General features: G+C 36.1%; 2 long non-coding RNA genes across 2 annotated transcripts; one reads left to right on the top strand and one right to left on the bottom strand.

Annotated features, from left to right (window-relative positions):
* Positions 1-27,972: 27,972 nt before the first annotated feature.
* Positions 27,973-29,838, bottom strand: LOC132693256 (uncharacterized). Its single transcript, XR_009616682.3, has 3 exons — positions 29,675-29,838; positions 29,292-29,347; positions 27,973-28,406 (listed from the first exon to the last, which is right to left on the bottom strand). It is a non-coding gene; the product is annotated as an uncharacterized LOC132693256 (long non-coding RNA).
* A 128-nt stretch (positions 29,839-29,966) lies between these two features.
* Positions 29,967-71,873, top strand: LOC132693257 (uncharacterized). Its single transcript, XR_013554886.1, has 5 exons — positions 29,967-30,244; positions 45,308-45,369; positions 50,071-50,121; positions 59,071-59,118; positions 71,447-71,873. It is a non-coding gene; the product is annotated as an uncharacterized LOC132693257 (long non-coding RNA).
* The last annotated feature ends 216 nt before the right edge of the window (positions 71,874-72,089 follow it).

Below are 72,089 nucleotides of genomic sequence, written 5' to 3'. Positions count from 1 at the left end.
TTTTTTTTTACTACTTGACTGTCAGTGCTATGATAGTATAGGCCATGTTGGGTTTTGTTCTCTGTTGTATCCCCAGAGCCCGGGAGAGCACCAGAAAAATAGCGCATGCTTAGTAAATATGTTTTGAAAAAACTTAGGAACTAAAAACATGGCCTCTACCTTCCCCAATTAAACTATAAATGAAGAAATTCAAAATGAGAGAGTATGGGAGAAGGAAAGATAAGAAAGAGAAAAGTGAAGAAAATGTATCTGAAATGTAATTGTTAACAACTGATACAGCAGGTGTTTCTCTCCTTTCATTCTTTTTGGTTTTTGGTTTTTTGTGTTTTTTTTTTCTACCACCAAGTGGAATACATTGTACTATGTTGCTATGCTCTGTACAAACATGAAAACAATTTAATATGGCCTCAACATTTTGCTATCTATTGATATTGAATAATGACATTGATATTATGTTGCTGTTCCATTTCTAATTATACAGGTTCTACACCTATGGGCGTAAATATTAGCATACTTTCACACAAGGACAGATTTAGTAATGCCCTGGCAATTCATTTTCAGTGCTTTATAAATTCAACTTCAAAAGAGCTCTGCTCAGGCATTTGCAAATATCCCTCACCTAGGAACTAAGTAAGAATGCGTTCCTTTGAGTTCATGTCTGCCACATAACATGTGGCAACTTCTTTGGAACAATAATAGGAACGACAACAAAAGCACAAGGTCTGCAAGGCTTGAAAAGCTGATGAGGAGAAATAGCATAAGAGCAGAAGGAAAAGCAGGACTTTTATACATATTCAGTTCATGAAGAATGAGACAGCTGAGGTCCTCAAGGCACTAAAATGTCTGACAGATTAAGTTCATGTCCTCTCTTTTGGTTGTTTCCTTTCTACTTTAGCAGTTTATTCTCTCCTATGTGCCATTCTATAGAGTATACAAGGTCAAGCTAGTATGAAATTGGAAACCCATTACTACACAGTTCAGCATATCTTTATTTGCTCACAAATCCTAATAATTACCACTTGCCTGTGGAAAGATTACCAGCTATGAGAATATATTCAAAAGGTTAAAAGTACAATTCGGATAATAAGATGACTTTTTCCAAAGGAAATTTGAATTCATTACCGATTTTGGGGGTACTTTCTTTAGAGAATTGAAATGGGTGGGGGAGGGATGCCCTGGTTTTGTTAAGAAATTGTACAAACAAGAGAATAAGATGTAAAGATTCACAAAAAGCTATCAAGTTGATTAACTAGTAACTCCTAGAGTAAAGATAAAAGTGATATTCTCTATAGATAACAAGTATGGGATTTCTTTTCAGGGAATTTTTTTTTTTTCCCCCTTGGGACCAAACAATAGAATCAAGGCAAAGTTATAAAACCTTTGAAGGATTAGAATTCCCAGAAAAGAAGATGTGGAAATCAGTTTGAATTCAACTTTATGCACTTGGTCATAGGACTACTGCATTTTATATCATGAGTTACAAAATAATCTTGAGAGCCAGTTTAGAAAAGTAAATGAGATAAAGCGAGCTAGGCTTTTCCAAACGATGCAGCCCCTCAAACTATAGATATTCAAATAATTTTCTTGCCTTGCTTCCATATCTTCTCTCTAAATAAGAGCCCCTAACTCCTATCAGTGGCTTATTCTTAACCACTTCTGATGTGGTGCTGTCCATTAGGAATCAATGTTTGCTCAAATACACTCTTAAAATTTTTCATATGCTTTAAGTTTATCTTTTAACAGAACCAAAATTAATCCCTGGGAAAAATAAAAACAAAGAAGTCAGTTTCCATTATAATGAGTACCTTGTCCCTAAATCCAACGGCACATCTTATTTCCAATTCTAGATGACATTTAAATTGCACTAGGTGGTATTTGTCTTAAAGTTTGTTCATTTATTTTGAGAGAGACAGAGTGCAAGTGGGGAGGGGCAGAGAGAGAGAAACCCAAGCAGGCTTTGCACTGTTATCAGGGAGGCCGACACTGGGCTCGAACCCATGAACTGTGAGATCATGACCTGAGCTGAAACCAAGAGTCCGAGGCTTAACCAACTGAGCCATATTAACCACTTCCTCCTTCAAACTCTGCCCTTAGCTTCATTCCACTGTCCAACGTTGATTTTACTTCACCTCTCTAGCTGCTCTTTGTCTAGATTTTTGGGCTCATCTTCCCCCATGCAACATTTAAATGCTGGAAACCCTCCGAGTTTAGCCTTAGTCCAAACTACCTGTATCTCTTTCTTCTCAGCCTGCATTTATTTGCTAATTTGTCTCCTTATATCCATCTATTACAAACCTCTCTCACAGTTCCTCAATTCTTTTTAAACCCAATCTGATTAGGTCCCTGATCTACTCAAAACCCTTGAATGACTTATCATTACTCTTTGTTGATGAAAAGATCAACATCTTTGAAAGGGTCTAAAGGATTCTTTATTATCTAGCTCTTGCTTCTCTCTCCACTAGCATTTTATGCAGCTTCTTAGCTTCAGGGGTAAAATGTCACTTATCTGCCTTACTTTTATTCCTCAAGCACTCTTCTTCACACACTGTTCTCTGTCAGAAAGTTTCCCCTCACACTTTCTGTGTATTAATTCTCTACTTATCATTCATATTCCAGATGATGAAGTACTTCCTCAGGGAGGATTTAGCCACCCCCTGAACCAGACTGTCGCCCCCCTCCCCCCAATCTTTATCTTTCTTTCATGGTACTTAACACATTCGCTCATCATCACTGATCCACATAAGTTTTTTAATTAATGTTTTTCTCTTTTTGAAATTTTAATGTTTATTTATTTTTAAGAGAGACAGAGACAGAGAAAGAGCATGAGCAGGGGAGGGGCAGAGAGAGAGGGAGACACAGAATCCAAAGCAGGCTCCAGGCTCTGAGCTGTCAGCACAGAGCCCCACGTGGGGCTTGAACCCACAAACCTTGCGATCATGACCTGAGCCTTAACTGACTGAACCACATGTGCCTGTTTTTTTTCTCTTCCTACACCGATACTTCTTCATGTCTCTGGGCCCTCCCTGAAGGCTTGGAACAAAGTATCTGTTCCAGGGACTACTGGCAGAGTGAATGAAGGAAATGACAAGTTCTACATTTTTAAACCTCACAACAAACTTTTGGTGGGAAAAAAAGGTATTACTATTATTTTCATTTTACCCAGAGAACTCTGAAACTGGCAAAAATAAAATGTGTTGGCTGTGCTGGCAGAGAGCAACTTGGCCCTGACGACAGAACTTACGCTGTAAACTGCTATGGTTCTCCATGTCCCAACAGATCCAGGTTTTCTGTGCAGATAGAAACCAGATCATTTCCCCACTGAGACACTTCAGTACAGGGATTAAAGTCAATGGCTCTTGGGCCAAACAGAACTGGCTTTAAAATCGATTAGGCCATTTGTTTGCTCTGCCATTTCTGACAAGTCATTTAATTTAAGAATTGTTGTCTTCATCTGTAAAGTGCAATTAATAATAGTAGCCATTGGGGCGCCTGGGTGGCTCAGTCGGTTAAGCGTCCGACTTCAACTCAGGTCACGATCTCGCGGTCCGTGAGTTCGAGCCCCGCGTCAGGCTCCGGGCTCATGGCTCATGGCTCATGGCTCATGGCTCAGAGCTCAGAGCCCGGAGCCTGCTTCCGATTCTGTGACTCCCTCTCTCTCTGCCCCTCCCCCGTTCATGCTCTGTCTCTCTCTGTCTCAAAAATAAATAAATGTTAAAAAAAATTAAAAAAAAAAATAATAATAGTAGCCATCACATAATTGTGGCAACTAAGTGACATGAAAATATAAGGCATAGCAGAGGACACCTACCGGCTTAATAGTAGTACTTATATTTTTTTTACCCCAGCTCTTCTGGCTCAGTTGTGAATAGAAGGTCATGGTTTATGTATGTCTAGACTCTTTCTTCTATATATAGCCATAGATCTTAGTTCATAGTCTATATTGTGCAATACTTACCTAGAAGAGAGTAAAGACAAATCTATATGGCTATCATTTTGATTAGACATGCTAAGAATGTGGAAGTTTTCTGATAGAACTAGGATTCTGCCATTTCTTTTTTATGGCAAATCAGATGATTGGACTGACTTTATTTTATGCAATGTAAAATCATGCACATATATCTTATGCATTTGTAACAATAATATTAGTAGAGAGCATTTTTAAAGAAAAAAATCACCTATTTATAATTCCAAAAATCCTATCGACATGAAGTCCACTTGTCCTTCTACCGTTTTCACATTTCTTATGTCATTAAAATCATATCGTACTTTTACCAGTTCACATTATTTCATTAACATCTTCATAATTATCATCAGATTATCTTCATAACTATAACTTTATGACTAAAAATATTTATCTAAAACAATGTCCACAAATCTTTAGCTATTTCTCTGTTGCTGGACATTTAGGATATTTACAAAGGTTTGTAGTTATAAATAATGCTGTAATTAATATTTATAAGTTTAATTTCCCTCTGTTGATGTTGATTTTTTTTTTAAGATACATTACCTCTAGTGGCTAATTTGGGGTATTCTTTTTTTTTAAATTTTTTTTAACGTTTATTTATTATTGAGAGAAAGAGCATGAAAGAGCAGGGTAGGGTCAGAGAGAGAGGGGGACACAGAATCTTAAGCAGGCTCCAGGCTCTGAGCTGTCAGCACAGAACCCGACACAAGGCTCGAACTCACAAACTGAGAGATCGTGACCTGAACCGAAGTCGGATGCCTAACCTACTGAGCCACCGAGGTGCCTCTAATTAGTGACATTGTTACCACTATGCATTTGTTAGGCTTTAGCAATCTCTATCACATGAAGTTAAATAAAAGCTTCTACAAAATTCTAGTGCCCCAATGCATATGTAAATATAAAAATTGCAAAATACATGTTCACACAATGATCAGAGAGTATGGGTTCCTGGGACAGGTTTCTGGGCTTTATTTATGGACCATGAGGGCAACGTTGAATGATCTTGAAAGACAGTTCTTTGTTGAATAAGAACAGCAAAAGCTATATTGTACTCCTCCTCAAAGTACCAAATATAGTATCATTACACTCAAGTCAGCTGGAGTGGCATACTAAATAGACATGACTAGTAAAGAATGCTCAGTTCAATATGCGAGAGTGTTACATTTAAAAAGATACATTTACTTGTTGAGTCAATTGTATCTTTCTAGAGTATGAATAAAATCTTTACACTCTAATTTCAAGATATGCGATTATATTATTTACCTTTTTCTAGGTGCCCAGACACAAGCTGAAATCAAAATCTCTCCCAGGACTCATGAAGATCCTAGACTAAATCAAGGGATTGTTTTCAAATTGCATGTGATAGTTGCCTTAAGTATAGTACTTGACCATCTTTGAGTTATTGACATCAGAGCTTGCCCATTTCACTTGGAAATTGATGTCCATTTGATGCAAATGATGTCACAGCCCTCATTAGAGCGTTGGTTTTAACTAAAAATCTTTGTGAGCATTGCCTAAATTGTTGCAGAGCGTGTTAGATAAATGTGAGTAACACAGGATAAAGCTCAGGATTTCTGGCCAAATATTATATAAAAAGCCAACATTTTATCATCAATGCAAGTAGTAAAATACCTCTCAGTAAAATATACATTTTTCCCTTTAAGTTTAAAAATGGAAAAGAAGTTGTTTCCTGATGCAAAACAGGGTTTAGTTATGAATTTCAAATCACTTTTCTGTGGTATATAATAAAACAGGAAAATGAAACACAACTGGTTTGAATAACATGTTTGTTTTTTCTCTCGTTCTTTAATACATTACTTAATTTATGGTGCATTTTCATAAATGCGTAAAACATGCACTTCAACTTATAAAATTATTAGAGTGCCTATTTCTCTTCCCATAATTTATTATTCACCTACATTAATTTTATTCAATCACAATGTATCCTCCCAATCCCCACTAGCACCATTGTTAACAACAGCAATTCAGCAATTTCATACCCAATGATTTTTTTATGTTTTCATGTGATTTTCGTAAAAATAAACTTGACTACACCATGATTTATTTCACATTCCAAAAAGAAATGTTTTCTTTTTCCTTTTTCTCTTGGTTAGAATCGTTTTTCAACAAGTACCTCTAACCTCCGTTTATAGATGAGAAGCCCCCATTATTATGCTGCCCCAGATATAACACAAGCACCTGAAATCTTAAGTGGGACATTCTTTGCAACATCCTCTCCTAAATACCTATCCATATAGTTGTGCAATCTATAGGGAGATTCCATTAAGCATGGAAAAAGATATAGATACCTACCCATTCAGAGATGAATTGTTAAGGGATTATTTGTCTTCAATAAGAAGATAATAAATTCTTGAGTAGATATGTGTGTAAATTCTCACAATTTGGAAAGGAGAAAAACATTTCATGTTTTTTTTTTTTTTTGTTTTGTTTTTTTTTATTTATTTTTGGGACAGAGAGAGACAGAGCATGAACGGGGGAGGGGCAGAGAGAGAGGGAGACACAGAATCGGAAACAGGCTCCAGGCTCCGAGCCATCAGCCCAGAGCCTGACGCGGGGCTCGAACTCACGGACCGCGAGATCGTGACCTGGCTGAAGTCGGACGCTTAACCGACTGCGCCACCGAGGCGCCCCAACATTTCATGTTTAATAGTCATTTGCAACTTTGAGCAATATGTTTAATGAAGTTTACTGCGTATTTCCTAATATGATAATTAAGGCATAATATAACCCTTCCACTGTTTTTGGTTTTTGTTGTTGTTGTTGTTGTTGTTGTTGTTGTTTAGAATGGATTTGCCCAATAACACAAAACTTGGAGAAATTAATTTTAACCACAAATAAAAATAGACAAGTAGTAGACTGGACTTCAAAATCAATAACATAGTTCTTGATGCTAATAACATAGTGCTTGATGGTAACATGGAACGCAAAGAGATTCATGGCACTCTTTAGATTCGAGGGTATACAAAACAGGCCATTCTAATTTTCAGACTAATTGTATATTTTTGTTGCTACTATTTTCTAAGGCAACTCCTGAAGAAGGCAAATAAAAATTGTCCATAAAAGAAGAAGAAAAATAGTTTTGTTCTTTGAGTTGTAGCTGTGTGCTTTATTAAATTACAATTTAAATGGTTTATGTCTAAAATGAAACAAGAAAGAATTTTGCAATTGCCTGAGATTTTCAAAGGGAAACTAGCAAAGAAGAATATGATCAGAGAAGAAACATTAGGGTGGTTAAAAACTAGAAGTCACATCATAAGAAATATCTTACAATAATGCACTCATTTCTTATTCTAGATGGTAGAAACAGGGTTTGGCAGGGAAATGACATGGAGGTGAGTTTTGACACAATTTGAATGATTCAGATATACAAAACAAGAGGGTGTCTTATTAAATTATGAGCTCCTCAACTCAGATATTTTTGAACAATTGTCAATGACAATTAGAAAAAAAAAATGGATGTTTGTAGGTGTTTGTTTTATTAAGTGGACAATTTGTCTATATGACATCTCAATTCTTTTCCAAACTTAAGATTGTATTTTTTTCTAAATAATTTCTCTTTGAGAGGGTGCTTTCTGAAACTGCTATCGTGATAAGGTTATTTGTTCTTTGTAGGAAGCATATCATAGTTATTATAAGCCAAGGAATATGTTTTTATTTTTAGCTTCTGTTTATACTTCAGGCTATGTAATATTGCATGCTCAATGAATTGAAATGAGAAGAAATTTCAGATCCACCCACATAGAATTTCATTATTGAAAAAGAAAACAATGAATTTCAATATTTTCTTCTTCCTAGAAACAACTGTTCTGTATAAACACTGCACATATCAGTAATAATATAAAAATAATGTGAGAAAAATAGTTATTAATATAATTTTTAAGTGAAATCACATTATAAAATGTGTATATAAACAATAAATTTTTTTTCTTAAAATTTTTTTTTAATGTTTATTCATTTTTGAGACAGAGAGAGACAGAGCATGAATGGGGGAGGGTCAGAGAGAGAGGGATACACAGAATCTGAAACAGGCTCCAGGCTCTGAGCTGTCAGCACAGACCCCGACGTGGGGCTCGAACTCACAAACCATGAGATCATGACCTGAGCCAAAGTCGGAAGCTTAACTGACTGAGCCACCCAGGAGCCCCTAAACAATAAATTTTTAAATCTATATTATCTAAGAGGTTGTCTTGTGATGGTATGTAATTCAAGAAAAAGGCAACTGTTAAGTACTCATAATTGTAAATATTTTAAGAACAACTTTGTTTCGGTTTGAAAGGTATAGTTACCCAAAGCAAATTCCTAAGTAATTCATACTTTTAATGTCAGAAAAAATCTTGGATATAAGCTAACAATTCTTTATTAAATAGTAAAATATACTGAAAGAGCTTAAAATGCTTGTAAAATTATTCAGTGAATTCGTAGAAAGTAAAAGATTAATCTCCAACTCTCTCCCATCAATACTAGTCATAATAATATTAACAGTTAACATTTGCTATAGTGCTTAGTATGTGGCAGGCATTTTCCTGAGCACTTTACATGATTAAGCACATTTATTCTTCCTAATAATTACAAAAGGAATATTGTCTCACTTTTACAGAGGAAGAAATTGAGGCACAGGGATGTAAAATGACTCAGTGAAGGGCATTTGGGTAGGAAGTCGCAGCCCTGAGATCGGAATCTGGGGCATCCTGGTCATATTCTGCACTCTGAATTATTGCAGTATTCTGTCTCTCCAAATTAAGCTATATGGGATGATGCTTTTTAAAATTTTATGCACAAAATGTTTGAGGACAGTAATATGTAAATAAGAGTTGGCTAAGGAATTCACTGCATGTGGTCCAAATATCCTGGATAAAAAGTGAAAGATGTTTCGGGGTGCTGACCCTAGGTTACTTTTGTAGGTGGGGACCCTGTGGAAATGCCTCCCTGGATGTCCTGGAGTTGGAGACTGTGCTGCGGGGTGGCAGAGTGGACCCCGAGGCGTCTGTGAGGGGCTATCTTCTAAAAGGCAGCCACTGAAAAGTTATGTCAAGTAGAAACACTGTGTTGGCTCTTCTGAGAGAGCTGAGAGAAGCAAATAGAAGGGCTGAGAGAGCCAAGAAAGCAAAAGTAGAGGAATCAGTCAGCGTCGTACTGGTAACACTGTGATGGGCTCAGTAAGAGCATTGCCAGTGCGAAAAAACTGCCCTGTGACCTCGCTGAGTCTCAGGCTTTTAACCGTGTGCTCTGATGTCTCCTCGTTCAGGTCCAGGGGGGGTCTGGAGGCATAGCACAGAATATGGAAAGAGAAGTAATTTGAGAGAGGCAGAGAGTAATAAAATAGAAGGTTACAGAGAGGGCAAGGAGGGCCTTGCAAGGTCAGCAAGAGCAGTAGCTGTAGCTTTTAAGGAGTGGGTTGCAATTCCTTATTACAGGAGACAAACGAATAAACATGGAAAGAGATGAGGCTCCTTGGGTTAGTTCTGCAGAATAAACAGGGGATCTAAGAAGATTACACATGGCTCAGAATAGAAAAAGAATGAAAACAAAAGTAAAACATAGAAAGAACAGTGCTGGACAGGGCTCCAGGGAAATCAGTGTCCGGTGAGTAATTAAACCCTGTGATCTATGTTTTATTTGTATATTCGTTTGTTTGTTTGTTTTTGGTTTTGTTACATTTTTAAGTTTATTTATGTATTTTGAGAAGGAGAGAGAGCATGACCAAGGGGGGGACAGAGAGAGAGAGGGAGAAAGAGAATCCCAAGCACGCTCAGCACAGAGTCCGATCCTCAGCACAGGACTTGAACTCAGGAACCATGAGATCATGACTTGTGCTAACATCAAGAGTCTGACCTTAACCGACTGAGCATCCCGATTTTGTTACTGTTTTCAGGTATTTGCTTTTCGTTGCGTATGTGTGTCTTAACATTTTTTTAGTTCACTTATATGCTGCTTACCTATGGATATATTTTTAATCACCTCAACTAATTCTTCTGTGATTTTTGAAAGAGCTCTTAAACATATCGGACCTGAGATAACACTGAGGATCACAAGGATTGCAAGCATTCTGCATTTGGCATCATACCATGCAGTTAAAGAAGGGCTAATAGAAAATGAAAACTAGGCTCATAAATTGAAATTGTGCTGCAACAGAGAATATTTGTGAGCTTGGTGTCTTAACACTGTTGCCAGAATGACTAATTCTAGAAAGGCTTCAATATTCTGAGGTATTTTTAATCCACACCCTTTTCTTCTCCCCCGTTATTATTTTTCCAGAAAGTTGGCTTCATGTAGAGATTGCAGGAATTTTTTGGTTTGTTTTGTTTGTTTGTTTTTTCTATTTTAACTGAAGACCTATATTTATAGTATTTGCTCAGAGGGTATTCATTTGAATTATCACTGAAAAGGTTGCCGTCAGAGAGGGGAAAACATTCGAGAATGATTCAGTGCAGCATGCCCTTTTGTCTAACGAGAATTTGCTTCTACATAACTTAAGTTTGTTGCTCAGAGAGAGCAGCAGCACGTTCAATTATTCATGCTTTCTAATTAAGCCCTGCTGACTGTGCCTAAATGGAAACTTTATTTTGGAGAGAATGTGTTCTTAATGTTTTTCACTACAACAATAATTTGTCTGATGGCGACATAAGTCTCAGTAGGATCCTGAGCAGCCTATTTGTTGGGTTTCGGACTCACACATAGATATGAGATGTCATGTGGAAGGTCTCCAAATTGTTCATCTCATGTCTTGTTTAGTGATGACAACTATCTTACTTTTTGCTAAGGACCTTTTAGTTATTGCCTGTGTTGGAAATATTGGGAATTTACAAGCCAGATTCTGGTGCTGCGCAGTGATTCAGCAGTTGCTGTACGGTACACTAAAATTACGTTTCTTGCAAAGCTGAGTGAAGTGATTAAAAGATTACATTTATGTACTTGTCTCTTCTTTTTGGTTGCTGTGTGGATGAAAAGCCTGTCGTCCCTAAAAATTGGCCAGCTGTCATTACTTCAGTAATGTTTATCCTAAAAAAAACCCCAAGAGGTTGATTTTAAACATTAATATTTCCTCGTTATCTCTTCCCATTATACTTTCCTAAGGTAAATTTTCCACAATTTTCCAAAAGTGTAATTGTTGTATGGTTCCTTAAAATACTGAAATTTGGATTATTTTAGCTTCATGTCCATAGATCAAGATGATTGTATTTATTTCTTATAATTCCATTCTTGCATTTTCTTAACGTTTATGATCTTTTTAGTATATTTCCTTCATTTATTACATATCTTAGTTATTCAGTAAAATATAAAGTGAATCTATTATACTGTATAATCCTATTTGAAATATTTTCATTAATTTTTCTATATCACCCATTGGACAGTTTGAAATGAACTCTAGTTAGTCTGAACAATAAATCAGTGACAATAGGATAAAGTCCTGAATCATCCATTTTGGCTAACACTATTAATCAGATTACATAGAGAGATTGCCTCTGTTACTTCATGGGAAAACATCCCAGCTTTAGTGTTTTTAAAAAGTAAGTTTTCATTTACAGACTGTGTTTTTGCTATCAAAAAGTATATATTTTTCTTAGTTTTCTCCATAAGAAAAATCTTATGGTGATTAAAGATGTTTCTTTTTAAAAAATTTTTTTAACTTTATTTTTTATTTTTTAAAATTTACATCCAAATTAGTTAGCATATAATGAAGAAATGATTTCAGGAGTAGATTCCTTAATGCCCCTTACCCATTTAGCCCATCTCTCCTCCCACAACCTCTCCAGCAACCCTCAGTTTGTTCTCCATATTTATGAGTCTCTTCTGTTTTGTCTCCCTCCCTGTTTTTATATTATTTTTGTTTCCCTTCCCTTATATTCATCTGTTTTGTCTCTTAAAGTCCTCATATGAGTGAAGTCATATGATTTTTGTCTTTCTCTGACTAATTTCACTTACCATAATACCCTCCAGTTCCATCCACGTAGCTGCAAATGGCAAGATTTCATTCTTTTTGATTGCCGAGTAATGCTCCATTGTATATATATATACCACATCTTCTTTATCCATTCATCCATTGATGGACATTTGGGCTCTTTCCATACTTAGGCTATTGTTGATAGTGCTTCTATAAACATGGGGGTACATCTGTCCCTTCAAAACAACACACCTGTATCCCTTGGATAAATGCCTAGTACTGCAATTGCTGGGTGATAGGGTAGTTCTATTTTTAGTTTTTTTGAGGAACCTCCATACTGTTTTCTAGAGTGGCTGCACCCACTAGAGTTTGCATTCCCACCAACAATGCAAAAGAAATCCTCTTTCTCCGCATCCTTGCCAACATCTGTTGTTGCCTGAGTTGTTAACGTTAGCCATTCTGACAGGTGTAAGGTGGAATCTCATTGTGGTTTTGATTTGTATTTCCCTGATAATGAGTGATGTTGAGCATTTTTTCATGTGTCGGTTGGCCATCTGTATGTCTTCTTTGGAGAAGTGTCTATTCATGCCTTTTGCCCATCTCTTCACTGGATTGTTTGTTTTTCGGACATTGAGTTTGATAAGTTCTTTGTAGATTTTGGATAGTAACCCTTTATCTGATATGTCATTTGCAAACGTCTTCTCCCATTCTGTCAGTTGCCTTTTAGTTTTGCTGATTATTTCCTTTGCTGTGCAGAAGCTTTTTATTTTGATGAGGTCCCAGTAGTTCATTTTTGTTTTTGTTTCCCCTGCCTCAGGAGATGTGTTGAGTAAGAAGTTGCTGCAGGCAAGATCAAAGAGGTTTTTGCCTGCTTTCTCCTTGAGGATTTTGATGGCTTCCTGTCTTACATTGAGGTCTTTCATCCATTTTGAGTTTATTTCTGTGTATGGTGTAAGAAAGTGGGCCAGGTTCATTCTTCTGCATGTTGCTGTCCAGTTTTCCCAGAACCACTTGCTGAAGAGACTGTCTTTATTCTATTGGATATTCTTTCCTGCTTTGTCAAAGATTAGTTGGCCATACGTTTGTGGGTCCATTTCTGGCTTCTCTATTCTGTTCCATTGATCTGTCTGTTCTTGTGCCAGTACCATAGTGTCTTGATGGGTTACAGCTTTGTAGTATAGCTTGAAGTCTGGGATTGTGATGCCTCCTGCTTTGGTTTTCTTTTTCAAGATTGCTTTGGCTATTCGGGGTCTTTTCTGGTTCCATGCAAATTTTAGGATTATTTGTTCTAGCTCTGTGAAGAATGCTGGTGTTACTTTGATAGGGATTGTGTTGAATATGTAGATTGCTTTGGGTAGTATCGACATTTTAACAATATTTTTTCTTCCTATCCAGGAGCATGAAATATTTTTCCATTTCTTTGTGTCTTCTTCAATTTCTTTCATAAGCTTTCTATAGTTTTCAGTATAGAGATTTTTCACCTCTTTGGTTAGATTTATTCTTAGATATTTCATGGATTTTGGTGCAACTGTAAATGGGATTCGTTCCTTGATTTCTCTTTCTGTCGCATCATTGTTGGTGTATAGGAATGCAACCGATTTCTGTGCATTGATTTTATATCCTGCAACTTTGCTGAATTCATGAAACAGTTCTAGCAGTTTTTTGGTGGAATCTTTTGGGTTGTCCATATAGAGTATCATGTCATCTGCGAAGAGTGGAAGTTTGACCTCCTCCTGGTTGATTTGGATGCCTTTTATTTCTTTGTGTTGTCTGATGGCAGAGGCTAAGACTTCCAATACTATGTTGAATAACAGTGGGAAGAGTGGACATCGCTGTCTTGTTCCTGACCTTAGGGGGAAAGCTTTCAGTTTTTCCCCATTGAGGAGGATATTAGCATTGGGTCATTCATATATGGTTTTTATGATCTCAAGGTATGATCCTTCTATCCCTACTTTCTTGAGGGTTTTTATCAAGAAAAATTGCTGTGTTTTGTCAAATGGTTTCTCTCCATTTATTGAGAGGATCATATGGTTCTTGTCCTTTCTTTTATTGATGTGATGAATCACGTTAATTGTTTTGCAGACAATTTGAACCAGCCCTGCATCCCAGTTATAAATCCCACTTGGTCGTGGTGAATAATTTTTTTAATGTATTGTTAGAGCTGGTTGGCTAATATCTTGTTGAGGATTTTTGCACCCACGTTCATCAGGGAAATTGGTCTATAGTTCTCCTTTTAGTGGGGTCTCTGTCTGGTTTTGGAGTCGAGGTAATGTTGGCTTCATAGAAAGAGTTTGGAAGTTTTGCTTCCATTTCTATTTTTTTGGAACAGTTTCAAGAGAATAGGTGTTAACTCTTCCTTAAATGTTTGGTAGAATTCCCCTGGCCTTCTGGCCCTGGACTCTTGTTTTTTGGCAGATTTTTGATTACTAATTCGATTTCCTTACTGGTTATGGGTCTGTTCAAATTTTCTATGTCATCCTGTTTCAGTTTTGGTAGTGTATATGTTTCTAGGAATTTGTCCATTTCTTCCAGATTGCCCTTTTTATTGGCATGTAATTGCTCAAAATATTCTCATTAATTTTTTTATTTCTGCTATGTTGGTTGTGATCTCTCCTCTTTCATTCTTGATTTTGTTTATTTGGGTCCTTTCCTTTTTGTTTTTGATCAAACTGGCTAGCGGTTTATCAATTTTGTTAATTCTTTCAAAGAAGCAGCTTCTGGTTTCATTGATCTGTTCTACTGTTTTGTTTTGTTTTTTTTTTTTTTTTTTTTTTTTTTTTGGTTTCTATAGTATTAATTTCTGCTCTAATCTTTATTATTTCCTGTCTTCTGCTGGTTTGGGTTTTATTTGCTGTTCTTTTTCCAGATCCTTAAGGTGTAAAGTTAGGTTATATATCTGAGATCTTTCTTCCTTCTTTAGGAAGGCCTGGATTGCTATATACTTTCCTCTTATGACTGCCTTTGCTGCATCCCAGAGGTTTTGGGTTGTGGCGTTATCATTTTCATTGGCTTCCGTATACCTTTTAATTTCCTCTTTAACTGCTTGGTTAGCCCATTCATTCTTTAGTAGGGTGTTCTTCAGTCTCCAAGTATTTGTTATCTTTCCAAATTTTTTCTTGTGGTTGATTTCGAGTTTCATAGCATTGTGGTCTGAAAATATGCACGGTATGATCTCAATCTTTTTGTACTTACTTAGGGCTGATTTGTGTCCCAGTATATGGTCTATTCTGGAGAACATTCCATGTGCACTGGAGAAGAATGTATATTCTGCTGCTTTAGGATGAAACGTTCTGAACATATCTGTTAAGTCCATCTGGTCCAGTGTGTCATTCAAAGCCATTGTTTCCTTGTTGATTTTCTGTTTAGATGACCTGTCCATTGCTGTGAGTGGGGTGTTGAAGTCTCCTACTGTTATGGTATTACTATCGATCAGTTTCTTTATGTTTATGATTAATTGATTTATATATTTGGGTACTCCCACATTTGGCTCATAAATGTTTACAGGTGTTAGGTCTTCTTGGTCTATAGACACCTTGATTATGATACAATGCCCTTCTGTATCTCTTGATACAGTCTTTGATTAAAGATGTGTCTTAAATAAAATGATAAATTTTTACTAAAATAAAACTTGCATATACATATTTTCCTTCTATTACAGTTACTCCATTTTGTCAGATTTATATTTTTATTTATCGATATAATATAGGACACTGAAATATAATAGAAAGTATGTATTTACAAATTACACAGACTTTATCTAACCCAGAAACTGAAATAAATTTAAGACAGTGTGAATATTTTCTGCATATGTTATTTTTCTAGATGATTTAGCATTTAATTTTCAAGGAAAATATTAATCCTTCAAGTATTATAATAGAAACAGAAACACAGTGTGAAAAAAAACAATTTCAAGTTTTAGACAGATCTTTATACATGACCTTAACCACTTTAACATAAGTTTTTAAATGATTATGGCATTATATACCACCTTTGAGAAAAGATTTTGAATTCGAATGAAGTTCTGTATGTAATGAAGAGGTATCAACAACAAAAACAACTAGAGTAAAAGTCAAGTGTGGGCACATATAGCATTATAGTTGGAAACTGAATAGTTTCAAGAAGAAGATGGGATAGATCTTCTGAAAATATATACATCTCATACTTCACATCTATAAAGACCATTTGATTAAGTTGTTCAAATTAGTTCTGGGATAACACATAACACTGCTTAAGAAAAAGCAGACTCTTTAAATGCTATTCGACAAAGAATTTCTCTGGAGCAGGGCCATTTTTTTAAAACTTTCTAGAAATTATTTATTCATTAAGTACAGATTGTGTTATGGGTGATTCTGAAGTGGATGGAACACTTCACTGTAGAAACATTGTAATGCTGACGCCTTTGAGTTAGAATTCTATTTTTTTTTTTTTTGTATATTGCAGTGCTGTTTAAAAATGATATTGACTGATTTAAATAGGGCTAGATGATGACAATTATTCACTGTAGTTTAGAATGTCGATAAGGAATTAAATTTCTAGAATTTAATGTGTACTTGAATTCTGTTTATAATACTTGTTTATACTGTTGCAGATAAAGAGTTTATGAAATGGATGCTCTGAATTTTGTTGGCTCTTTCACATAGATCTTTGGCAAGGTTATAGAAAGTTTTTGGAAATGTACCTTTATTGCTTTTCTGTTAAGAAGTACGTTAAATATTTTTTAGGATAGTACTGTTAGGGTAAAGGTAGGCCAGTATTTTTACCTATCTTAATCTTCAAAGTATTAAAATAGATTTAGTTTCCCTACAAATATCTTATATAGACCCAACAATGAAAAAACTATCTTCATTTATATTTTATTTAATCCATATAACTTGGAAAATAGGTATGATTACCTTCAATGTGTATGTGAGGAACTGGAGGAAATATAAATAGTCAAGGTCACATAAGTAAAATATAAAAATCTTTATTATAGCCTACCTATCTCCCAAGTCTATATGATTCCCACCTTTACACTTAAGGAAGCCCAGTGATTAATAGATTACCTGAATTTTCTTCTCTTTCCTGTAAGGAAAGTTCTAGAGTGTTAATTATATCCAAATGATATGTTCTACCCATGGTTACAACCTTGTTTATCTCCACTTATAAATCCTTTGAAATGTGTAACCCACAAGTAAATTTGGCTAGACTTAGAGCATTCCAGTGTCCTTAAGTAAGGTTTCCTCCTTATTTGAAACTTGTTTTCCCGATTTCTAAATAGTCTGTCCTGGTTTTCTTTCCACCACTGTTTGGACCATCAACTCTCTTTCATAGACCTCTCTCTTTTTAATTTTTTAATGTTTATTTTTGAGAGAAAGAGAGTGTGAGCAGGGGAGGGGTAGAGAGAGAGGGAGACACAGAATTGGAAGCAGTCTCCAGGCTCTGAGCTGTCAGCACAGAGCCCAACGTGGGGCTTGAAGGCATGAGCAATGACATCATGACCTGAGCTGAAGTCAGATGCTTAACCGACTGAGCCACCCAGGCACCCCTCTTTCGAAGACCTCTTTCACACTGGTTTCCATTACACAATTATCTCTCAGGGGGCTATTCTTAGACTTCTCATTTCATTAGATATATTCTCCTTGGATTATGTCACTAACTACAATGAGAGATTCAAAATGCCTTTTACTAATACACACCTTTTCTCCGGATCTCCAGACTCACATTCTAACTGCTTAGGCATATCAAAAATAGTAGATCAAAAGCCAAATGTAGCCATGTTTTTGTATTTTCACACACTTTTATGTTTTCCACTCAGTAAGTATAACTGTATACTCATTGTCAACTCATGAATCTTAGAGATAGCTTTAATTTATTCCTCTCATATTTATTAATTTATTAATTCATTGTCATATTAAATTAGTATTGTAGAGGCTAAAAGGGCTTTTAGTGCACCAGTAACTGTTCCCTGATATCCTGGAGATTTTGCTCTAGGTAATGAGACAGATATTAAGCAAATAATCACACACACACACACACACACACACACACACACACACACACACAAATCACATACACACACACCCGCACACACACACAAATCCCATGGAAATTCAGCTATGTTAAAGGTTAGAATGAGAGGTACTTTGTTCCAAAACAGCATATAATGTAATACTCGACCTAATCAGGAAGATCAGGAAAAGATTTTCAGAAGAACAAACACATGAGCCTGGAACTTAAGAATAAGTATTGAGTTAACTGACTTATGAGATGGAAAAGAGAGACTTCCACATAGGTAACTGCAAGTGTAAAGGTTTTCAGGCCAAAAGAAGCCCAGCAGAGAGAGCCACTAGAAGAAGGCCAGGACTTCTGGAGGGAAAGGAGTCTGGGGAAGTGTGATGACAGATGAGGTGCAGAAGAATAAAGGATCCGAACACATTATGTCTCTTAAGAAGTTTAAGATGCCATAGGAAATGGTGAACTATTTTTGGGGTTTAAGCCAGGGGATGATAAAATAAAACTATTTTAAAAAATATCCTCATGGAGCACGTGGGGGTCAGTTTAACCCTTGAGTTCAGCTCATGTTATGATCTCATGGTTCATGGGTTCAAGTCCTGCATTGGAGTGATAGCACAGAGCCTGCTTAGGATTCTCTCTCTTCCTCTCTCTCTGTCCTTCCCCTGCTTGTGTTCTCTTTCTCTCAAAATAAATTAACTTAAAAAAATAAAAATATTCTCGTATCTGATTAACAAATCTTATTTCTATTAACTCTTAAATACCCTTGAATTTGTCCCCCTCTTTCTTCTTTTTTTTTTTTTTGTCATTATCTTAATATAAGACTTTCTTATTTTTACGTGACTAACTGCAACAATGTCTTACCTCATTTTCCTATCTCTGTTCTCTCACTGTCAACACATCTCCATTGTGCTTAGGGGGAAACAACAGAATGTTCTGTTACATAGAGCCATGTTTCCTAAATTTCCTATAGTATAATAGTAAATGTTTTGAAATAAAATGATTTTGTGGTCAATATAATTTTGGGAAGTACTCCACATTCTATGCCCCACTTGGTGGTTAGCAGTCCAAATCCTCCAGAAAAGACTTTAATTACTTTTTTTTTAATCAGGAATTTCCCAAGGTTAATTGGCTGACTGTAACCTCCTCTTTTCTTCTCTAAAGAAGTACCAACATCCTTCAGTACCAGCGTTCTTAAGAACTTGGTTCTGAACCATTGCCTACCGTGTGAAGTCTAAATGCTCCAATAAGGCATTCAGAGCTTTACTTTTAGGACTTGTTTCCTTCTTCTCTTTATAGCTTCAATTCTTATAGCACTCCACTCACAGCACATGCTCAAGTACACATTTGTGAAACTTTTCACACTTCCCTGAACTTCCCTTATGTTATTTCACAATATGTTTCTCTTTACTCAAAATGTTCCTCTACCATTTTGCACTTGGCTAGTCTCTGTTCAAGGCAACTCTGTTGCCAACTTCACTGAGGCTCTTCTGTCTTTCAAACTTAACAAAAAGTCTTGTCTTCCTCCTGGAAATCTCCTTATTTTAAGCTCATTACACTTAACTCTTTGCTTTTTTAGCTCTAATACTAAAAAGTAAGCTTTTTGAGGACAAGAGACTACCCTTCCTTTCTTTGCATCTTCATTTTTTTTTTTTTTAATGTTTGTGTTTGAGTGAGAGACAGAGCACTAGTCGGGGGGAGGGCAGAGAGAGAGGAAGACACAAAATCCGAAACAGACTCCAGGCCCTGAGCTGTCAGCACAGAGCCCAACGCGGGGCTCAAACCCACAAACCGCAAGATCATGACCAGAGCCGAAGTTGGAACTTAACTGACTGACCCACTCATGTGACTCGCCTCCTCCTTTGCTAGCGTTATGCTTGGAATATAGTAAGTTGCAAAACGGGTATGTGTTAAATAAACAAATACAAGGAACCAAACCAGGACTGACAGCAGATAAAGAAAAAGTAGTGCAAAGTTCCATTCCTCAATAAGTCTGCAATTAAAGTGGAAGTCAAATGACTGTAGCAAAAAGATTCAGAAAAATTCTCTGAGGAATGCAAGCAAGTTCACATATGGTTGAATGAATTGGAGAAGATTCCTAGAGCAATTATTTTAGATGGGCTTGTAACATCATACGGGATTTCTACAGAAGAAAGATGTATGTTCCAGATAGAACTGGGAAGTGCAAGAATATATATTCCTAGGAGACAAAGTCTACACCAGTGTACGTGGTGCACGTGCATGGCTTCTAATAGCAGATTCAGAACTGTATGTTTGGTCTGTGAGTATAGATGAAGCATTGAGGGATGTGAGCATGAGACTGTCGTGAATGTTGATGCTTTAAAGCTTTTTTTTAGTGTTTATTTATTTTTGAGAGAGGGAGAGAGAGGGAGACAGAGAGAGACAGAGTACAAGAGGAGGGGCAGAGAGAGAGGGAGGCACAGAATCCAAAGCAGGCTCCAGGCTCCAAGCTGTCAGCACAGAGCATGATGCAGGGCTTGAACCCATGAGTTGTGAGATCATGACCTAAGCTGAAGTTGGCTGCTCAACCAACTGAGCTATAGAGACGCCCCTGAATGTTCGTGTTTTTAAAAGATTCAACCAACAGGATTAACTCTTGGAGGTCTAGGGATAAGGAGACTTATTAGAATGCATATAACAATATTCTAGGTCAAGGGATGACAAACATTTTCTATAAATAGCCAGACAGTAAGCATATTCAGCCTGGCAGGCCATATGGTCTCTATCACAACTCTTTAAATCTATTGGTAAAGACTGAAAACAGTCATAGACAATATGAATTGAATGACCAAGGCTGTTTTCCAATAAAACTGTACTCACAAAACAGGTAGCAGGTGGATTTTGTTTGTGGACCATAATTAGGTGACAGTTAACCAAAGTGCCAACTGGACTGATGGTAGTGACAATGGAAAAGAAGGGTTATCTGTAACGAAATCATAGAAGTGGAATATATAGCATTTACTATCTCATTGCCTGTGGGTGGCAAAAAAGGAAAAGGTGTTAAAAATGATACCAAAAGGGCGCTGGGGTGGCTCAGTTGGTGAAGTATATGACTTGGTTTCGACTCAGGTCGGGACCTCACAGTCAGTGGGTTGGGGCACCACATCAGGCTCAGTGCTGACAGTGCGGAGCCTGTTTGGGATTCTTTCTCTCTCTCTCTCTCTCTCCCTCTGTCTGCATCTCCCGTGCTCACTCTCTCCCTCCCTCTCTCTCTCTCTCTCTCTCAAAATAAATACACATTAAAAAAATGATACCAAGAGTTGAGACTCAGTCATGGAAAGAGCTGGTGTTGCCTTTGACAGACATAAGTATGTTAACAAAGAAGCTGTTTTGGGAGTGAAAATGATTTATCCGTGGAATGCGGAAACCAGTTAAAAGAAGAAAGCTGTATAGTGTTGGAAACAGTCCCATTAAACTGTGAAAAACATTGAAAACGCAAAAGCCTCTTCCACTTGGCAATGAGCTTTAATAAATTTGTTCCATTTTCCAATTTTTTACGTTATAAATAATGAAGAGGTATATGAGTTTCCTTAACATTCTAGCATGCTCAATATGATTTTTATTAGCACTCTACACAGAATATATCACTCTTACATCCATTCATTCAGGATACGGAACAACCTGAGCTATGATAAAAAGCATTTATTTTAGAAATAATCTATTTCTTTCTATAAATATGTCTACATTGTGTATTGCTTGACAAATATGACCTTATTCTTTTTTCTGTATTCAGAGTTCAGAAGGATTTAATTTTGATTTTAAGGAACCAATCTGAAATAAGATTAACTATAGACTATTTTTCTCCATTTCTTGGCCTGAGCAGGCAAATGTTACTATGCATTTCAATTAGAAACACACTTGTCAGGTGGGAAGGAAGAAGGACTAAAGTGAGCCAGCAATGAAACAGGACAGACTTCTTCACTAAGTCTGCTTCCTGATAAAAAAAAAAAAAAAATAAGTAAAAATAAAAAATTAAAAACAAAAACAAAAACAAAAACAAAAAATCCAAAAATCTAGAAATGAATTATTCAGAGCCACGCTGAAACCAGTCAGCAACATTGAAATAGGATTCAACACACCTGAAACCTCTGCGGGGGAATTATCTCAACTTCTATTTCTTGGATTTCTACAAAAACTCCTTGTTAAAACAAGAGCCAGAAAGACTTTCGGTAAAATTGCACTTCATTATAAGGGGCTTGCAAACATTTCTGTTATTCTTCTCTACTGCATGAAAAGCTTTACTCTAGTTAAAAACTGCTCCTACCTATTACAGCATATACTTGGGACTCAGGTGCTTATGGTTTTTAGACGTTTTTTCTCTTCTTTTCATCCACTACCATCTGATTCCATTTTTGGCAACCCCTCTTAAAGATTTATTTGGACTTTAGAAACAATACAGGAGTCCTATCCCAGGTAGATCCATTGATCTGTGCTGTTTTATTACTATTGTAAATCAAGCTGAATTATTTCTTCAGAAAGATCTGTTATGTTTTAGACACTGTAATGGAAACGTGTTCTCTTTGGAATTTGTAAAGAAAGGTGTAAAACAGCTGTTTGCTATACATCAGAAACTCTACTGGTGGGCATGTAGTGATATGCAAAACACCATTTTAATTATGCCCACCTCTCCTCTTGTTTTGTGTTATTATATGAAATAAAATTAATCATTCATCAAATTTAGAGTGATGGTAGGTTATAACTTGTTCAATCATCCTGTAAACAGGCCTGAATATATTTGATGTATCATATTAACCACACTACAAAAATATTCAAAATTGAAAAATTTCAAAATTGAAAATGCACAATAAAAATAGTGCATATGTGTGCTGGGGAAGAGGGTGCTGCTGCTAATGTCTTCTGGGTTTCTCATGTAATAACTGTTAAGTATCTTTCATATTGTACTAAACATTGATGATGTTTTCAGGGTAATCGAAAATACAGTTAGAGGGGCACCTGGGTGACTCAGTCGGTTAAGCTTCTGACTTCGGCTCAGGTCACGATCCCGCTGTTCTTGAGTTCAAACCCCGCATTGGGCTCTGTGCTGTCAGCTCCGAGCCTGGAGCCTGCTTCAGATTCTGTGTCTCCCTCTCTCTCTGCCCCTCCTCTGCTGGCACTCTGTCTCTCAAAAATAAATAAACATTAAAACAAATTTAAAAACAAAAAAGAAACTACAGTTAATCAACTTTAAGTGAAGAAGAACACCTGCTGATAGGAAGTGTTTACGATTTCCCCCCAAATAATTAGATTAATTATGTAGACTACTCAAAGAGTTTAAGTATAAATAAGTGATACAAATATCTTCACAGTAATGATCATCAAGCTGGGTGAAATAGGAGTAGCCTTGTGGGTCAGGAAGACTTTTTAAATGGTAAATGTGCACAGAAAATTTTAAGGCAATCAATTTCCAGATTTTCCGTCTCCCTATGTATTCTTTCTGATAGGTGACATAGATCATGCGTCTCCTCTTTTCCCACCTCGCTTTTGGTCATTGTCGTGCTCTCATCTTACAAAAAAAAAAGGTAAAGCTCTTACAAATTCTGGATTTTGCTGCAATAATTTTCATGTAATGACCTCAACTTGTGCATTCCTCAATTCTAATCAAATAACGCATTGTCCTTGAGGAACGAAGCCATAGAGCATTATGTCATTAGGCATCAAATTCACAGCAAGGGTCCATGCTTTATTTGTCCGTGTGTCTGTCTCTCTATCATCTATCTCATGTCATCTAATTATCTGTGTATCTCAGAATTAAAATTGAGAAGCGAGCTTGTTATGGGAGGCATATTGACACATTTATTCATTTATTTAAATTGGAAAATGAAGTCAAGCTTTTTGTGACAGGAAGCAAACATGCCTACTGTTTTGTTTGACAGCAGGTTTGGCTTTGGGAATTCGGTTATATGTCAGGCATTTTCCCATTATTTGAATGATCCAAAACATCAGCCCCAAGATTACAAAGCACATGATACTATACAAGTGTTTTATCCAAAAGCAAAATTAATGATAGTTTAACTTATTCAAGCTCTTGTGAGTGCATCTGGTTAAAATTGTGCCTCTACATAAAAGAGAAATGGGTATAAGTAACAATTACTTGATATGTTGGGGTAAAACTTTTTTTGAAGTAATAGAAATTGAGACGATAAATGATTTTGAGAAAACTTGTTTCAAGTCAGATGATTTTCAGTCATTTGCTTTCACTGAAAATGAATAAAAACTAATCAGTATGTCAGGTGACATTTTTCTTAAAGATATATTACCTAACTGGTGTTCTTAACCAGCATTTAGTAGCACTCAACCAATATGGTCTCACAGGAATAATTTGTTTTGTTTTTGGAGAGGATAGGGGCTTTGAAAAATCATTAGGAAAAATCTGATATATTATCTACTGAATTTTATTGCTATAGACATCTTAGACAATTTAACTAAAATAAAAATAAAACACCCCTTTTGTATTTTTTGTCATTTGCTTAAATCAATCAGATAAATTTAAAATTGTTGTATTTATTTTTCTTGTATTGGAAACTCTTAGTAATTCTGAAAAACATAAAAGATGAGAATTTATTCATCTTACCTTAATAATCTTAAAGATACTAAGATATTGAAAGTGAAAGTCAGTATTCTGTAGTTCTTAACACATAATCAATTTATCAGGAGTCCCTCTCTCTTTTTAAGTTTATTTATTTATTTTGAGAGATAGAGAGAGAGAAAGAGAGTGGATGCGAATAGGGGAGAAGAGAAAGAAGGAGAGAGAGAATCCCAAGCAGTTTCCATGCTGTCAGTGTGGAGATGGATGTGAGTCTTGATCCCATGAACCATGAGATCATGACTTGAGCTGAAACCAAGAGTTGGCTGCTTACCTGACTGAGCCATCTCTTTTCGATCCTTTTTAATACATCAAGAAGAAAAACCAGTTAGTTTCTAGTATGTCTTAACATTGTTCTATCACTTTCCATTCTCTCTTGACAGGAGATAGGATTTAACGAAAATGTAATATTGTTGAAACATTGGCACTGTTGTAATAAACATAGTTGTTAAGTCACTGGGCTCTGAAGCCAGACAACCTTCATTCATTTGCTGGCTCTACTAATTACTAGCTTGCTAACCTCAGGTAAGTTTCTTAACTTCTGTGTGCCTCAGTTTTCTTCATGTGTGATAATACTTTTAAGGGAATTATATTATTATGAGGATGTTTATTCATGTACAGAATTTCAGAAACACATTTTCTGTCACATACTATGAGTTCAAGAAGTTAATTATTGAATTTATTTTTCTCGTTCTTGTGTGTGTGTTCAGGTGATCCTGTTTTTTTTCCTTTATGGAAGTAAAAAGTAAGATCATTCCAAGAAATGTTTAATAGGTGTTTGAACATTGATGAAGGGATATTGTAAAAAATCATGAACGTCATTTCTAAATGGTCAATCTGTACCACAGTAATTTTTACATTTTTTCCCTTAGGGTGTTATTTAGGTGCAAATAGAGCAATCCTACTTCTAGCTAGAAATTAGTATCTTGTAGCACTGTAAGCACTCCCCACACCAAGGAAAATCAGAACATTTGGTAAAGAACCGCAATATTCTTTTTTTTTTTTTTTTTAAAGTTTATTTAGTTTTGAGATAGAGCACAAGCCAAGGAGGGGCAGAGAGGGAGAAAGAGAGAGAGAGAGAGAGAGAGAGAAAGAGAGAGATAGACACGGATAGACAGAATCTGAAGCAGGGTCTAGGCTGCAAGCTGCCAGCACAGAGCCTGACGCTGGGCTTGAACTCATGAACCATGAGATCGTGACCCAAGCTGAAGTCGTAAGCTTAACCAACTGAGCCACCCAGGCGCCCCTAGAAGCACAATATTCTGTTTGAAGGCATTTGGAAGCTGCCAAGACAACCAGGACTAGAGAGGCTGTGATTCTAAAGAGAAGGCAACCGAGGAGAAATTAGTCATCATTCTTCAAATGATGCTTTTCTTCTTAGGGCATTTGCCAACACTTACCTCTGCATGAGAAGAAAACACAGCCAAAGGGCTATATACAAGGGACACAGAAGCCAGCAAAACAACTGAAAATATCAAGTGGCTGGAAAGACAACAATTTGAGTTCAGGGCTGCCAAGGTGGCAGAGATTTCAAGGGCAAGATCCTAAAGAGAGGGGAGGCACATGGAAGTGAACTCTACACTGTTAGTGTTTCCGCTTTGTCAGCATTTGGTGAATTTTAAAGCTGGCTAAGAAGAGGCTGAGAAATGGATCAGAACTACCCACTGCCCTGTGGTGTTCTACACTCATAGACCAGGAATTCCATTAGCCCAAGTTAGCAGTGCAGGTTGAGGTTCTGCATGCAAGAATATAAAACCCTTATTCATTGGTGATGTATTGTTGGCCCTCCCAAGACAGAAGGGGTCCAATGCAGTCAACTTGTCACCAGGTGGTCAGTTGGTTTCCTTGAGAAATAATCACATATCAGGGCTCTGTTTTGGTCTCTGTTACTGGGAGGCAAGACACCTGGAGGCGACAATGGTCAACATGGGTTGGGTACATAGGAGAACATATTGTTCGGCCACGGATAGTCTCCACTTCTCCTACTATGTCTACTCTGTTTATGTACCCATTGAGTTGGTTCTGGGGTTAGCCACTGACAAAATCTGTAACATCTACTGACTAAGTCATTTTTCTTCTTGGTTTTTCAGTACCTCTTCCATAAGGGTTGCATTCTGGTAGGTATTAGTGTGTGATACAAAAATAATTCCACTTTGTCCTATATATATCCCATATATCCACCCACTGTCTTCTTGCCAGACTTACTCATTTAATATTATAATTTTTTTCCTTCCAGGACCCTGACAACCTGACTAGGTCATTGGCCACAGTATAAGACTCTGTACGTAGTGTTTCCCAGGGCTACTTTTGCTTCCAGCAAGAGCTTGCAGAGTTACTTATGGGAAGATTTTCTCTGTCTACTTTCTTTCAGCGCAGTTCCTGAAAATAGTTGTAACATAGCCACCACCCATTTGTGTTTGAATCCACACACCAAGATGTCCTATCTATAAATCAAGTTGGGCTTTTCCCTCCTCCAGAAGCTAGTCTTAGGTATAGTCCATATGGTCACAGATACGAGGTGGAAGATAGGTATGAATAAAATCTGAGTAATTTGGGCTATCTGCTCATTTGCTTACTCTTATCCTTCTTGAGTTGGTTCCTGATGTCCCATTTCTGATAGACTGCTAGCCCTGTCTGACTTTTGACTGGATCCATCTGATAGAACCAGCTCTGACGGATACATGTTTAATTTTTGTCCCATAGACAACCTTCTCTTTCTATCAGGGCTCGATAGCACCCAAGAGCCATCTCTTGAAATGTGTATAATTTTCTAGTACAGCTTGCATGGACTCAACTCAAGCCCCAAGGAACTACATTATGATTTTCTCATTGGACCTTGCTATAAACATTATATTTGTATCTCCTTGCCACTAAAATCTCCATCTCCATAGACTCTTCCAGATACTGTGATCCAGGCCAATGGCTGCTTAAATTGTAGCCAGGACCTGCTGTGAAGTCCTTTCCTATTCAGATCCCACTCAAGCCTCAGAACTTTTGAGTCTCCTGATATATGGGCCAATACAGTAATACTAAGTGTGGAATGTGTTGTTTTTGGAATCCTAAGAGGCTCTCAAAACTTTGTACTTCTATCTCTGTGACAGGAGATGCAAAATGAAGTCGTCTTTTACTGTTACACTGTACATGTTCAGAGTCCATCATTTTACTATTTTCCCTCAGCAATGCATCAGTGTAACTTAAGAATAATCATCTAAATCCATTGTTCTTACGACATTGTTCAAATCCTAATCCTCATTTTCACTCCCATCATTCAACTAACTGGATCATTACCAGCAAGGTTATTACCTTCCACTAAGGCAATTCGCTGCTACTGCCAGTGAAATATTAAGCAACTGGTCACCATTTTTTGTTCCATATTTTTCTTTGGATTGGATTCTCCTTGCTAGCCAGGCAACAAGAGAACCAGTCCCCAATCCATCTTTTCGCTTTTTTTCTTAAACCAGTCTCAGTACCAATGTTCTCTGTTCACAGCATCTGATAAGACATCAAGATATAATTAGACACAAGTAAGCTTTATTGTGGTAAAATCCTGTTGAGGTTAAAGACGGAGTGATCAAGAGTAGTAGAAAGAGCCTTCACAACATGATGCAGGTCTAACATCTATAGGGGGGAAAAAGGAAACAGAAAGGAGGAGGCAGAGATAGGAAGGGCTCATGTTATAGAACTACTCTCAGAAAATTGACAGAGAGATCCTGAAAATGATTTCTCATTATAGAGGTGGAATACTGGGCAGAAGGAGCCCATCTTTCGTACCCTTGACATGCTCAGTCATTGGCAACAGGGTGGATGAAGTTTGGCCTCATCTTAAGCCCCATGGAGAATCTGAAGGTGTACAACAGCTGGAGACTCCCAGTTTTCCTGAAATAGTAGGTCCTTTTGAAGGGATATCTGAGTGGTACACACCATGGACAGACACTGCAATGAAACTTAAAAAAAACCCACAAAATTCAGTGATTTGACCAAATATTATGTTTAAGTTATGTGTAAGTTATGTTAATAGAAGAAAAGAGCTAAAGAAGAAAAGAAACAGAAAGCATGGCATCTAATTTTGGCAGAAAATTTTGATAGAAAAGAAGCAAAAAAATAAAGTTACAGAATTTTTTTTTTTTTAATTTTTTTTTCAACGTTTTTAATTTATTTTTGGGACAGAGAGAGACAGAGCATGAATGGGGGAGGGGCAGAGAGAGAGGGAGACACAGAATCGGAAACAGGCTCCAGGCTCCGAGTCATCAGCCCAGAGCCTGACGCGGGGCTCGAACTCACGGACAGCCCAGAGCCTGACGCGGGGCTCGAACTCACGGACAGCCCAGAGCCTGACGTGGGGCTCGAACTCACGGACCGCGAGATCGTGACCTGGCTGAAGTCGGACGCTTAACCGACTGCGCCACCCAGGCGCCCCTTTTTTTTTTTTTTTTTTTTTTTTGGGACAGAGAGACACAGAGCATGAACGGGGGAGGGGCAGAGAGAGAGGGAGACACAGAATCGGAAACAGGCTCCAGACTCCGAGCCATCAGCCCAGAGCCTGATGCGGGGCTCGAACTCACGGACCGCGAGATCGTGACCTGGCTGAAGTCGGACGCTTAACCGACTGAGCCACCCAGGCGCCCCCAGAATTTTTAAGCTATGCAAAATAATACACATAATATAAAATATTTAATTTCTCAAAGAGGATGCTAACAATGGAAAAAAATTAAGATTGCATTCTATTATTTATTTATTTCCTTATTTATTTATACCATTCATGTTTCAATAGTATATGATATGAAATACAGGCAGTTATTGTACACAGTTGGAAATAGTGTAAAACATACCAGCTTTGGATATACGCGGTCATTCCATACTCTTGTATGTGTGTCTTTTTCATGCTCTATGTATCAAGAATTACAACAGGAAAGAAAAAAGTTGGAGAGCTCTTAATAGTGGAAAAATGCAACTAGCTGTGAAAATTAATGAGATGTAAAGAGCACATTGAACAGAAATAACAAAGAACTACAAAAGTAGAAAGGAGATAAAGACCACTTTATGTAAAAATTTTGGAAGCAAATCTTGGATCTGTATAAAGCTATTAGTTCTAAAGGAATTTTCCCACATTAAGTCAGAATATGGCACAATCTCTTGAATATGTACCACAGGGTAATGGGGAGGAAGATGCAAAGTACAATATGGGATCCTTTTTTCAGTAATTTCATCATACCTTCTATTGGACTACCCTTCCCAGGGAGAGTCGTTATAAACATTGAACAAAATGTAATAAACTCTTTGCCCTGGGGTGAAGTGACAGGCAGGTGAAAACTGGAATAGGGTCCATGAAGAAACTCCTGGCATACATTGTATCCTCAACTGTAACTTCAGAGGGTCCCTCCTTATATCTCAAGCAGCAGCAGTAATAATGGCAGTGAGAACTCTGACAATGGTGACCAGGGAGAGTTGTCATGGTAAAGTCTCTATGAGAGAGAGTTCGTTGATGTCCAGGCTCTGAAGGACATCTTAGCTGGCTATAGCGGATGGGGGCAAAACCCACAGAACTCACCGTGTGAAAATTCTGTCCTGAAGAACCTTATTACGAGATCTTCTCCCTTCACCCGTCATAGATAATGACACTTTCCTTCCAGTTCAGAACGATAGAGTGGAATTCTAACTGCAGTAACAACAGCAGTGGGTGGCAGAGGGGTTAGGAGTGAAACTGCTATTTCAAGGCAACATCTTGGTGGACCAGTCAGACCTGAGTTGTGTAGTGCCAATGGAACAGTAACAAAACTGAGCGGTAAGCTGGCCAGGTCTATGGATAATGAAATTGACTCCTGACTTTTGGAAACATTTAAAAACTTCACCTGGGCCTGTGCAGTGAAGCTCTTAGAGCATTTCAACTTGGACATAAAGGTGAAGGTGGCCACTTACGCACAACCTGGGGAGTCCTATGATATAAAGCTCAATCATTGTCTGTTATTTGTGGAGGCTCTTAATATTGTTGATTGATTTTGTGAAAAGAACCCAAATCTTATTTATTTATTTATTTATTTATTTATTTATTTCTAATTAACTAATTAATTAATTTGAGAGAGAGAAAGAGAGTATAAGCAAGGGAAAGGAGCAGAGGGAGAGGGACAAAGCGGGGAGTTGGGGGGCATCCTAAGCAGGTTCCATGCTCAGCACAGAGCCAGACACAGGGCTTGATCCTACGACTCTGGGGTCATGACCTGAGCTGAAATCAAGAGTCAGACGCTTAACCCACTGAGCCACCCAGGTGCCCCTGATTCCTTTAGTTCTAAAGACCAATACAGACATTTAAATAAAACTATAAATGCAAAACATAGATTCAAGATAAAAATTCTCTGTAATTTCTAAAATTCTGTGCATCTTATTTGTTCATTGGATGTCAATGCAATCTTCTGTTATTCACTAGCATATCTAAAGTTTCCATACTGAGAATTGTTTTTAAAAACATTAGTTATGGGGCACTAGGGTGGCTCAGTCAGTTGAGCGTCGGACTTCAGCTCAGGTCGTGATCTCGTGGTTTGTGAATTCAAGCCCCACAGCAGGCTCACTGCTGTCAGCGCAGAGCCTGCTTTGGATCCTCTGCCCCCCTCTCACTCCACCCCTTCCCCACTCATGCTCTCTCTTGCTCTCAAAAATAACAAAAAACATTAAAAATATATTAGTTACATTGTTTGTAATTAGTATATTTAAAATGTAAAAAATTAATGTGAGAAATAGTAGAAATGAATGCAAGCTGAGTAAAAATATGGAAAAAAATAAAAATGGGTTAAAAATCACCAAATGGCATTGTAATTATATAATACTTTTTAAAGCCTAAAAATGAAACAATCATATGATCAGGATATTATTTTAAAATATCGTTCCGCAGTTAATTCTTCTATACGATGGGGAAATATGAAGATTGCATTTCTGTGAGAGTAAAGTTTCAGTTCATTTGCAAGTATCTTCATTTTTGTAATAGGGAAAACTACTTGTTATGGGGGGGAAGGAGACTAGCACATTCATTCAAAAAGATGGCACATTTACAGCCAAAGTTGTTCACTGATATTTTATTGTTTTGTTAAGACATTTGTCGCCCATTCTACCTCATTCTGATTCTGAGAATGTCATTCTATTGCTTAGTCAGGAAGAGTACTGCAATATACTTAAATGTAAAACCCAAATGGTTTTTATGGTTTGTTTTTCTGTCAAAAGCAAACATATTTCCCTGAGTTTTCTAGCTCTTTGTTTCTCTTTAACTTTCTGGATACCATCAAAGTTGAATGGATACAAACCAGTTCTTGTGCTACAGATTAAAAAAAAAAAATCTATCTGATGTTTTCAAATGGCTGAAGTTTTCACCAACAGTTGTAAAATTTTTAAAAATAAAACTCTGCCTGCCAGACAGTTTCACATTTGGGAACTCGGCTTTGCTTCACATAACCTGGCCTGAGAAATAAAGTTTCCACATTCCCAGAAACTTAATGGCAATTCCACATTGCTGTTTCTCTCTGGGGGTTCCCAGCATATGTATCAAATTACTCCCTCTCTGAGTTCATGTTCATTTAAAAATCTGTCCCCACCTTGAGCTTTATTTGTCTTTGTCATTCTATATTATTTTTATGAACTCAATTATTTTCTGGGAAAATAATTTCTCTTTATACTATTGGCTTGATGGCTATGAAAATCTCTGGACTAAAATTCTTTAGGTGATGTTGCTGGCAGAGGATTTGTAGAGATATCTCAAAATAAAGGAGCTCAATTAAAAATCTTTCCACTCCACACAATCGTATTCTGGTTTTAGACTTCCCTTTCTCTCTCTCTCTCTTTCTCTCTTTTTTTTTAATGTCTATTTATTTTTGAGAGAGAGACAGAGCCAGAGAGCGAGCAGGGGAAGGGCAGAGAGAGAGAGAGGGAGACACGGAATCTGAAGCAGGCTCCAGGCTCTGAGCTGTCAGCACAGAACCCGACGTGGGGCTTGAACCCATGAACTGTGAGATCATGAGCTGAAGTCTGAGGCTTAACTGAGCCATGCAGGTGCCCCAAGACTTCTTTCTTCTTCTTCTTCTTTTTTTTTAAGAGCATTGTTACCTATGAAAATATATGTGAGAGATAAATGAACCCTGACACTCTAATCTCTATAGATTAGAGGCTGAGTTATTTTTGTGTTAAATGTGAAATAAGAATATAAACTTAACATTCAATAATGTATTTAAATTTGGTTTACATATGGGAAGATAAGTGCTCTGGTCTAAACAACCTGCCTATATTGATAAGCCATTAGAAAACTACAATACACATTTCTGATTTACTGTACATTCCTATCATAGAGTTTGTCATTTATAGCCAGTAACTATATTTAATATTTAATTGAATTCTGTGTATAGCAACCACAGCTAGGTTAAGTGGCAATTTATTTTTGATCAGTGCTTTTTGATGATAATAATTGGAAAATGATGAAAAAGTAACTGAATTAACCTTATTTATATTTGAGCAAATCCATTTATGTAAAAATGATTAATTAGAATATTTATAAATACAGTCTATTATAGACTGTCAGATACACTTTGACATAGGGATAAATGGATCCTTCCGTTTATTTCTAGAAATGTGCTATCTGAAAAACAAACTAAAGGAAAATGTGCATTTCTTTAAGGGTCTTTAAATATCAAAGTAAACAGAAAATAAGCAATTTCTGAGGGAAGATTTGGTCTACGCCATACCACTACCAAAACAGTCACTTATAAACTTAAAGCAAAAATCTGTTGCAAAAGTAGGAAACAAAGTATTGTGGAAATTGAACAAGCATCTTTTTCCCCAAGCTTAACTCATCTGTAGGATTTCTATCACAGTAGACTGCATTCACTTAACTATGCACCCTTTTATTTGTTTGCTTATTTATTCCTTCTCACTCTATTCCTCTATCAGGAGAAGTTATTAAGCATAATACATTTATAGCCTCAGGGCAACTGGGTGGCTCCGTTGGTTAAATATCTGACTTCAGCTCAGGTCACGATCTCATGGTTTGTGGGTTCGAGCCCCCGACAGCTCAGAGCCTGGAGTCTGCTTCACATTCTGTGTCCCCCTCTCTCTCTGCTACTCCCCCCCCCCCTCAAAAATAAATAAACATTAGAAAAACTACCTTTATAGCCTGTCTTAAAGTGTCAAAATCAGTATCATAAACCCAGTGTTAAAATTGTTCAGTCTAGTTAATAACATCACCTAAACTTGCAATATGAACCAATATAAAGTGGGTTTTAACTTATTTTCTTAGGAATATTGCTGATGAGCTTTTTGGATAATAACATTTATGAGCAACATGTGTTGTTGTTATTGTTGTTGTTTTGTATGTAGTAATAGTTTAGGTGTTCTTCTTCCTGGACCATAATGGGTTTTAATTCATGGCAAGTACATGAAAATGAGACATGTGATACTGTTGTAAACACAGATCATTTAATTTCTCATATTGATAGAAAAGATGTATCAAGTGATAGCTTGTCAAAAATGTAGGAGTCCATATCAATCCAAAGGTTTAAAAAGGAGAATTAATTTAGCCTGGGCCACTTGGGAAGTGAACAAAGAATGTTGTCCTTGTTTACCTACCAGCTGGATCTTCCCTTGCTATGTTGCATTAGCTGGTGAAGTAAACAAGCTGGGTTATTTTTTTATACATAGTAAAATCTCCTGGCCAGTTTAAAGGAAGCAAGGGAGCAAGTCCATGGATGAGTGGTGAGAACTTTGCTGAATAACTGAACATAACCTTTTTCTGTAAGGTAAGGTTAAAGACAAAGTGCCACATGCCGTCAGGAGTGGCTGTTTCATTTGCCAAAGCTTTCTAAAACCCCAACGTGCTATGGTGAAAATACAAACGTTTGCAGCTCAGGTATCTTCTATTAAGACTAGTTAGAATCAGAAAATATGTATTAGAGTACCACATTCACAATGGATTGTTGAAGGAAAAGTTACTGCTACATGGCTTTCCCTAACCCCTGCATTATACGAAATTTCCATGTAATTTAGAGAAGATAGAAATACTTTTGGCTTACTGGATTTTATGATATTTGATTTTATGAGGTCTGATACCTGCATAGAAGTAGGCATTGCCAAAATCCACATCTGGCTCAAGGGAGAACACTTTATAAAGATTTATATGCATTATAATTTTTTTAATGTTTATTTATTTCTGAGACAGAGCACGAGTGGGGGGAGGGGCAGAGAGAGAGGGAGACACAGAATCAGAAGCAGGCTCCAGGCTCTGAGCTGTCAGCACAGAGCCCAGTGCGGGGCTCAAACTCACAAACCATGAGATCATGACCTAAGCCGAAGTCAGTCGCTCAACTGACTGAGCCACCCAGGTGCCCCAAGATTTATATGCATTATAAACCACCCTGCCCTATATTGAAAAAGCTTTTAAAATTTAACTCCTTCTGTCCATCACCCATCATACATCCTATGACAGAACCTGTGGATTTTATCTAAAGAGATGAGAGCATCAAATGTGAAAGCTCAATCTTCAACTGAAAATTTTGGAATGATTATACGGATAGGAATCTTCTCATGTGAGGGCTGATCTTTGGTCTTAATACTGAAAAATAATGAGAAAAGAACTAATAGTAATAGACACAGATTTTTTTATATTATATCCTTAATGCAAAATGAAATAGCAGAGAATAGAACGTCTAATTCTTAGTAAAGACTTTGCACTATCATCATGAAGAAACCAACAATAGCTCCCCAAATACAATAGAGTATATGAATTAATATAATGGAAAGGAATTCTAATTCTCCAGAATAAGACTGAAGATGTTGAATGTCCTCTTTGCTGCAAAATGGAATGATGGGTAGCATATGCCTGGGAGAAATGTGAGATTGTCTTGAGCTCCAACCCTCTTCTCACTGGAACACTTTCTCAAGTATGATTTGGTGTTCTACATGAATACATAGTATGTAATGTACTATATTATACATTTTATCATATACCTTTACATTTTTATCGACGAATTAGAATTTTCTTTATATTTTTTATTGGTATGTTGAATACACTTATCTAGAAGCCATTTGTATTTAACTTTTACATAAATACCTAACAAGTTAGGAATAATTTGAATAAAGCTAACAGGAAGTAAGAGACATTCCCTTTTTTTCTATTTTTCACTTAAAAGGACATTTGCCATTAAAAATAGAGGATTAACATGAAAGTTCATATACTAAGGCCTACATCTTCTCTTGGTCATTACAATGTTACAGATAGGGGCCCCTGGGTGATTCAGTAGGTTAAGCATCTGACTCTTGGTTTTGGCTCATGTCATAATCTCACAGTTCGTAAGTTCAAGCCCCATGTCGGGCTCTGCGCTGACAGTGTGGAGACTGCTTGGGATTCTCTCTCTCTCCCTTTCTCTCTGACCCTCTCCACTCTCTCTTTCCAGAATAAATAAATAAACTTAAAAAAAATAATGTTTACAGATAAATTTTATCCTCACAGGCAGGAGAGAAAATTATCTTCCCTGAGGCTTTGCCAGCCCATAAGTTGCTTCCTGCCCCGAGCATTTTCAATTCTCTTCTTAGTGCACTAATCATAAATACTAGCAAATAGTTAGAGATCATTAATTTGAAGAATGTGCTAACCGGAAAGGCAGACCAAAATGCACAAAAAGAATAAGTAGAAATGAACGTAGAGAAAACAGAAACAGTTCAGGGATAAAAAAAAAAATTCAAATAATTTATTAATGTACTCAGAAAAATAAAAGAAGACATTATAATAATCCATGAAACAAAAGGATTGTTCAGAGAGCTAAAAAAAAAAAAAAAGCTATAAATACATGTGTGTGTTCAGAAATGTTTTTCAAATACTCGTTTGAAAGGTTGGAACATAAAATTGAAAGTTGGAAAATAGAAAAATTGATGAGAAATAGTTGGGAGAAGTTTAGAAAATTAGAGGAAAACAATACTTCTGAAAAGAATAAAAAGAACAGGGCAAGCATGAAATATCAAATCATCTAAGAAAGTTTCCCAAAATAGTAGAACATGTTGTCTAGGTAGAAATAAGCCACTTAGTGCCCAGTACTCCCTGTACCAAAGCCCATCAAATGGAAACTCTGGAAAACTGAAGTTCAACAAACAGAGGATCCTGAAAGTTTCCAGAGAGGAAAAAAGATATAGGTTACTTGAAAAGGACCAGGAATCAGAATGGCATCAGCCATCTTTACAACACAGGCAAGTAGGAGAAAATAAAAAAGCCTCTTCAAAAACCTGAGGGAAATTGTTTGCAAAATATAAACCAAAAGTCAATGAAATTTGATAACAGAAAAAAATTTTTGAGACATTTAATCTCAATATTATCTCCGTTGCCTTTTTTCTTAGGAAGTCACTAGTTGATATGTTTCACCCAAATAAGGAAGTAAACCAAAAACGAAAAAAAAGAAACCTATGTGACCTAGGAAGAAGATTCCATGTAAAATGAGGAGAAAGGTATCTAGAGGATGAGAGAGGAAGATCCTCAGTCAGAAGCCTCAGAGCCTTCAGCCAAGACTGGAGACTTAACAACCCCGGAGAAAGTGTTCCCTCAAGCCATTTAAGTAGGTAGGGGCGCCTGGGTGGCTCAGTCGGTAAAGCATCGACTCTTGAAGAAAGAAATTAAGTAGGTAAAATATCTGATGTATTAAGGGGAGGTGGATATTAACACAAGAGATTTTAGAGCAAATTAGTGATAAGTTCTTAGATAGCTGAGCAAATTACAAGGCAAATAATTGTCTGGGAAACCAAGGTTCTTCCAGAAGGGGAAACACCATCCTGATACACATTAACGCTAAATTAGGACTGGTCTTCACGTGCTTATTTACCGTAATATCAACCTTGGATATTAAACTAATAAAGTTAAATTATAAACATATTTTGGGAAGGGAGTGAGAAGTGTGAAGTGTGGAATGCACACATAAACAGTGGTTTGAAACATGGAGAACATGAGAGAATTTAGTACTTAATTTTCATAGTAGGAAGCCCATAGAGACTGGCTTTAAAAAATCACAGAGTAGAACTGTAAGCATGTTATTTATAGATATGAGAATAAGTGCTTAAAGAAAGAGCTAAAAGAATGAGATGAGAGCATGTGACTGCTATTGCTCTTAATAGGCTTTATAGATCCATTTGATGGTGGAAACTATGCTAAAAATAAAAAAAAAATGAATTAAAGAAAAAGAAGGACTATACCTCCGTATTTGGTATTACTGAACAATATGAAGTTATCTCTATGGTGCTGCCCTTACAGAAATATTGTCATTTTATACAGAATAATTGAACTTTTCAAAAAAAACACCCGGTGGTTGCTTTTGAAAGAATTCATATACTTTTTAATTGGTATGTTCCTCCCGTGTTTGACAAAATTCAGGCTACCGTAACACTTTGATAACCATGGTAATAAAACCAGCTTCTTAATGTAGGATCATAGGATTTTAGATTTAAAAGGAACATCTGAAATTATATAGCCAATCTCTTCCTTTTAGACATGAGGAAACTAAGGTCCAGAGAAATTAGTGACAGAAATGGAACTATTTTCAGTTAATTTTTAGAAGAACCTATCCACGGAGATGAACAGGAAGGATCATAATACAGAAGGTATGGAATCAGATTGATCTGGCTTCATATTCTGTTCCTACCTCTTATCAGCAAGATAATATCTGACAAATTATCTCTCTTAGGGATGAGAGATGATAGTTTATTGGATTAAATAAAGTAATGTAAATAAGATATATCCCTGGTATAGAATGCTCAATAAATTATAGCTTTATTACCAATAGAGTTAAGAGTATACATCCATGATATGTACAAAACAGGAGTTATTTTCTAGTCTGGATGACCATATAATTTATCATGCAAAGTAGTCTCTTCAGAATGAGAAAGCTCACTATTAACAATAATGCCCAGAACACAAGGTTTGGGGGTGGGGTGGGGAGCATTTTCTGGTACTTACTTTAATTACAGATTTTTCTAGTGTTATTGAGATATAATTGACAAAAAGCTGTAAGATACTTAAAGTAAACAATATGATAATTTGATAATTTAATATGCGTGTTTATTGTGAAAGGATTCCCTCAATTTGAGTTAATTAACACATCTACCATCTCAATTATTTATGTGTTTTTCCTTTGGTGAAATATTTAAGTTCTATTCTCAGCAAATTTCAATTATATAATACACTGTTATTAACTATAGTCACCATGTTATACATTCAATCTCAAACCTTTTTCATCTTTTAACTGAAAACGTGTACCCTTTTACCATCCTCTCCTTTTTCCCCAGTATTGGCAACTTTTTTCAGTTGGATGCATATATACTTAGAGTCTACATATAAGTGATACCTTGTGGTATGCAGTGTTCGTCTTTCTCTTCCTGGTTTATTTCACTTAACATAATGTCAGGTTCATCCATGTTGTCACAAATGATAGGATATCCCTCTATTTAAAGGCTGAATCATATTCCATTGCACATATATATGCTATCTTCTTTATCCATTCATCCATCAATGGACATTTAGACTGTTTCCATACCTTGGCTGTTGTGACTAATGCTTCTATGAACACTAGAGGAAGGATATCTTTTCAAGATAAGGATTTGATTTCCTTTGATTATATGCCCAGAAATGGGATTGCTGGATTAGGGTAGTTCAATTTTTTTACATAGATATAATTGACATATAACATATTAAGTTTAGCTGTGCAGCATAACACATTCTATATGATTCTATATTTGTATATGCTGAGAAACGATCACCACGGTAAGTCTAGTGAACATCCGTCACCAAACATAGTTACAATTTTTTTCTTGTGAAGAGAACTTTTAAGATTCACTCTTTTAGAAAATTTCAAATATACAATGCAGTATTATTAACTACAGTCACCATGTTGTGCATTATATCCCCATGACTTATTTATTTTATAAATGGAAGTTTGTATCGTTTGACCATTTTCACCCATTTTGCTCACCCCTTACTCCCCACTTCTGGCAATCACCAATCTGTTCTTTGTAACTGAGTTGGGTTTTCGTTTCTGTGTTCTTGTTTGTTGTTTTTTTTGACTCCACATATACATGAGATCATGCAGTATTTACCTTTCTCTGATTTATTTCACTAAGTATAATGACTTCAAGTTCTATGTTGTTGCAAATGGCAAGATTTCCTCCACTGGATGTATATATAAACTTGTAGTGGTTTTTTTTCACTCCTCAGTGAGTTCACTCCATTCCTCAGTAAACTCACTGCTGGGGTGGCTTTGAGAAGCCTAGAGAAAGCAATGTCAGTGCTGAGTGATGTGAAAATGATCAAGTTGCCCTGGCAGAGAGTAGAGCAAGAAATAAAGAGGCTGAGGTTAAGTGGACATGTTGCAATGGATGTATTACACAAAGTGAAAAAAAAAACACTACAAGTTTATAACGGCCCAGAGGACACATGAGGAATGAGTTGTGGGAGGACCAGCATCGCTATAAAGTTCATTTCTTCTGCAGGCCAGGACTAAGAGTGGGAGAGGAGTCTGGTCACAGAGCTGAGTTCCACATGGGGATGATTGGACCCCAAAGTAATAGGGACCGGGTACACCACGCCACAAAATAGGCCAGGAAACTGAAATTATGATTAGAACCAGCAAGGGTGAAGGCGTAGAAAGAGGAGTGACAAACAAAACCCTGTGGAAATGGTTCACAGAATGTGGTGTTCTGAGGCACAAACTAGAAAGGCAGCTGAAAAGGGTGTTATTTAACATACACAACTAGCAAAAGGCCAGAATTAGAAGAGTTAGAAACTGAAAGTAAGATCTTTCATTTAGGTCTCAGTCCTGAGTCAGTTTTTAAACCAGAAATCTTTTTGACAGGACTGGTCTCTATGTTCCTAAACTGGAGGAACTTGCAGCACTGCAATGAATGTATATAATTCCTCCAGGACTTGCCCAAAGGAAACTATGGCCATTTACTCAGGTACACTGGAGAAAGTGGTTCTTAGACATTTTGAAGATTATTGGACATAAAGTCTGAGTTGGCATTGATGCCTGGAGACCTAAAGTATCATCATGGTTCCACTCATAATGGAGATTTATCAGGACTGGGCAGTAAATGGAGTCCTGGCTGAAGCCCAGCTCACAGTGGGCCTCCTTAGTCTCCATACCCTCCCAGCGGTCATTTCCCAACTTCCTGAGTACAATATTGGAAGTGATATACTTGGCAGTTGGAATAAACCTTACACTGGGTACTTGGCCTTTGGGGAATACTCAGCTGAAACCTTAAAAAATGACTTAAAAGAAGTGAATCAAAAGTAGGATTATATCCTGGGGAAGGGGAGACATGGCAAATATTAGTTCTACCCGTAAAATCCGAAAGCATCAGGAATAATGTTCCTTATCTTATAATTTCCTTCGCTAACCTGGTTCCTGCAGAAACTGGATGGGTCATAGAAAATGACTATAGACCACTGCAAGCTCAACCAAGTGGTAGTCCCATTCACAGCTGCTGTGATGGATGTGGAATTATTCCTGGAGAGGATTAATAAGGCTTTCAGTATGTGATGTGCAGCTGTTTTGTTTAGCCAAGAGGATCAGGAACAGTTTGCATTTGCCTCAGTTGGACCACAGTATTCACTGGCAGGGTTGCATCAGTGATATGTTAGCTCTCCTACCTTCTGTCATATTCTGAAGAGGTATGTACCACCTGGAGTCCCATAGACTATCAGACTGATTCATTAAAACAAAGGCATCAAGGGGCGCCTGGGTGGCTCAGTCGGTTAAGCGTCCAACTTCGCCCCAAGTCATCATCTCATGGTCCGTGGGTTCGAGCCCCGCGTTGGGCTCTGTGCTGACAGCTCCCCTGTTCATGCTCTCTCTCTGTCTCAAAAATAAATAAATGTTAAAAAAAATAAAAAACAAAAACCAAGGTATCAAGTTGACCAGCCAGGATGAGCAAGAGGTAGCTAAATTATGAGAACTTTGTTCTATCACACATATGCTCCAAAGGGCAGAATTAAGATTCAGTGGCCTGTCACTTCAGTCAATTTTTATTCAGGGACAAGTCAATCCCTAATCACAATGAATGAAACACAGCTCTTGATAGACCTCTTTGAGTTCTTGAGGCAACATATTCTGAACCTAGGAATACTGCTTCTGACAAACTGAGTGATAGTGATTTGAATGACCAGAGGCTACCAAATTTTGAGTGACACTTAGAGCACCAAGGGCTCTGTAGCAGGTCTGGGCTGTAGGGAAAGCTGTTCGGCTAGTAGGTGCAGATGACACCTTAAGCCTTATGGCTCTAGAGATGCCAGTGATTGGAAAATATATAGTATGTAGTATTTGTCAAGCTCTTGTGAAAAACTTATAACAAAGTGCCCTGGGGTTCTATTTGTGTGCCTGTCTACAAGTAGCTCTTGGCAAGTCCCTGGGATTCTGTAGACATGGAGCACTAGACAGCAGGCCACCAAATGACCATGCTTCTATGATCTGGGTTATGTCAGACATTCTACTATGGTCTGAATGTTTGTGTCTCCCCAGAATTCATATGGTAAAATCCTGACTCTTAAAGGTGATGGTATTACAAGGTGAGGTCTTTGGAAGGTGATTAGGTCACACAACTGAAACCCTTATGGACCGGATCAGTGTTCTTGAGATCCTTAGCCTATCTGCCATGTAAGGATACAATGAAAAGTCTGTAACTTGAAAGGGAGTCCCCACCTAACCGTGCCGATACCCTGATATTGGACTTCCAGTCTCAAGAACTGTGAGAAATAAATTTCTGTTTATAAACTGCTCAGTTAGTGGTATTTTGTTATAGCAGTCTAAACAGACTAAGACCCTTCCAAGTCATAAAGATGTATGGGCTCAAATAGCAGCTCATCCTAAAAAGGAAACTGAGCAGGAAGAGGAGGAACAGATAAGCTGACTGAGCAGAGATCCCAGACCCCCAGACCTTCCACAACAGTTCCATCAGGGCCATTTCCCCAGTTCGCACCTATGACCATACCAGGGAAGAGGTGGGGTAAGAAGTCCATACCAGTAGCTAACAGAGGAGGAAATTTCCAACTTCTAACTTATGGATGGGTCAGTTTGATTTGAAGGCAAAAGCGAAGAATGGATGATGGCTATATGATGGTCATATTCAGGGCTGATTTTGAAAGAGTTAGGAAAATACCTTCCCATTAGGCAGAACTATGAGTATTACATCTGGCCATCCACTTTAAGCTTTTTATGTGGGAGAAAAAAAATGGCTGAAGGTGAGAGTATGTGCGGATTCCTGGAAATTACCAATGGCTTGATTGTTGGGTCATGGGCCTGAAAAGACAATTATTGCTATAGCAGATATCTAAAGGTTACAGTTTACTGAGGATTCAGTATCAAAAATTACATAGCTTTCAACTTGCAAAAAAAGGACATTTAGTAAACTCATCACCTTTAGAGAGTTTTCTCTATGTCAAAAGAAATTTCTGTTGAAAAATTTCAGTTTTCGGTCTGGGTTTTAAAATATGTACCTTTAAGTATGTTGTAACTTTTCAGCCATATTTGGTGGCATTTTTCCTGTGTGTGTATGTGTAGAAGAAAAAAGTAAATGCAATTGTTTCCTGCTCTTGATGGAAAACAACAGTCACCAAAAACCACAACACGCTTGTATTTTTTCCACTGTGGAATCTTGAAAAGGAAGATGCCAGAGTGTGATGACATATATGTTGCCACCAAATACTTTAATTATCACATTTCTTCATGGAGCTTAGTATTTTCTTAGACACAGCCACCACAGAGTGGGATGTCAGTGATCCAAAAAATTAGGCTTGCCTCAATATGCTTAATGTCAGGATTTTTTCAAGCATCTGTTAAAGTTTCAGTTTTTTCAATTTAATTTTCTTGCTAGCTTAATTTTTGTTAGTTAGGAACATTATTTTCAGACTTTCAAAGTTGACATACTTACATATGCTGTATAACCACCCATGCTTTCTGTATAACAGATGGGGAAAGTCACGTGTCTTTCAAAGCATTTTCATCATAGGGTGCCTGGGTGGCTCAATTGGATAAGCATCGGACTTCAGCTCAGAGTATCTGACTTTGGCTCAGGTCATGATCTCACAGTCTGTGAGTTTGAGCCCCACATCGTGCTCTCTGCTGTTATTGTGGAGCCCTCTTCAGATCCTCTATCCACCTCTCTCTCTGCCCCTACCCTGCTTGCACGCTGTCTCCCTGTCAAAAATAAGTAAATATTTGAAAATAAAACAAAGCGTTTTCCTTCTCGTGGTAAATATGTCCGTACAACTTGATTACACATCACTGTGACAGATTGTGACAAGGAGATATTTTCTCAAATGGTAATTATGTGTTGTTAGGTGCCTAGTAGAAAGATGCCTAACATGAAATATTTGAGCGTTCATGCATACCTTAAATGTAGTGATTCCTCTTAAGTATGAATGTTTTAAGGATTAGTACTCTCATTGTCTTATGAAACCATTCACCATCAGATGTGAAGTTTCAGAGAAGTTTTGTGTCTGTAGATTTTGGTCCTTTACTGGAGACATTTGATCATTGTTCCTCAATTTTAAGCAGAAATGAAGCTATTGCAATAACCTAACGGATCCTCTAGCAGTCATTGTCCCTTTTATGCTTTCATACCTATCACTTACTAATTATACTTTCAAAAGTGTATGTCCAAAGCTTTTCATGACATCTTAATGCATCCTGCTTGAGGGTAAAACTCTTAGCACGACATTCAAGAACCTGTATGAAATGTACTCGTCTCACACTTTCTAGTCACATCTAGTACCATTGAGTATTTTATGTGATAAAAAAATGGGGGCATTCAGCTCCCTATTTTTTCTCAATGCTCTAAAAACCTAACCAGGGTCTTAGACCTCTGTGTTTCCTCTAGAGTACCTACCACAATATATAAGACATAAAGGAAATATAAATGCCATGGATTTAAAACTAGATGATTACCTTTTCGCGGTGCCTGGGTGGCTCAGGCAGTTAAGCGTTGGCTCTTGATTTCTGCTCAGGTGATGATCTCCTGGTTCGTGAGTTTGAGCCCCATGTTGGGTTTTATGTTGGCAGTGCAGAATCTGCTTGGAATCTCTCTCTCTCTACCCCTCCCCACATCTCTCTCTCTCTCTCAAAAATAAATGAATAAAATTAAAAAAAATAAAAAATAAATAGATGGTTACCTTTTCAACTGCATGAAAAAGCTATTACAAAAATGTAAGTAGCCTGTTGGAATATAAAAAACTTGAGTGCAAGACCTTGAATACAATCCATTCCTTGCCAAAGATTCAGCATTCTGATGAAAGAACACATTGGCAGGAGGTGGAGAATCTCAGTCCTTCAGAAGGAGAAAATGTGTGGTTTTAAGGAGTAATAGTTAAGTACAGTTGAAAAAATTCACTCTTTATGATCAGAAATTTTATGGGTAAATTGCCTTTTGTGACCTTCTTGAAAAAAATTAATAGTCCACAATACTGCTGTCACAGAAGAAAGCATCTGAGCTCCAAAGGCTTGAATTAAAAGAAAAAATTTTATATACAACCTTGTTGTAGGATGAGGACTATGTTTCCAGTAACCTACACTCAGAGGCTTATATTTTAATTTAGAGATAGTCTTACGTGACATTTGTCATTAACAATATGACAGAGCCAACTGGGAAGCATATCTACAGATTAATGGCAAAGCAGAGAAGGCTCAGATTCTTTACAGTATGTTCGCTATTCTTCATGAAATCTGATTAGCATACATTTTGATGATGATTCATCTCCTTTGCACATTAGTAATATATCATGTCATTCATCACAAAGATAAATGTTTATCCATTTATTTACTCACCGTACATATTTTGAATCTCTTCATACCAGTCACAGAAGAGGCAGAAAAGAACAAGATGCTCTCTGCATGAATCAGCCTCTAGGACATCAAGGTAGGCAAATAAATATGGACACACACATGTGGCAGTCCAATATGGTAAATGTAATAATAAGAAGCATGTTAAATGTAGAGAGCTATCACAAATATAGTAATTAACTCTATGCATGTATGTATAAAAGCTTTTCTAATTATCCATGCCATGCTAATTAGGAGTACTCTAAGGAGATAAAGTATGTGTGAGGGTGTGTGTGAAAGCATGTGTGTGTGTGTGTGTGTGTGTGTGTGTGTGCGTGTGTGTGTGTATGTGTGTAATTATTCCTAGCTGAAGAAATATTACGTGTAAAAGAATGGAGTTATAAAATATCTACTCCACTAAAACATAAAACAAATTTAAAGGAAATGAGGCAAGAGATTTAGATTGGGACCGTATCAAAAAGGGTTTTGTAAGCTAACTATGAGGTATGGGCTTTAGAGCATAAAGAATTATAAGTCATAAGCATTATAAGCAGGGGAATCAAGCTAAGGTTTTTGTTTTAGAAAAATCAATTTGGTGGCAATAGGAAGAGTAAACTAGAGGGAGAGGGCAAGACTAAACACAAGAGGCTATGAAAAATTTGCAAGAGAGTTTATAAGAGATTGAGTTAACATGTAAAAGAAAAGAATGATGGATAGATTTGATAAATAGCAAGGAAGAGTCACTGAAAGTACTTGACCAATTTGATGTGGGGGAAAATGCATGGAGAAGTATCTTGAGCATAGCTTACAATATAACATGAAGAAACTGGTAGAGTGGTAGTGATTCCAATACAGGAAAAAGAGGACACAATTGATAGCATACATCTTGAGCTGGGAACTGGATGAGTGCACGTAATTCAGCTTTCAACAATAAGATATCAGAAGAGGAAAATATCACGTAGATGCAGATTTAATAATAAAGTGGATACACTTGTAGATCTTTGTTTTTAATTTTTTTAATGTTTATTTATTTTTGAGAGAGAGAGAGAGGCAGAGTGTGAGCTGGCAAGGGGCACAGAGAGAGGGAGATACAGAATCCGAAACAGACTCCAGGCTCAGAGATGTCAGTACAGAGCCTGAAGTGCAGCTCGAACTCACAAACTGTGAGATCATGAGCTGAGCCGAAGTGGGATGCTTAACTGACTGAGCCACCCAGGCACCTCCATTTGTAGATTTTTCTTAATGACAACAAAGTCTCTAAAGAATAAGGGATGTTATGTTGACGAGAGAGGACTAATAAGCAGTGTTATGGAGTCAACTAAGCTAGAAAGTAATGTTTTTTTTTTTTAAACAATGTTTTTAAATAAAGTCACGTTTTCCTATATCACTCAATTTCTCCAGTATAAGACTATAGATATCAGTTATTAGGCCCAATTCAAGGCTGATGGATTGAATATTGAGATCCACAGATTAGTGTTATAAATGACTTCTGTGTATTTGTGTGTATTATATATATATATGCATATGTATGTGTATACTTCCATATACACGTGTATATTCTCTCATTTTCTGCCTCTCACACATATATGCACACAAATGTACATATAGGTATATGTATGTACATATATATATATATATGCATACATGTGTGTGCATATATGTGTGCGTGTGAGTATTTGGTACATACCAGGAATTCACATAGACATGAAATTTCAGAGGCAGTTCGGCAACAGGAGGCTTTGTATAACATCATGAGATAAAGAGAGGTGGTAGGTATTTGAGGATACAAAGGGGAGGAAATCATTAGCAGAAAGGTGAGAGGAGATATTTGGAAAACAAAGTTGCCCTATTATGCAGATGACTCTCTTAAGTAAAAAGGAATATCTATTAATAGATCTTTTCGTGGTACAGGCCCTCTATCTAAATTCTTTTTAGGCAGTTGGGGAGGAGATCAAAATTTTTTTCTGAGTTTTTTGTTGCCTGGATTGTTTTCAGTTAACAATAATCTACATGCCACTGTGTCCCATCTAGGGGCAGCCTACTCTTGACCCCTACAGTACACACACACACACACACACACACACACACACACACTGCTTTCAATTATTTATTTAGTCAACCAATACTTATTTGACTGCATCATTGGTAACAATACATGCAAAATAATTTAAAGAGAATTTTGACATACATTTCATTTGGTAACATGTTTAAGCAGTAAAGTTGGAGAAAAGTAGGTCTTTGGATCACCGGTCCAGGGCAATTTCAACTCTAATACATTCGCTGTCATCCAGCTGCCTACATTTATTTCTTGTTATCAGCAGGGTATGGTTAATGAATGTTAACCAAAGAATACTTTTTTTTAAAGGAAGCTCAAATAAGCCACAGGATTTGAAAACTCAGTATGGAACCTAGTACATGAATATGTTCATTATTCTTTTCAATCGTTTTCTTACATTTTTTTTAGAGAATCTGCTGAGACCTCTTTAAAATGTGGCCTTTGACACTATAAGAACCAAAATTTCTCTTTTAAGATATTTTTTAGTCTTTGATCAATAAAGCCAAAGAAGACCTGTAAAATTACAGTACTATTGCTTAACAAATTGTCATATATATTTTTTGCTTAAGTAAATCAAAAATTCTTCCTTTATTTTAAGTTATCATTCCAAACTTATAATAAATCTCTTAAATTGGGTACCTCCTATTGAGAAGAAGAATGAAGATTATTGAATCACACACATAAAATGGCTTTGCTGCAAATTATATACATTGGAATGATATGTAAAGAAATTGAACAGCTTTGTTAACAAATTTTAAAATTAAAAGTCAACTTTTGTTGGGAAGGGTATCTAGGTCAGTCTTGTTAATCAAAAATAATGAAAAACCTAGAGCTGAACTTTATAGATCTATCACTTTGCATAGCCAAAACATTTTAGGCGAATGCAATCTTAAAACCACACAGATTAAACATATCAAAACATTTATTAACCAACAGGATAAGAATAATGTTGAATTTATCAAACCAAGGGAATCTTCTTCTTAAAACATTTTCAGATTGAGAAGAAATTGCCTGAAGCCATTCTTCTAAAATCACAGTGGTAAGGAAACCTTCTGTCTTTTCTCCCTCCCTCTCTTCCTTTCGTCCCTCCATTTCTTCTTTTCCTTTTCTCTTTGTTTCTCTCATTCCTTCCAAACTTTCTAATCCAATGTAAACAAATACTTCTGTAAAATATATTTGATGTTTGCTACTGATCTCTGCTAACTTCTTATCAAATCTCCTTCTCTGTGCCACAAAGCCCTCAACCTCACACTTTCAAAAGCCCCTGTCTCTGTAAGTACCCCAGTCTTGTCTCCAACACTGAAGAACTGTGAAGGATCTGAGATTTCACCCTACTTGCAAGTTCATAAGCTTGCAATTTCGTTGACGCTGGGGGAAACATGAGACTCCTTGGTCAAAGACAAAGTCCTTTATTATTCATAGCACAGTTGAACAACAAACTTGCATCATTTTCCCTTATCCCAAGTCTCACAGGGAAGCACACATGGGCCCAGATGGACTACGTTTTACAGAGAGGAACCCTAAACATAGGGGACCCAGATCTTTTATAATGGGGATGAACCTGTCCATCTTTCCTCTTGTGGGAGTTATTACCTTTATTATACTAGACAAAAAGTATGCTTGTTCTAGAGGGAGACACTATCTTTAACTTCCAAGGATTTTTGCTATACAAACATCCTCAAGAAGACAGCCTGGATTAAAAACAATGGGCAGTTCTACTCACAAAATGTAAAGAAATGTGAGGTTTATGGAGAATTGGCTACCAAAAGTAGTTGGCTTTGTGTCAGAATTTTAAAAGTGATTTCTAGGTGACTGGGATTTTTGCCATCCTGACTTATTTCTCTAATTTAACATAATGCTTTATGTACTTCGATCTCCAACTGTTATATACCTTTTACACTGTCAGTGGACATATCCATTTGTAAAATCTCGGGCACCTTGGACACATTTAGACAATGGTCAGTCCTTTTGACCCTGTCTTGCAGAGAATGTAGGTGATGTTTGCATGTTTGCTTTCTGGGATTTTTTAAAAAAATGTTTTTATTTATTTTTGAGATAGAGAGACACAGAGCATGAGCAGGGGAGGGGCAGAGAGAGAGGGAGACACAGAATCCAAAACAGGCTCCAGGCTCTGAGCTGTCAGCACAGAGCCCTACACGGGGCTTGAACTCACAGACTGTGAGATCATGACCTGAGCTGAAGTCAGACGCTTAACCAACTGAGCCACCCAGGTGCCCCTCTGGGATTTGTTGTAACTTATCTTGTTCTGCTTTTGCTAAACAGTTGACATACTCAGCCTGTCTTTATCTAAGAATCAATCACTCAATACGAGATCCTTATATGTCTCAATACAATCTACATATCTTTGTTGTGTGTATGTGTGTGTGTGTATAAAATACTTATTTATTATATATTTGTTTTATATTTACATATCGTATTTGTATGTAACATATAGTTAAATATATATATTATATGTATATATAATATTTTTTACACTTGATCTTAGCCAAAAGGCCGAGAAGCGATATATATAATATATATAATATAAATAATATATATTTATATAATATATTATAATAATATATATTTATATAATATAATATATATTTATATAATATAAAATCTATAATATTTAATATATATTAATATAATATATTTATTTAATATATATTTAATATATAATATAAAATATATATATAATATTTTTTAACCTTTTTTCATTCTATTTTATCTACTTATAAGTGTCACCATTTCTGCACTCAGACCAGTCCCACTGATGAGAATTTTGTGGAGGTGTGTATTTAATTGTATAATGTTTACTTTTTCTATTGCTTCATCTTGTTACATGGCCCTTTATATTTAACTATACTTTATTATTAATGTGTTTTTATTAGTTTCAGAACAGCAGGGATAAAGTGATAATGGCTGCTTAATTTCTTTGGTACATTGGCTAGTAGAGCACTGGTGTATTAAGATGATAAACAAGCATTGTTTGGTTATTTGATTATGTTGCAGTGTTTTGCAATATTCAGAGAAGGCAGAGAAACTTGAAAGGAAAAAATGTCTTCTAGAGAGATAATACAACTCTCATTTCTTTAAAAGGAAGTAGTTTTGTGTTTGTCTAATCTGCCAAAGGGCTATATATTCTAAGCCATATTAGGGCTCTGTGGGGAATAAACTATGCACTTCAGATGTTTTAACCTTTAATTGGTATCGAGACACTGCGGACCAGAGAAATATCCACATAAACAACTCATGATGAAAGTGAATTTTAAAAAGCAAGATTGGAAATGAGGCTGCAGCTGGAGAAGACACAGAAAAATAACATTTTCTTCTGAAAATTGAACAGCACCCTTGCATTTATTCCCTTAAAAAAAATTATGTGTCTTTTAAAAATGTATTATCTGTATAAATTATGAATGTAGTATATGTTTATTTAATCCAGTAAATCAATCCAAAGTGTAAGGAAAATGTTTTGAATATCCTTCTACCATACTGAATTAACTAATGATAACAGCATGTTTTGTATTTTTCCATACCTTTATGAATTTTCATATGGACATAGATAAAAATATGCAAACCTATAGGTATGGCTTATTGGTATAGTTGTTTACAATAAAGATTGTAATAAACATTTATGAACATATTTTTATAATTTCTACAACTTGAATTTAAACATATAACAGCTATTCTTCTCAGTAAATTCAGAATTGATATAATTATTAAACAACCTCACTCTTGATGGTTATTGTTTTGTTTTTTTGCTTCTATGAATATATAAAACCCTTGCACATAAAAATCCTTGCAGTAAAAATTCTTGTACTTATGTCTTGGCTATTTTATTTCTGTAAGATTATTTTAATAATAGGATTTCTGGATCAAAGATTATGGTATTTTAAATTTTAACAGCTACTGATAGATTTTTTAATGCCAATTCCCATATTACTTCCAAAGGTTCCCCAAATTTCGACTTCATTCATCTCTATGAGAATTCTCCTCACCACTATATGCTATTCCTTCTTAACATTTTTGTCAAACTAATGTGCTACATTACTTTATTTAATATGTATTTCTCTGCCTGACTATTAACATTAAACACTTTCTCATGAGCTATTGGCCATTGGACTCCTTTAGCCAATTATCTATTATCAGTTATTTGTCAATTAGTTTACATTTGTTATTTTTATGGTAAGCATAAATCTATATTTGTTATTTTTCTAAGTTTGTTTTTTTTTATTTTTGAGAGAGACAGAGACAGCATGAGTGAGGGAGGGACAGAGAGAGGTGGGAAGAGAGAGAATCCCAAGCAGGCTCCATGCTGTCAGCATAGAGCTTGATGTCAGCATAGGCTCGAACTCACAAAACCACAAGATCATGACCCAAACTGAGACCAAGAGTCAGATGCTTAACTGACTGAGCCACCCAGGCACCCCCATATTTGTTAGTTTTATGGGAAGCTTTAGTTACTTGTTTATCATTTGTGCTGCAAATATTTCCCAAGTTAACATGTTTTTACATACTAGCTTTTGGTGTCTTTTGCCATACAAATTATATGTAGTGCCATATACCTTCGATTTTGCTTATCACAACTGAATTATCTGTATTGCTTAGGATGATCCACCCATTTCTAATACTTTGAAGTTAATGAATACTTCTAACACTATAGATATGAAGCAATCAAATTTATAAAAGATTTTCTGTGGTCTAGGCTTAGAGCTGAGTAGTTATGTGAGTTTGGGGATATTTCAGAGTCACTTTGTACTACTCTTTCTTGTACTTATTTTTCCAGGATTTAGGATTGTCAATAAGACAAAATATGTCCGTATTTATAGCTATGCTTATATCTGTTTATATCCGTATGTATCTTTGGCAGAAGCACCTACTATGTTCCAAATATTGCTGTAGCTTTTTTCACAAAATGCTTATAACAACTATAAAGCATTATGAGGGAAATCCCTTGAACTACTCATCAGCATTATATGAACTGTTACTTGAAATTCAGAGAATTTCACCAATGAATGGGGTGAGGATTCCCACTAATGTTGGGTAAGGGGAATTGGCTATAATCTTCCAGACTAAATCTGTAAGTGCAGATAGTAAATAGCGTGGAACTCACCAGAACTGAATGCTTAGTTGCTCACCCAGAGGAGAGCTATGTTTTTGTTTGATTTCCTCTCGATGTAACATAGAGATCTCTATGTATTTTTCCTCCAGGTATTTCAGATTTATAGTCAAATCAGATCTAGCTTCCTACTGAATTTCTTTGATCAACTGCTCATATATAGTTACTTATATACATGGCAAGGGTAAGCATATAAAACTATAGTTAAGCATTTAAAACTCATCATTTTCTGTTTGAAACTCTTTCATGTCTTCCTTTTGCATTTAGAATACCTTTACCTCTGTTTACAAAGCCCTACATCTTCTAGCATCAGCTTGTGTCTCCCACCCATGTCATGTCTCTATCTTATTTTCTTTGTCTTCTCTAGACACACGGGCTTCTTATGACTCTTCAGAGGCAGCAAGGTTATTCCTTCTGACTTGCCTGAGATTATTTCCCAGTGCTCCTTATCATGTATCAGCTTAAAGACCTCCTCCTCAGAAAAGTCCTCTCTTTTTATCCAGTCTGAAGCAGACATCAGTCACTTCCCATTGTTTCTTATTTTTAACTCCCTGAATGCCAATATATTTTTAGGTGAGAATGTTTTATCTCCCCTAAATAGATCCCTATGAATTCTCAAGAGAAGAATTTCAATACTGCCCAGAACTTCAGAGTTAAGAAATGAAGCTGGCATTCAAGCACATGTAGACTCCATCCATTGCCCATTTAGTAACCAGTATTTTGTAAGTGTTAAGAAGGATGTGGTCAAGAATATGAGATATTGCCAAGAAGAGTAGTTGACTGAATCAAATGCTATCTAGGGTTTACATGGTTTAGTAAAAAAGTCATAGAAATTTGACAAAGCTGTTTATTTCTCTGGAGTGATAAGGGCAGACACCAAAATGTATTATACTGAGGATGGAAAAATAAACAAATTTTGAGGGAATCCATGAAGAGACAAAGTTTTTCTTAGACTGAAAGATAATGTCTGAGATAGAAAAGCCTTAAGTCTCAGTTGTTGATAGGAAGGATCTATGAGGAGATTCTGAGGGTCAAAGAGTGGTGGGAGGGATAGTTCCTTGAGCCAGGGTCTCATGAAGATGGAAGGAATGGAAGAGAATGAAAAGGCTAAAGATAAAGGTTTAGCATAGTTTGGAAGAAAGAAAGGCAGTTTGGCATAGTGAGTAACAGTAAATAATTTGGAGTTGAACCACCTAATTTAAACTGATTGACATCAATTTCCTTCACTGAAAAATGAAATATGTAATAGATATTTTGAAGGGTTGTTGTACCTATTTGAGAAAATTAGAGTTCAATATGCATATGTTGCTCTGTGGTAGTTATCACTATGTGGTAGTTAAACAGCTTACCCAAAGTAAGTTCCTGGTAAGTGATGACCAAGACTTGAGCCCCTAGTACTAAACCCAGTGACTAATTACTATCTCTTCTGCCCTTCAGGATACAGTGTTCCCTAGATATCACCATGTCTCTTTTTCTTAACATAGGAACATGTTTTCTTGTACCTATAAACACAAACATGGCAACCCTTCAAACATTGCTGATATGTTTCATCTGAGGTGTTTGAAGGGAAGGAGACCATGGACAAATATGTGCTAGGAATGATTCACCTAGAATATCATTACTTGTAGTTATCCAGGTGGATGCTGAACTCCTATTTAGCAATACCATAGGATTAATTCATGTCATGTACATATAGGGCAACTATGTCACTCTTCAAGAAAATGATTCAACTGTAGGCTGTCATATTTGCCCCATAATAAATACATGGTTGGTGGCAAGTGGTATTTACTCATGAGAAAGAAATATCAATTAAAGTGTCAAGATCAAAATGTAGCAGATATGTAGCACATTCCACATTTTTTTTTTTTTGGTCCTCCTTTGCCCTGCTTGATATTATTTCTCCCACATATATGTGTTCTCTTCTTTTTAAGAGACTTTGGGGTCAATCCCAACAAGGTTTAATTCCTGACCTACACTTTATAAATTTTGGAATTTTGACAGGTCACATAGCATGTTTGAGCTTCTGGTTTTTCATCTATAATAAGTGGAAGTAAAACCTGCATCACAGTAGGAATGATAAAATGAAATTGAATAATGTACGTTTCATGCCTTACATATAGCAGGTAAGCTGTATACCTTGAAGAGTTGCCTCTCCCCCCTTGTTTATTTCATCTAATCATGGGATTGTAACTAGGCCTTCAAGGAAAACAATTTTCAGATGTGTATTTCTAGTTTCATATCTCCAATTGCATAGTTTTTTTTTTTTTTATTCTTCAAAGCACAAAGCAAATAGCACAATCTTAATGGTAACATTAACGATAAACTTTCTTCTTATAAAACTTCTAGTGTCTTATATTTCTCATGTTATTTTTCATTTTTACCCTAATCCCTCTTTCCAGATATAGACTTTGTCAGTAAGAATTCATTAATTCAGAGGCGCCTGGGTGGTTCAGTTGGTTAAGGTCCAACTTCAGCTCAGGTCATGAACTCCCAGTTCATAGGTTCAAGCCCCTCTTTGAGCTCTGTGCTGACAGTTCAGAGCCTGGAGCTTCCTTCAGATTCTGTCTCCCTCTCTCTGCCTCTCCCCAATTTATGCATGTACATGCACTCTCTCTCTGTCTCTCTCTCTCACACAAATAAAAAATAAAAACATTTAAAACAGTTTTAAAAAAGGAATTCATTAATTCACTCAAGTAGGGGCATCTGGTTGGCTCAGTCGGTTGAGAGAGTCTTGACCTCAGCTCAGGTCACGATCTCGCAGTTCTTGAAACTGAGTCCTAGTTTCGAGAAGAATGCTGGTGCAATTTTGATAGGGATTGCATTGAATGTGTAGATAGCTTTGGGTAGTATTGACATTTTGACAATATTTATTCTTCCAATCCATGAGCAGGGAATGTCTTTCCATTTTTTTATATCTTCTTCAATTACCTGCATAAGCTTTCTATAGTTTTCAGCATACAGATCTTTTACATCTTTGGTTAGATTTATTCCTAGGTATTTTATGCTTCTTGGTGCAATTGTGAATGGGATCAGTTTCTTCATTTGTCTTTCTGTTGCTTCATTGTTAGTGTATAAGAATGCAACTGATTTCTGCACGTTGATTTTGTATCCTGCAACTTTGCTGAATTCATGTATCAGTTCTAGCAGACTTTTGGTGGAGTCTATCGGATTTTCCATGTATAATATCATGTCATCTGCAAAAAGCGAAAGCTTGACTTCATCTTTGCCAATTTTGATGCCTTTGATTTCCTTTTGTTGTCTGATTGCTGATGCTAGAACTTCCAGCACTATATTAAACAGCAGCGGTGACAGTGGGCATCTCTGTCGTGTTCCTGATCTCAGGGAAAAAGCTCTCAGTTTTTCCCCGTTGAGGATGATGTTAGCTGTGGGCTTTTCATAAATGGCCTTTATGATCTTTAAGTATGTTCCTTCTATCCCGACTTTCTCAAGGGTTTTTATTAAGAAAGGGTGCTGGATTTTGTCAAAGGCCTTTTCTGCATCGATTGACAGGATCATATGGTTCTTCTCTTTTTTTTTGTTAATGTGATGTATCACGTTGATCGATTTGCGAATGTTGAACCAGCCCTGCATCCCAGGAATGAATCCCACTTGATCATGGTGAATAATTCTTTTTATATGCTGTTGAATTCGATTAGCTAGTATCTTATTAAGAATTTTTGCATCCATATTCATCAGGGATATTGGCCTGTAGTTCTCTTTTTTTACTGGGTCTCTGTCTGGTTTAGGAATCAAAGTAATACTGGCTTCATAGAATGAGTCTGGAAGTTTTCCTTCCCTTTCTATTTCTTGGAATAGCTTGAGAAGGATAGGTATTATCTCTGCTTTAAATGTCTGGTAGAACTCCCCTGGGAAGCCATCTGGTCCTGGACTCTTATTTGTTGGGAGATTTTTGATAACCGATTCAATTTCTTCGCTGGTTATGGGTCTGTTCAAGCTTTCTATTTCCTCCTGATTGAGTTTTGGAAGAGTGTGGGTGTTTAGAAATTTGTCCATTTCTTCCAGGTTGCCCAATTTGCTGGCATATAATTTTTCATAGTATTCCCTGATAATTGTTTGTATCTCTGAGGGATTGGTTGTAATCATTCCATTTTCATTCATGATTTTATCTATTTGGGTCATCTCCCTTTTCTTCTCGAAACTAGAACAAGCAATCCTAAAATTCATATGGAACCACAAAAGGCCCCGAATAGCCAAAGTAATTTTGAAGAAGAAGACCAAAGCAGGAGGCATCACAATCCCAGACTTTAGCCTCTACTACAAAGCTGTCATCATCAAGACAGCATGGTATTGGCATAAAAACAGACACATAGACCAATGGAATAGAATAGAAACCCCAGAACTAGACCCACAAACGTATGGCCAACTCATCTTTGACAAAGCAGGAAAGAACATCCAATGGAAAAAAGACAGTCTCTTTAACAAATGGTGCTGGGAGAACTGGACAGCAACATGCAGAAGGTTGAAACTAGACCACTTTCTCACACCATTCACAAAAATAAACTCAAAATGGATAAAGGACCTGAATGTGAGACAGGAAACCATCAAAACCTTAGAGGAGAAAGCAGGAAAAGACCTCTCTGACCTCAGCCGTAGCAATCTCTTACTCGGCACATCCCCAAAGGCAAGGGAATTAAAAGCAAAAGTGAATTACTGGGACCTTATGAAGATAAAAAGCTTCTGCACAGCAAAGGAAACAACCAACAAAACTAAAAGGCAACCAACGGAATGGGAAAAGATATTTGCAAATGACACATCGGACAAAGGGCTAGTATCCAAAATCTATAAAGAGCTCATCAAACTCCACACCCGAAAAACAAATAACCCAGTGAAGAAATGGGCAGAAAACATGAATAGACACTTCTCTAAAGAAGACATCCGGATGGCCAACAGGCACATGAAAAGATGTTCAACGTCGCTCCTTATCAGGGAAATACAAATCAAAACCACACTCAGATACCACCTCACGCCAGTCAGAGTGGCCAAAATGAAGAAATCAGGAGACTATAGATGCTGGAGAGGATGTGGAGAAACAGGAACCCTCTTGCACTGTTGGTGGGAATGCAAATTGGTGCAGCCGCTCTGGAAAGCAGTGTGGAGGTTCCTCAGAAAATTAAAAATACACCTACCCTATGACCCAGCAATAGCACTGCTAGGAATTTATCCAAGGGATACAGGAGTACTGATGCATAGGGGCACCTGTACCCCAATGTTTATAGCGGCACTCTCAACAATAGCCAAATTATGGAAAGAGCCTAAATGTCCATCAACTGATGAATGGATAAAGAAATTGTGGTTTATATACACAATGGAATACTACGTGGCAATGAGAAAAAATGAAATATGGCCTTTTGTAGCAACATGGATGGAACTGGAGAGTGTGATGCTAAGTGAAATAAGCCATACAGAGAAAGACAGATACCATATGGTTTCACTCTTATGTGGATCCTGAGAAACATAACAGAAACCCATGGGGGAGGGGAAGGAAAAAAAAAAAAAAAAAAAAAAAAAAAGAGGTTAGAGTGGGAGAGAGCCAAAGCATTAGAGACTGTTAAAAACTGAGAACAAACTGAGGGTTGATGGGGGGTGGGAGGGAGGGCAGGGTGGGAGGGAGGGCAGGGTGGGTGATGGGTATTGAGGAGGGCACCTTTTGGGATGAGCACTGGGTGTTGTATGGAAACCAATTTGACAGTAAATTTCATATATTAAAAAATAAAAAAAATAAAAAAAATAAAAAAAAAAAAAAAAAAAGAAACTGAGTCCATTTCAGGCTCTGTGCTGACAGCAGGATCCTGCTTGGGATTCTCTCCCTCTCTCTGCCCCTCTCCTGCTTGAATGCTCTCCTCTCTCTCAAAATAAATCAATTAACTTAAAAGAAAAATAATTTATACCCAAATCATTTTTAATCAGGCATGATTATTAATCCAATGTCCCATATCATGCTAGGTTGGCATATAAGCAATGTCTTGGCAGAAAAGTTACATAACCTGGCAAATAGATTTCTTAATTATAGTTATCAGTGAAAATTAAAATGTGGATTTGATCAGGAGGTGTGAAAATACCTTTGAACAGTCCAGAGTCATATATTCAAGGGGAAAATGATATACATTTTAACTGTGGTACATTATTTAGGTAGGTTTGCTTTGTTTGTTTCTCTTAATGTAAAGCAGTCACCATATCCATATAACCATATAATTCTGAGATAGAGAGTATCTATCTTTTATTATCACTCAATTATTTCAGGGGAAATAATCTCTTTTCTACTTATTTCTACAATACTATAGAATTACCATTTATTTCCTAGAACAGCTTATTTATTTTCAGTTTATAATATATAATTCCTTCAATATAACTTTATGATTCACTATCAGTATATCCCATAGTTAGGATCCCATTGCATTGTCTTTCATAACAGCTTAAAAATTGCATTTTTTCTTAAGGAATCTAGTAGCTCACAATACCTCTTATATTGATGGTCAATTTCATGCTACTTCTAACTACGCACAGAAAGCCAAACAAATTTGGATGTGGCATGCTGATCCTCTATCTATCTTTCATTGAGTAGTCATTCTAATATTTACTGATCTCTATCTTAATTTTAGATATTTTTCTGATACGAAAGGAGCTGCATATGTACATGACATTACTGAGTGAGTAGTCATTCTGAATTTAAAAGTCTTATTTAAAATGTGATAAAAAAAGTAAAAAAATGTGATTAAATGTGGTTTTAGGAACTAAATCTTTTTAGTTCATTAAACTAAACAAAACTAGTTTATTAAACTTAAAAAGTTCTCATTTAATAAATACAAGTGCTGCTAATTTTCTGATCTTTAACATATCTAGCATCATATATTGACATTAATTCTAATTTTGGATTTAAGTGTAAAAGATAAAAGGAATGAAAGATTTATTTTTACAAAATAACTTTGCTCCTTTCTAGAAACAACTCTTACCATTTTTAGATTAAAATACAAACCTATAATTTTCTTTATGACCGCATGAAATTAGAATTATAATCAGAAAAACATTCTTACTCATGAAATTTTTTTGATTGGTTAAATCAAACACAAAATAATTATGAGTTTTTAGCTACTTTTAGTAAACACAATAAATTTACAATAATTTATTGTTTGAAATGGTCAAGTCTGTTTCACCAGTTACCTTTCCTAATCCTTAATGTTTATTGTGTTCAAAAATTTGATCTGCTTCAGAGGTTTCTGGATACTTATTTTATAGGACACATAGTTAGGAAAAATATATATATTGGAAATATAGAGCATATCAGTAGAGAATAGGTATATTATATCACATAAGCAACATTAAAAATAATGAGAGTCTTAATTATCAAAGAAGTCAATTAATTAAGTCCAAATACTGGCTTCAATTTTGTACAAATAAAGTTTCTTTTATTTATGTTGGGGAAAATGAAACAAATGGCTGGTATACTAGGTGTTATTTGTGTAAAGGAGCAAAAATTATAGGTATAAGTTAAATTTATGAAAGTTTAATTAAGTCATAGGCCTGGTTTTTATCAAAACTATATAGAGTGTTACCCAATCTGATAATTGATGATAATGAAAAATAATTCTTTAAAGTTAATATTTACATATATGCCTTATTATTATAAGTGCTTACTTCAAAGGCGATAATATCAATGAGAATACCATTGGATTTCTTTATCTATACGTGACAATTTGGATAAACTTGAGATGTATGGTTTATAATAGGATAATAATCTTTTGAAGTAATTTCTTAATTTTGATAAGCTATGAGGCCCACAAAGGCATGAAGTCAGTTTATTTTTGTTTTACAGCTATAGCTTGAACTTTTAACATTGCATCCAAACCAAAAAAGATACTTAAATACACATTAAATGAATGCATGGATGAATTTTAAAATGATGCTTTATTTATTCTAATTTTATTGATGAAGGATTTTAGCACCACATGCATTATATGAAGTACCAGTTATTATTACTAGGACATGAATTTAAAAAGAGAAACACTAAGATCAATAGCTACCTTAAATAAGACTTCAAAAGGAACTGTGACTCAAAACTTCATCAGGATGGGCTCAGCCTCAAGAGACAAAGAAGCCCTTTCTGACGATGTATAATTAAAAAGGGTTTAGAGAGAAGCTCTAATTTTCCATGGAAATAAATTCCACAAAATGACAGCTGTCCAGTTATATCTGGTTTCATAGGCTCTCTACAAGGAACTCAGTTTTTATTGAGTTTTCCACAAATATTTAGACTCAATTTTAAAATGTCACTTGCTCCCCCTCCACACCCCCCTCTCACCACCCCCCCGCCCGCCTTCCAAATTAAGGCAGCAACTGAAAAGCCAAGATGTAGTCCTTCATGTTTTGGATTTATAATCAACATTTTCTTTCTTGGACAAATGCCCAGTTCTTGCTATACTAGAATAGCAAGGGAAACAGGGAATTATTAACTTATGTTGATTGTTTAAGTCCAAATGATTCCCAGGCTACAAAAATTCAAGTAACACTGAACAAGTTAATTTAGTAAGAGCGAGAACCAAGTTAGAAGATCACAGCACAGGGAAAGGTATTTTGGTTTTTCAAAAAATGTTTAAAAGTTATTGATAGCAACAGTTTTGTAGTCCCACCTCAGGATGGCTGTCTTGAGATCTCTGACAAGACATACAATGCCCTCCAAGCCAGGTCCTGCTCTGTGCAATCTAATAGCCCTTTATTGTTCCTAAGTGAAAGTGAAATGTGTGACTATAAATAATTGTTTTTTATAAACATACCTAAATTTACTTCATCAAAGGAGTGCTGTCCTTTAAAATGAACATCTTGAGAGAGGGTCTATTTATTCCATTACACAAAGCATTTGGAAAACTTCTTGTATATTCTTGCAAATATGTGAGTCATGCAGAAACAAAAATCAATCTTAGAACTATTAAAAACACAGACTCTTTGGGGGCTAAAAATGGCATGGCCCAATTCCATCGCTTACATTTTTCATGAGTCTTGGTTCCAAATGAGCTCCATCTTTTTTGTCAAATGAAATCCAAGTTTAAAATATAAAAGTCCGGCGCTACTGGGTGAGTCAATAAAATATACCACAAACTATAAAACTACTTCCAAAAGTGCTTTTCCAAAATGCCTGAAGGGATGGGGCCATCACTGAATTGGGACTATAAACTCCCAAGTGACTATCCGGATACAGGCTTAAAAAAATCACCAGCATATATTTTTAAATTATACTCCATAAATGATGGGTGCACAGTAAATGTTAGAAGCCTTTACATTTTTCTTGAGTTTTAAAATACATAACACATAAGTAGTAAGGTGGTACCCTAAGGAATACCTTTAATTTGTGAATTATTATGTATCTATTGTAACATGCTTATATTTTGAATGGGAATCAATAAACAAATGTCTGGCTCTTCATTGTGCCCACATGATTTATCAGAAGCAGAGCAGTAGAATGAATAGAAAGTAGTAGAATAAATCTACTACTACTATTTTATTTATTTATTTTTATTATTTTTTAATGTTTATTCATTTTTGAGAGAGAGAGAGAGAGAGTGAGGGACAGAGAGAGTGAGAGACAGAGAGAGAGAGAGAGAGAGGGAGGGAGCATGTGTTGGGGAAGGACAAAGAGGGATGGAGACACAGAATCCACAGCAGGCTCCCAGACTCCAGAGCTGTCAGCAAAAAGCCGGATTTAGGGCTCGACCTCACGAACCGCGAGATCATGACCTGAGCTCAAGTCTGACGCTTTACCCACTGAGCCACCCAGGCACCCCTCTACTACTAATATTTTAGGCAAAATACCAAAGTCTCACCAAGAGAACTAAAAAGGAATGGTTTATATGTAAAAACAGGCAAGGAGTGACATAGAAAGAAGGATTATTGCAATGAAAAATTAAAGACTGTCTTCAGAGAAAATAAAATAATTTCCTCTTCCCAAATATAGCTTTAAATTGGAAGTCAAACTATCCTGCAGAAGTGAAACATTCCAGACATTTTTCTTCAAATTTTAAAATTGATTAATTAGAGGAAATTAATGATTGGTATTTCATTTTCAATTTCCAAATATATACACAAAGCTATTTCCTTCTTGAGCATTTTCCATGTTTTGAAATGATCACATTTCCTGAAAGCAAACTAAATAAAATCAGATAAATAAGCACAACATATGCAAGTTGGATCTTAGACACCTTTGAGTTTTCAGTTCACCTACAGGATATCATACATTGCACTTAAAAGTTAATATTAATATACAAGGCTGTCTTGTACCTTGAAGCCATGAGTGGAATTAATTCACCTGCAGTATAAGACCTCAATCCAATTGCTGAAAATCCTCTACTTTTCTGCCAGTCAGTCTTAGAGAAGCATAAAATCAAATGCTAGATTTTAAAAATCATCACATGAATAAATCATGTAAACTATCAACAAATATTAATTGCGTCCCTACTGTGCATAAGACAGGATGGGATACAAAGAAATGGTTCATGACCTTGAGGATTACAATATATGTAGTTGGTGAAAAAAGATCTATACCAGAAGTCTAGTAGGTTCTTTATTGTAGTACAATCCTCTGAAACTATGTAAAAAATTGTTTCAAGACAGGATAGGTAGAACATTTATAAGAATATCAAATGAGAGAATAGTAAACATCTGAAAAGCTTCTAGAAAATTTACTGTTCTAAAGGTTAGCTATTATGACATAATTGCCTAAAGATGAATTCTAATCAGAAACTGGTAAGTTGTAGGCTTTACTTTGCAAATTCAGTGCATATTATTGACTAATTGAAGAAAGGTTAAGGCAGAAAAAAAAATGGACAATACCAAATGATTCAAATTTGGCTCTTGATAACATAGCCAATGGGTTATTTTATAGCTACAACCCAATCGTTACTATAAAAGAATAATTTCACAACTGTCACGGCATTAAAATGACTTTGATAAGCATTACAGCATTAAAATATATTAAAGAATAGAAAAGATTTATATCTTTTTATTCGGTGCTTAAGGGAAAAAACAGGCAAACAAATGATTTGCTTTTGTTTATAGTCCCAATTATCCTAAGTACTTGGTTTAATTTGTTCTCTTCCTGATTAAATCTAGAAATATAAAGATCTGATGAGAATGCATGTTTCTGTTAAATGTTGATTGTGGATGCAGTAGAAAGGCTATATGGAATTCTTTTCATTAAACTGGTATTTTATACTTTTATTGCAAAACATAAATGTTATATCTTACGGCTAAAGAATTAGCAGTTAATGTGTATCTACTGTTTGAAATATATGAGCAATTATTTAATAAAGCACACATATATAGATTATCAAATTATTAAAATCTTGAGTACAAAACAGAACCCAAAATTGATATGCACATACGTGGTACGTATGGGCCAGCATATTGATAACTGAGAATTCAAAATAAATTTGATCAATTGATGTAAAGTACTATTTGTGATCATTTGGAGTTGTGGGATGAGTAAAAAGAACAAGTCTATGTTTGTTTTATAAAGTTTGTACAATGGGATCACAAAGAAAGTAAAATTCCTTTACTGGCAGAAAAATAAGTGACTGTGAAAGTATTTTACTTTGTAGTGTTAAGTTTCATCTTACTAAGTACACAAAGCCCCTGAACTAATAAGAATCCATCCCTTGCTTCCAATGAATAGACTTAAAACTATTTTAGCCACGGGGGGGGGGGGGACTTATTTCTGATATAAAAACTTAAGGTATGCTTTTGATCCACAGAGGCAGGAAGGCACCATATGAGCTCTGAGAACACAGATCAACCTGTCCGACCCCTATGAACTGAATTGCTTCCAATTGTATAATGGACTGCAGTCCAGCTAGACCAGCACCTCTCAAAAGGGCATGCTTTTCCCAGAGAACATTGGAAATGTCTGGAGACAACCCATTGTCACAATTTTGGTAGGGGGGCAGCAAGGAGCGTGCTGCTGGCATCTACTAAGTAGAGATCACAGATACTGCTAAACATCCTATTGTGCACAAGACATTCCCTCACAACAAAAATTATCTGGCCCCAAATGTCAATAGTACCAAGGTTGAGGAATTCTGAGTAGATTAATTGTCTTCTCCCTGTTGACAAATGGATGAATTTGGAGTCCCACCGACTGATAAATCTATGGTCCAAGATAAACCCCATTGTATCCAGTACCAGCCAATCCTATCTGGCCATAAAAATATCCTGCTACAGTGTCATGGGAGAAATTAGAGGTGGGATACATGGCAAATGCTAATATTTCTTTCTCTGTGAATCTATTTTCAACTTTAAGAACTTTTCGGTAAAAGTACTCAATTAATTAGTTAATGGAAGTGCTAGTTAGGGAGGACTGAATTAATGTTTTCCCCCACTCACAAATCACACACTGATTCAAGTTTTTTTTGTTTTTTTTTTTTTTTGTTTTTTTTTTTTTTTTTTAACGTTTATTTATTTTGGAGACAGAGAGTGAATGGGGGAGGGTCAGAGAGAGAGGGAGACACAGAATCGGAAGCAGGCTCCAGGCTCTGAGCTGTCAGCACAGAGCCCGACGCGGGGCTCGAACTCACGGACCGAGAGATCATGACCTGAGCTGAAGTCGGACGCTTAACCGACCAAGCCACCCAGGCGCCCCCAAGTTTTTTTTGAAATAAGTACCAAAGAGGTGAGATCCACATTCATGAAGAAAGTAGAAGGTACTTATACAAGATCTGGAAAGAGGGGAGAGAGTAATTCACAAAACTTTGTAGGGACATTCATTTTATCTTGAAGGTAGTCAAATTACCCATTCACCAAATATTCTACTAGCATACAAGGCCCTTCTATTTATTTCTCTATACACTAGATACTTACTATTTTTCATGACATTCCAGAGACATAAGAAATGTGAAAGAATCATTGAAACAAAGGTGTTTAAGGACAAATGTGTTGATCAATGATAAAGATGGAAACCGCAATCTTGTCCATTTCTATCAGTGACACATTACTCTTTTTCGTTTTTTAATTAAAAAAATTATTTGAGAGAGAGAGAGAGAAAGAGAGAGAGCACAAATGGGGGGGCAGAGGGAGAGAGATAATATTAAGCAGGCTCTATGCTTAGCATGAAGCCTGATGGGGGTTGGAGCCCACCACCCTCGGATCATGACCTGAGCCGAAATCAAGAGTAGGGCGCTCAACCTAATGAGCCTCCCAGGCACTCCTTATACTACTCTTTTCTAAATCACAGTAAATAGAAGAGTGCTTGGTTGGCAATAAGTGTTCAATAAATATTTATTGAATGAATAAACGTTTATTATCCAAAACATGAACTCTCTTTCAATGCATTAATACTCTTCCTTTGTTTTATCTAGTTTTTTTTTTTTTAAGCCAGAGTTTTCCATTTTCCTGTACTTTTCTCACATTCTTTTATTCTCTCTTCTGAACGTGACACTCTGAGAGGCACTTCCATTCTTGCCATGGTTTCCTGATTGTTTCTCATGACCTTAATATTAAATTTTTGACTACCGTGCTGCCAAATTACTCCTTTTAGAAGATATCGTTCTGCATACTGTCTACTACTTTTAGCACATTTCAAAGTTCTTTGCCAAAAAGGAAACGTCTATAGCTTTATTTTTTTTTAATTTTAGTTTATTGGTTTAATTTCACTAATTAGCCTTGAATTGTACAGTTTATGTACTATATATATTTATTTATAGTAGGTTACATATATATATGTATATATGTATACTATATATTATGCATATATATATATATATATATATATATATATGTAACCTACTATATATGTATTTAAAGATCACTATTTAGTAGTGTGCTTAGGTGGCTCAGTTGGTTGAGCATCCAACTCTTGATTTCAGCTCAGGTCATGATCCCAGGGTCTTGGATTTGAGCCCTGTGACTCCCTTTCCTTCTGCCCCTCCCCTGCTCATGTTCTATCTCAAAAAATGTAAATAGATAAATAAATAAATAAATAACATCCATAAGTAATAAAATAAAATAAAAAAATACAAGTAAAAATGACTCTTGGCAAAATAGGTAAGAAGGCCAGTATGTCATTCAGTAGAATGGTCCTTAACTAGGAATTAAGAGACTTTTTTTGTTGATCCAGGATTTAACATTAAATAGTTGTATGAATTTCAATAGACCTCTTAGATGAATTTCGAGCTATATCTCAGCTATACAATGCTTTATTGTCTCTATGGGAATGTTGTCTGATATTTGGATTCTAGCAAAAAAAAAAAAAAAAATCTTTGCTCAATACCTTCATGAAAGAAAAAAAGTATATAAAGAAGCTAAAATTTGGAGACTCAGGACCCATTTGTTACTTTAGCTACAAACAGGTCTCACAGAGATTGTGTTACAGAAAATATTAGGAAGATGAAAATAAATGATTTGCCATATTGTTGAGAGAAAATTATTCTTTCGTAAAGAAAAAGTTTAAAAGTGAAATGTTTTTTCCCCACTCATCTTGGCTTCAACCAGTCCAGCTGCCTTTTAGCAGCCAAAGAGTCCATTATCACTATTGTGTTTGAATCATCATGGCCTTGCGATGAACTGCTTGAGGAAGACGGCTTGAATAAAATACATACATATACATTGGCATCATTCTTCAGTCCCCCTTTTTTTTAGTGGCATTGCTTTCAACTCAAGTTGGCTCTTGTCCAAAATGAAAAAAAAAAAAAAAAAAAGAATCAGCAGTTAAACAGCTGGTACCAATTATACTAACTTCAGTGGGACTTACATGCTCAAGTGTGCAAGGAGCGAGCTGAATCTATGATATAACGGACTTTTGAGTTTGTAACCTGACCGTGGTCCTTAGGCTGTTTTTCCAGGGACTCCTATTTAAAGTCATCTCCAGAATTATACACCTACACTCTCACAACAAGCAAGTGTTAATAGTTTTGTGTTTTTTTAATAAGCTCATTAAATTACCGCTTACTGGTATACATACACCAAAGGATCTTACTTTCTGGGGAAAAAAAATCTGAGGAAGCTGGATGTATAAGTTTGAACAAATACTTATCTGAAAAGTAATACTGTTTTTTGACATTAGCATAAGGATGTGGAACTTCAGAAAGATAAGTACTATGATAATGAACACAATGAAATATACATCACAGATTATTTTCTAGCATCAAAAGTTATTAGAAATATAGTTCTTCTAAGTTCACTCATAGAATGGAAAAACTAGTAAGTGTCTTATACGTTATTGGTTCATTTAAAAATATTTGTATTTAGAAGACATGCAATGATATTTCATACTTCTTCTTATATGTATACCTTATGTTTTATAAAGTCTTCTCACTTTTTAAGGAGCTTAGATTGAAGTGCTAACTATCTGAGATGCCGTTCTCTAGAAACAGAAAGTAAATGTTAGCAATATTAAATAGCATTGGACCAAAAAAAAAATACCAGTTCATAATTTTAATCCCTAAGAAGTACAAGTTCTAAATTTGGAAAAAATATACTGTTTTTAATATGTTCTAGTCTGAAATAGAAATTCTCTTAAGTTTACTTTAGGAAAAAAAAATCCATTGCTTTCCATCAAGACAAGCATCTCACAAATCACAAAGAGGATTTTGTAACTAGGCAACCAAGGTCAGAGAGACTGTGACCAAGGTTTGGAGAACCAGCTGAACACACACACCGGGAAGAGTGAGGCTTGGAACTGCAATAAAGGAAACTGATGTATTTTAAAGCACTCCTTTTTAAAACCTATCATTCCATAACACTATGCAGGTGTACATTCTGAAAAACAGCTGATAAATCTGCTCCAGATCCACATTTGAATAATAAAATCGTATTTTATTCAAATGATTTTCCATTATAAACACAACCTGATCAGCCAAGGAACTAGAGAACGAACAAACAAACAAAAAAACACCCTTAAACAGACATTTTTCTAACATAGGTGATTTCACTAGAATCGTACATGGATATGTGATTTTCCTAGGCAAAGATACATGCTCATCAAAAAAGGATAGATTTGCTAAATCTTTAGTCACAAATGTTAAGATGAATGAGATGTTTTCATGAGTTCTCATACACGTTTCCAAGTAATTTAAATGGATGTTTGTGTTTTTTATATTGACACAGGGCATAGCATATTGATCAATACCACAGCATTATGATACCTATCAAAATTCTAGAAGGAAGCAAATATGACTAAAATCAAATGCTGATTTTAATTGATTGTAGAGATGTCAGTTTCAGAAACTCAAAAATTGTCATAGGCCAGGAGCCCCAAGCCATCGTGTCAGAAAATTTTATTGAGTATTGCGGTCATTTTGCACGGTGAGCTGTTGAAATGTCTCATAGGGTAAGCAGTATTGTGAATAGTTTTAAAGCTTGTATGTGACTTCTAAGGTCTTTTGAGTCTCAGCTGAGTGGATCTGGTAGCCAATTTGGATACATCTGGCTATTATTCTGTTTACTTACTTTCCACTCATTTTCCCCAAAAGACGTTCATATCTGTGAAAAGAGACACCATTGCAGCGGCACCTGGGTAACTCGGTCGGTTAAGCAACCAACTCTTGGTTAAGGCTCAGGTCATGATCTCACAGGTCATGAGCCTGAGCCCTGCTTCTGGCTCTGCGCTAGCATTGTGGAGCCTTCTTAGAATTCTCTCTCTCTCTCTCTCTCTCTCTCTCTCTCTTCCTTGCTCTCTGCGCCTCCCCTCTTGCACTGTCTCTGTCTCAAAACAAATAAACTAAAAAAAAGAGAGAGAGAGAGAGACACCATTGCCTAAAATGTGTACCAAAATTCTCAGAGAAACTGTTATCTTGGTTGAGTTGAATTAATGTTTAGTTTTATGATATCATATTTAAATTCTTCCAATTTAAACTTAATTATGAAATTCTTGACGCCATCTTAGCAATATGTACCTTGTGTAGGAAATGTGGTACATATTGATCAAAGAAATTAAAAGAACATGGGATGTATTTGTGGAATCAAAATTTCAAATTACTTTCACATGTTGTAAAGGCACAGGAAAGGGACGGATAAGCATTTTTTAATCATGTCCTCACCTCTAACTCATCCTTCTCCCTTCTATTTTTGCCTATGGCACATATAGCTTAGCTTCAATGAGGTCATAATTAAGTGGAATCTTGTTGTTGGTTTAAAGAGAAACTTGTATATCACAGTAATACTGTGTTTGCTGTGTTTACTGGACCTTAGTGTTATCATCTCAGTACAGATGCTTGACCCCAAATCACAAGCAATGGTTCATGTCTTTCTATAGGATACTGAGCAAGTATATTTGTATGCCTATTAGTTTATAGGTGAAATCATAAGCTGTTTAGTTCTGCAGTATTTTCTGAACTTATAACCCTTCCCTCTTAGCTGACCTGCAGGAGGCTGTATAATGTACTTCAGGGACCCTAGATACATTTGAGAATTTATGTCTGATAGGAAAAACAGTAGGAGAGTAATTCAGTAATTTAGGCTCTGGACAATAGCGGACTATATCGCAAAAATGTGAGGCACCACTTTAAAGTTCACTTACACACCATGTTATTAGCCAGATTGTTTTTAATGCATACACAAGTTGTTGTGTGTGGGCCGCCGGGGTGGCTCAGTCGATTAAGCATAAGGCTCTTGATTTCAGCTCAGGTCGTGATCTCATGAGATCAAGCCCTGGGTCAGGCTCTGTGCTGGGTGTCGAGCCTGCTTGAGGTTCTCTCTCTCCGTCTCCCTCTGCCCCTCACTCCGCTAGCTCTCTCATTCTCTTTCTCTTAAAACAAAACAAAACAAAACAAAACAAACAAACAAACAAACAAAAACAAAAAACAACAGCTGTGGTAAGCCAGACACTGAATGAAAACTGTGTGTGTGTGTGTGTGTGTGTGTGTGTGTGTGTGTGTTTACAGATTTAGTGTTATGACAGTCTATATTGACATTATTTTAAAGGTCTAATTTGTGCATTTTTAAACCAAATCTTTAATATGTTATATTCTATATACATTCTAAAGGTAAATATCAAATGTCTACTTAATGTTTTCTTAGAGGCCAGATTTAAGTGGAAACAGACAATGTAGCAGAATTTCCAAAGAAATTACCCCTAAGCCAGAACTTACCAAGAACACTATTAAATGAATAAGGGTTTTCCCCTGGCACAAGCACTACATGTTTCCATGTATCTTTTAGTGATAAAAGTAAATTTCCTTAAAAAATATTGTATCAAAAAATCATTCTTTGTACTGGCAAATTTTTTGTTGAATATGTTTGTATATGAGGATGATTAGTTGAAAAACTTATTATTTAGTAACACAAATTTTTAGATTTGATAAACATGTAAATATATCCTCTTTAAACATGTCTATAATATCCACTTTTATCTTGCCATAAAAATGAATGTTTCCAAACAGATTAACCATAAGGTTTTCATGTATTTCCAAATTTACAACAAATGACATCTGTGAGCCAGATGGAATTAACAAAAATGTCCCTTTTACTTCCTGTGTTGCTCAAGAGAAAATAATACTGATCATCTTGACCTCAAAACTACAGTTTTATTGTTTTCAGATTCTACCATTTTCCACATTTGCTCCTGGAACAAAATGATTGTCACATTTAACAGCTTTTTCAACTGATTGTGTCTTGTTCTTGGAAGAATTTATATTTTCTTTTAGAAAACAAACACCTACTGAAAGTTAGAAAACTTCCATACTAATGTGATAGTAAACTACCTGGGCCTTCTACCACGAATCTGGCTTTATTACCTCTATTTTGTTATAGTCTAGTAGACAAATAATGTAAAGATAAAGCAAGTATTAGCTCAAATTTTAAATTTAATAGGGGTATATCCATTTAAGAGATGAGAAGCTTTAGAAGTTATTCCCTAGAATATCTAAAATCATCTAAGTCTTATACAAGAAAAGTAAAAAGGCAAACTTCATAATTTTCAGGTTAGTTCATTTGGTAAAATAATGTTTAATATATATAATTTGACACATTTAGTACTTCATTTTATTTATCTTGTTCTAGGCATAGCAAAGCAAATGGACAACTGATACAGGAATACATTTGCTCAAGACATTGCAAAAGAGAGCAACACTAAAGAACAAAGACAAAAACTTTGTGATTTTAAAGAAGAACCTTATTTAAAAATTCCTTGCATTTGCAAGTGGAGGTAACTGAAAAACTGTATGAAAAAAAATATTTGTTTATGGAATCTGGGGCTTTTGGGATTATGTTTTTATTTTAGTACTGAATGGTTCGTATTTTCGAGTCAGCATTTCCCATTAGACTACAGTTTCCTAAGGCAGAATAATGCTCCATTCATTTCTGTATCCTGAAAGGTTAGCAGACTGATTCATACTCAGTATGGAAACAATGCAAATTTGATAAATGAATGCATAAAATGAACTCCTTTCATCAATTCCATCAATAACCACCAGTCAATATTACTTATGTCCTGTTATTGAAAATGTAATTAAATAATGCATTTTAAACAATATAAATGAACAATTCTTTGTCAAAAATGTATATAGTTGCTGTTTGTCTTACCTAATCTATTCCGAAAATGGGAAAGAATTATTATTAAATGTTTATTTTCATTTATAAACCAAACTACAAGGGAATTGGTCTATTTCTCCTATAATTCCTTGGTATCACTATACACATGCTA

The sequence above is a fragment of the Panthera onca genome, chromosome B1 (assembly GCF_046562875.1).
Source record: "Panthera onca isolate mPanOnc1 chromosome B1, mPanOnc1 haplotype 2, whole genome shotgun sequence".
Taxonomy (NCBI): Eukaryota; Metazoa; Chordata; class Mammalia; order Carnivora; family Felidae; genus Panthera; species Panthera onca.
The sequence above is the reverse complement of the archived record's forward strand: the minus strand, read 5'-3'. Positions and strand labels throughout refer to the sequence as shown.